Source organism: Salvia hispanica, chromosome 1, assembly GCF_029641045.1.
Source record: "Salvia hispanica isolate PSC_SH4W2 chromosome 1, Shi_PSC_v1, whole genome shotgun sequence".
NCBI lineage: Eukaryota > Viridiplantae > Streptophyta > Magnoliopsida > Lamiales > Lamiaceae > Salvia > Salvia hispanica.
In genome coordinates, this window is record NC_142692.1 from 39,779,764 (window position 1) to 39,831,972 (window position 52,209).

Below are 52,209 nucleotides of genomic sequence, written 5' to 3' on the forward strand. Positions count from 1 at the left end.
ATTGAGTGATAGGATAGATTGATAAAACATTGTATAGAGAATTTGAAGGTTAAGATGGAAAAACAAGTGCAAAATTAATCAATCCAAGTATATGGTGGTTAAGCCTGAATGATTTTATTTATCCTTCCTATTAGTAAATGCCCGCTTTAGTAAATTAAAATTATGCTAAGATATGAAAACTGAGCTTGCTTTGTATGAGGTTGGTTGAGCCTCTCATCTGAATGAGGGGGTTTGCTCATTGCTTCAATAAATTCTCATTGCTGTATTTATGCTTGAGTTTGTTATTCTTTTTAGTTTATGGATTTGCCTCTGAAAAGTATTGATAGGTGTTTATTTTTCTTGTAGATTTTAATTGATTTGAGAGAAGATGTATGATAATGTTGGACCACAGCCTGGTGTGCCTCGTCCACCGAATGCAGCAGCAGACCCTTTTGGGAATACATTTTATGGGGCAAGTTCGGGATTCATTAGAGGTGGACTAGGTGCTTATGGAGAGAAGATTCTTGGATCGAGCTCTGAATATGTGCAAAGCAATGTGAGTAGTGATGGAGCATGGAGTCTTTTGTGTGCTTTAGATGAGTCTGTTGATGCCTTGAAGATGCATGCTATAAATGCTTATAGAACTAAGACAACTCCATTCTAATAAGTTCTCATCTTATATTCTGATTGTTCTGAAACAGATCAGCAGGTACTTTTCTGACCCGCAATATTATTTTCAAGTCAATGATCAATATGTGAAGAACAAATTGAAGGTCGTTCTTTTCCCATTTCTACACCGGGTAACCATTTTGTTCTTCAACGACGTTTTTCTGTTCACTTGTTGTCTGTAATTGTGAAATCCTTGTGATGATGTCATTAGTTTAGTAGCAAGTATTACCGCTTTAACTTATTTTGATCTCATTTAGGGCCATTGGACAAGAATCTCCGAGCCAGTTGGTGGCAGGCTCTCATACAAGCCCCCTATTTACGATATAAATGCTCCGGACTTGTACATTCCTTTCATGGCATTTGGTACCTATTTGGTTCTTGCTGGCCTATCATTAGGACTCCATGGAAAGTGAGTTTTTTATGTATGCCTTGCATTCTGTTCTTGTTTCTGACTACCCCGTAATAAGAATTGGCCTCATTAAGTGAGCTTCTTGTCTTTCAGTACTTCTAAGATGCTTTTTAAATGATCTGATTTACTGGTACCCGAACATGTTACTCATTTAGTAGATAACATTTCTGTATTTTCTCGTGTTGTTCGGAAAGGTTTATGGAGGTCTGCTTATTAGTAGTATTTATTTGTGCATATTGGTATTTGTGGCAGAACAATACCTTCATTCACCTTCCTATTTATGGTGGAATCTAAAGCAGTATTTTCTTCGTTTCCAAAACTTTTACAAGAAGATGATTTTAGGTTTTAACTAATACCAAGACTGCTAAATGTCAAGTCCCTATTGCTTAATCTCATAGCTACAAAAAAATTTCTCTGTTTGAGCTTACACTGAGCATTCAGTTTTGCTATTCTGTCACTCACTGCACGTCTACAGTTAGATTATGCGGGGATAGTCTGTCTCATTCGGTGTAATATGCTTATGTTGCAGGTTTAGCCCCGAAGCTCTTAACTGGCTGTTTGCCAAGGGGGTGGTTGGTTGGTTTTTTCAATTTTGCCTGCTGAAATTGACGTTGTCCACCTTGGGTAGTGCGGAGGCACCTTTCCTCGACATGGTGGCGTATGCTGGATACACTTTCACAGGACTCTCTCTAGCTGTCTTTGGGAGAATCTTTTGGAGCTATGCATACTACTTTCTGTTACCATGGACATGTTTGGGCATGGGGATTTTCTTGGTGAAGACGTTGAAACGAGTCCTGTTTGCAGGTTATGATTCGACCAGGCATCATTATCTGCTGCTCTTCATCGCCTTGGCTCAATTCCCACTCCTCATTTGGCTGGGTAACATTAGTCTTAACTGGCTTTTTTAGACACCTATGACTCCAAATATTAGCAAAGAAACATGATTTGTGTTGAATGTATAACTGTATCTCCTTTTATATATCTGAATCTCTATGATGGTCTGAATGTTTTTAGCTTTGATTAGATAATTATTCGTTTATTGTTTTATTATCATCATTGAAGAAATAACTTCCATAGTAAAATTTTAGTTTACAAATATGTTCATGTATGTCAATTTCATAACAAAAATAATGCAAGTATAATTATCTCTATCATGATTATTTTATTTTCGATTTGGTAAATTTACTCTATAAATCACCTTTAGAGCATCTTCATCGTATCCCTCAAAGTTTGCTTTAGGTCATAACTCCCAACAATCACGTGCAATAAATCACTAAACAATTTAAATACTTATTTTATTTTATTTTTAAATTGTTATTTAATTTTATATTTATTTTTAAATTTTCGTTATTTATAAAATTAAAACAAATAACTCACACAGTCGAAGGAGTTCGCCACCCCTGAAATCACAGAGCCGGATATGACCCCTACTTTTCTAGTCTGGCCCGAAATATTCCTAATTTCCTACCATTACCAATTCTCATAGCAAGGAATACTACTACCGTGTGTGACTTGGCCTAGGAGTAGAGTAGTAATGTTTGAGGTCAAAAGTCTTGGGTCCGAGTCCATCATGACATGATCTTAAATTTACGTTCATATTCATTTGCCTATAAAAAATAAGAATACTACCATCTTACAAAGTACTACCTCAACTATTTTTTTTATTGAAAATGCCAAATAAGGTGCACGAACATGCCATTTTGCTATATATCAACTTAATTGGATCGATATTAAAAACAGATCGATGAATGACCACTAACTCCTAAAATCCTCCACGACTAATTCAAATGAAACTAAATCAGTATACAATATCAAACAAAGATTTGACTTGAAATGGTTTTGACTTTAGAGGGCACGCCCTCCGCCTCAAATTATGAGGTTGGCTTGACCACTTGGGTCGCCTTAGCCATGCACCCCTCCCAAGTAGGTGGGCACAAGCTCGGCGACATCCAATAATTTCAAAGCCCCCACTTGGGTCACAAGCTCACACTGCTAAGCTCGGAGACTGATAGATCTTCAATGGCCTATCGACGGAAATCAAAGAGCACACAAAAGATTGGAGATGAACAAATAAGATAAACCCTAGTTGAGGTGCTATAGGCGATTTCCGCCAGAACGGGAATGAGAATAAGTTTATACATGAATCAAAATTCTATAGAATTCTAGAATTTATAGATATTTAATCCTAGAACATATCTTGCTAAGCAAGCAAAATAAATAAACAAAAATATTATAAAAGATATGCAAAATCAAATCAAATATTATTAAAAGATACGGAGATTGAGAGAGATTTGGATGCGATCTTGAGCGTGATTTGGATGCTCGAGGGCCCTATGAGAGACCTTACTTTTTATTTGATATATGGTTATGTACAATGGTTATTAATAATCTTATATCAATGTAGGATCAAAGGTATCAAAGCAACAATAATTTTATTATTCATGTGTTAAATGAAACTCACACTGACACTCCATATTAAGCTCAATTACAAAGCATACATGAAAGAAGAAAATCTCTTCACCACTCTAAGAGATACTAATAATCACACCCAAAAACAAAAACAAATACTACAAATGTATGAAATGTTGAGTTAACAAACTGAATTTTTTGCCAACTCATTACCCCCACATTCTTCACACGCAACAAAGTAGCATGAAGCGCATTCAAATCCGAGAAATGTATACACATTCTTGCGGTGACAAACATCGCATCGACTCTTGAGAGTGATATAAGTGAAAGAGAGGGTGATTAGGGTGAATTCCATGCATCTCAAATCTCCTCCCTAGTTTCACATTTATGTAGCAACCAGATGCATTCTTCAAACACCTAAGGTGGAAAGATACATCGTATTCGCGACAGTGATACATCAAATCCTTGGGATGCATTTCCACTTCACAAAACTCGCAGTAGAAATCAGAGGGATGGTCTAGAGAGGCATTAGAGGTGAGCAACAACGCGTGCTTATCCCACTCACGATCTGTTATACTCTTAGGCAGTAGAACCTGGTAACCATGGACTATAAATCTCCAGTCATTATCAATGCAATGATAATAACCCTAAGTGAGGAATAGAGGCTTGTAATAAGGGTGAGTTGAATGTATAATACTTGTTGGTAAAGATGCTGGACATCTATCTTCTTCCCACATTCTTCACACTTATACCCCATCCCATTTGTGTAAACATAACAATTATCGCAACACCAATACGAGATAGCATCCCTAGCCTTTGATTTAGGAAGTGCATAGAGTGTGTAGTTATGACAGTGACCATATAGTTGGTAGTTTGGATGAAAAGTATTGGGTATGAAGCAGCAAATGGGGTGGATGAAATATGTGCAAGGATAAGAAGTGCATTGATAGTATGGAGGGGAAAATATGAGTGTTACACATGCATCACATATCTTGGTTTCACTTTCACTTTCACTTTTATCATCTTTCAAAACCAAACTAAGAGGATGGTCATGATATTTGAATATAAATGAATCACTTGGGATTGGGATATTGTCAACACCCTTTTCTCTCATCACAAAGGGAGTGATTAACTTGTTGTATACCTCATTTGCATCTAGTGGAAACTCAATCGCACCTGAACCTTCATCTCCAATTCTGAAACAAGTAAGATATTGTGTAAGTAAGACTTGTCAAATGGGTCAGGCTAGCCCAGACTCGACTATCAGTAAAACGAAGTGGGCTCCAATTGCCTAATTTTTAAACTCAAGCCTAGGCCCATCACTACTAAGCGCTAACCCTATTTAATTATGTCCAACTTTTATAAAAAAAAGTCCTTAAAATTCAGTTTCTTCATAAATAATTGCAATCAAAGTAGTATACAGTACTCCCTCCGTCGCACAAAGATTGTCCAATTTTTTCATTTCCGTCCGTCCCACAAAGTTTGTCTCATTTCACTTTTTACCATTTTTGGTAGTGGACCCCATATTCCACTAACTCATTCCTACTCACACTTTATTATAAAACTAATATATAAAAGTAGGATCCACATTCCACTAACCTTTTCAACTCACTTTTCATTCCATTTCTTAAAACACATACCGGTTCAAAGTGGGACTATCTTTGTGGGACGGAGGGAGTAGTACATATTTGTTTAGTTGTAATTATTACTAAAGTAAAAGGGAAATGAGAAAAAGCAAGTGAGAGAGGAAAAAGGTAGTGGATTGTAGCGTCCACATTCTAAATAAGTATGATTATTATTTGTAGAAAAACTTTCCACTTAGGTAAAACAAAAACTGGAAAGATCTTACAAGTTATAGCGTTGTTTGACCATGGATGGAGCACATTTGATATGGGCAAAGAATCTGCAATCACCACAATAATAGACCCACTGTGTATAGAAATTATGGTCACCACAAACATCACATGGGTAACCAAACCTGAGATGCTTCTCTGGAAAAGAGAAGGCCAAGGAAAGTTGGTGGTGGTGGTGATCTGTGGAGAGTCTGGCCGGCAGCAAAGCGCACGTCTTGTGAACCCAGAAATCACAAGTGGTGCATATGTAGGCCATTTCCACTTCTTGAGCTTTGCAACCATCGCACTTGAATCGAAAGGCCGGCTTTCTCATCAGTGTGAGAGGGTGATGGGGGTGACTCGGATGCTGCACCTCTTTCTTCAGCTTCGCAAAGGCATCAACACATGTACTGGTGTGGAACCGGAGATCGCAACACTCACATTCATATCTAACCAGCTTATCAAGAGAGCCACCACAAAAATCACACTAAGTGTCATCCCTTGACAAGTGGGAATCAAGCAGGCAAAGAGTATGATCTTCGAGGATGCGAATATATGGACGCAGTTCCCCACATTTCTTGTGGAGGATGAAGCTACCACTAGAGTTAGGATCACATTTCAAGCAAACATATGTCATATCCAAATGAGCTATGATTTTGCCGCACACATAACAATCTACTTTCTCCTCCCTCACAATACTCTCTTTTAGAAATAAAGGATGATGCAAACACCAGATATAATTCTCCTCCATCCTTCAACCTATTGGATTACTATCAAAATTAATGAGATATAAAAAGAAATATATAGAGTATAAGAAGCAAGGATTTATGACGATGATTGTGCATATATATATATATATAGAGTCCCATTATCCATAAATTCACTCTTAAAGACCGAACCACCGAACCCTACCAAATTAGGGCTTTTAGATCTAGTTTTTTATGGATAAGATACAGAAATTTATAAATTATTTTCACCTTCATCACGAGCCTATTTTAATTCATCTGAAGGTAAATAAGTCATACTAACATGTTACGAAGATTTAACTTCGTTCTAGTAGGTTTTTACTTCATTCCAGTAGGACCTATTGGAAGCAAGTAAAAACATGTTGTAGTTTCAAAGTATTACGTACAGAATGAAGTAATAGACCTATATAATGAAGTAAAATGAGCTTGTAATGAAGCCGAAAAAATTTTCACAGCAGCACATCTCATCAAAAAAACTAGATCTAATGGCTCAGATTTGGTCTCTAGTTCGGTCTTTAAAATTGGTTCGACATTGATCCCAACTCTCTCTATATATATATATTAATATATAGCATGGAGAAACAAAAATTAATTCACAAGCGAAGAACAAATTTATCAGAATACCCCGATTCACAAGCAAAGAACAAATAAATCAGAATAATTAAAGAGAATGAAAGTAACATATTGTCATAAAAAAGAATTTGTGTGGGTCTAACTAGTGATTGTTTAAGTGCTATTCACATATTCCAGCTATTAATTAATTAACCTTCCACTTTTTCACTTTATATCATGCTTTAATAAATCAATTACGTATTTCAAGACAACTTTATTCTCTCGTATGGGATGATAATCTAATATTGCCTTCTTGTTTTTACATTGAGTACTTATCTGTGATTTGTGAATGATACTACTTTGGGGTCAACACATGCTTTAATACAAATTGATAAATAATGAGAGAAAAATATAAAAAATACTACTAAATTGGTAAATGATGAGAGAGAAATATAAAAAGTTTTGTGGGACGGACAAAAATGAAAAAAGAGACTTGGAATATACAGGGAACTCCCTATATTCGTTAATTTTACTTTGTAAGTAGGCTGTGCCTGCATGCCTTCTGTCAGTAACCTTAATTCTATTTGATATGGTTATATACATTGGTTATTAACCATCTTGCATCGATGCGGGATCATATGTATAGAGCATCCGCAATGGTCGGCTAGCGACCGGCTAGCCGATTCGTCGCGCTGGCCGATCGGCTAGCCGAACCATTGCAGTCGGCCAGCGCAAAATCGGCGAGCGGATTGGCGTGGGCTCGTCGATCGCTCGTCGCTGGCCGAAACGCTAGCCGATCGGCTAGCCGCCATTGTGGAGGCCCGATCGGCCAGCGCCGATTTTCGATTTTTTTTTTTTTTAAATCATATATAAACGCGATTTTCGTTTCATTTTCATTTGCACCACTTGTTTTAACGAGTTTTCTCTCTCTCTAACTTTCTGTTCAAGAGCATCATCGAGTGATGGATCACAACAACGAGTCCAGTCCGGCGACGAGCGGCTCTCAGACTCCCACAGTACCCGTGGGATCTGGATGGGGGCAGATGGGCCCGGAATTTAACATCCCTTGGAATCAGATGATGGGGATGATGGCTGGTGCGCCGGGGGGAGGGGGGGGGGGGCGATGGGGGGGAACCAGGGGGTATGCCGTGGGGGATGCCGGGCGGCGGGCAGTCAGCGCCCGGGTGGGGGGGTATGCCCCAGATGCAGCAGCAGATGATGGGGATGATGTGGCGGGGGGGGGGGGGGGGGGGGGGGATGCCGCACGGTATGCATCCCGGGATGCCGGGGGGGGGGGGTGCAGGGGTCACTGGGAGGGGACGCGGTATATCGGCCCTCGCTTGATTTTTTGACGGCTTCGTCTCACACGTCGACCCCGGTGGAGACGCAGTTCTCTGGCGATGACCTTCTGTCATTGCATGATATGGGGATCGATCTCGGGGACGATGATACTCCCGTTCCAGCGACGCCGGCCGCGCCGAGGAAGAAAACGAGGGGGAAGGGGAAGGGCAAGGCGGTCAGCGAGTCATCGCAGCCCGCTGCCACTGGCCGGAGGAAGTGGACGGAGGATGAGTACGCCGCGGTGGCCAAGGGGTGGTTGGAGGTGTGCGACGATCCACTGGTTGCGAACAACCAGCGGGTCATCAACATGTGGGCGAAGATCAGGGCTGCCTATAAGAACCACTGCCCGCACGGGAAGGACTTCAGCAACGAGGAGGTCCGGAAGGGGTGGGAGCGCACCAGGGCCGCGGTGGGCCGTTTTGCGAATTTGTACGCCAACGCCCTCCGTCAGCTCAGAAGTGGGCAGACTGAGGACGACGCCCGGAGGATAGCCGCGAGTCAGTTCCCCTTGGAGGGGAAGTATAAGGAGTTCACCTTCTGGGAGTGCTTCTTGTTGCTGAAGGACTCGGAGAAGTTCCGGGCGGGGTGCGACGCTGGGTGGCCGAAGAAGCAGCGACTGAACTATAGCGGCGACTACAGCGGCAGCAGCGGCGGATCCCACGACCTCCCCCCGGATGTTGAGGAGTTTCCATCCCCTCCTTCTTTTACTGGTCGCCCCCGCCCGATTGGACACAAGCGGGCGCAGCGGGCTGCGAGGGGCGGATCCCCCCTATCACCCCGCGAGGTCCAGTCCTCCGCCCTCCCACCCGCCCCACTTGAGTACACTCTCCATTCGCGTAACCAAACGCGGGCTCAGATGTTACAGGTCTTCCGAGAGTGGAAGAATGCCACTGACCCCACGGAGAAGAGGTTTCTGCACGAGATGCTCGAGAGCATACGTGCTGATTTAGAGATGGCGAGGTCACGGCTGGGGGGTTCCGACGTGGGCTCAGATACCACGGGCGGCGGCAGCGGCGGCGGCGGCGGCGAAGACGACGAGGACGACGGCGACGGCGATGAGGAGTAGAGAGTGGCGGGGCTCGTTTGTTGAAGCCCTTTTTTTAAAAAAAAAATCATGTACTTTTTTTTAAAAAAATCTTTGTACTTTTTTTTAATGAAATGGGTTATTTTTCCCGTATATGTGTCGTAAATTTAATTCCGTATATCGCAATTTTAATTCCGTAAATGTAGTATATTTTGAATTATTTTTATTGCGGCTGGCCTATGGCTGGCCTAAATCTGACATGGCAGGTGGTTTTTTTAGTGTTGCTGACGTGGCAGAGGAGAGAATGGCTGGACTATGGCTGGCCTATGCACCATTGCGGATGCTCATATATCTTTATTATTCATGTGGAGTAGCACTACTTATTTGCCATTTACTATTATTATTGTAATAGTAGTATCTAGTAAACTTTTAATCGCAGCCCATTTTGTTAGTTATTCTAAAGAAATTTGTGTTTAGATATAGGCCTCAAAAAAGTTAAATATTGTCGCTCAATTTGTCATTGCAAAAAATCAATTTAATATGACGTTTAGTTCAAGTAAATGAAACTTTTAGTTGATTCATAGTATCAACTATTAAATTATTGGATCAACTGTCTCACGACTCATCTAAGACCGGATGTCTTGGTTATGTGCTGTGGTGGGTTATCTAATATTATATTTGTAACACATTAATTACCACACTCTCATGCCAAAATATAATTTTAATTCACTTTATTATCATGTACTACTGTATTCATCTCAAATACTCCATCCGTCCCGCTTTAGCAGTCCCATTGACTTTTCAGCACTCGTTTTATAAAAATGATAATAAATAGTTAAAGTGGAGAAATAATAAAGTAAAAAAGAGAATAATGTAGATAAGACTCTTCTCTATATTATTCTCTTTTTTACTTTATTATTTCTCCACTTTAACTATTTATTATCATTTTTACAAAACAAATGCAGAAAAGGAGACTGCTAAAGCGGGACGGTAGCAGCGGGACGGAGGGAGTACTAATTAAAAACGGGTTAGATCTACCTTTTCCACATTGGCGAGCCATAGACTTTATTCAACTAATTATTAGTCGTTACACAACTTGCCAAAAAAGCTCGAGAAAACAAGCACATTTACTTAATCAATGCTACTAAACGAAGCATCAAGGAAGAAACATCACAATCAAATATATAATCTTCAACAAAACCAATTCATTCATCACCTCCCACAAATTCTCAAACTAACAAACTCCAATTTTCAAAAATGGAACTAAGGCAAAGATCACTATCAATCCCCACATCCCCAAATGCCGAAAACGACGCCGTTTCACTCATGCCGCCGAGCACCGTCCCGTCTCCCCAGACGGTGCTCACGCGGGCCCTCCAGAGCTCGGCGAACCTCGCCAACCTCCTCCCGACCGGGACCATCTTCGCCTTCCAGCTCCTCACGCCGCTCGCCACCAACGGTGGCATATGCGACCAGGACACGAGGAGGCCAGTAGGCCTCCTCGTGGCCCTGGCCTTCTCCTGCCTCCTGGCCTCGTTCACGGACAGCCTCAAGTGCTCGAACGGGGACGTGCACTACGGCTTCGTGACCAGGAAGGGGCTGTGGCTGTTCGACAGCCCCGCCGCCGCGACGCTGCCGGATTTGAGCAAGTTCCGGTTGAAAGGGATGGATTTGGTCCATGCTTTTTTGTCGCTGGCGGTGTTTGCGGCGGTTGCGCTGAGGGATAAGAATGTGGTGGGGTGCTTCTACCCGGCGCCGCGGAATGAGGTGCAGAAGTTTCTAGATGTTGCACCGGTGGCGGTTGGATTCGTTTGTAGTTTGTTGTTTGTGATTTTTCCGACCACGAGGCATGGGATTGGTTATCCTGTGACGAGGGATTAGTTTTCGAGATTTTTTTTTTTTTGGCAAAAACTTTGGTGCGGGCATCCTCATTTCTCATTGACTTATTGGTTAGAGGGAAAAACGTCTTACCAACTGAGTTGTGCCTCGTCTTGTTGTTTTGATTTTGTTGGTTTTCTATTATGTGTTTTGATTATACATGTTGATTGTTTATGTGTTGTTGGTGCAAAAAGAGGAAAGGAAGACATTTCTAAATGAATTGACATTTGTTTATTATGTTAACGCAAGCTAACTTAATTTGACTAGTATATGTACATGGATTCTCTATCTAGATTTTGGTATGTGTAGTTATCCATTATTATTGCAGAATAATTTCTACTAACCATGTAGGTATTTCATAACTGTCCTTGCTTTGAACATTTTCACAATAGTCCTAGCACGCCATTTCTTGCATTCTCACTTATTAATAAAGTTTTTTCTTGCTATTTATATCTTGCTTGATTTTATTGCTTTGGTCCGGGTTTTGGGCCTCTGTTTTGTTTATGTTGTTACTACTAAAGTAATGGTGCTCACTGTTTAAGTGATTTGAGCCTTTTTTGGTTTTATTGAAAAACACCATATTTATTTGTCAGTGATAAGATATTTTCTCTCCTAACCAAATATCTAAAAGACATTACATTTCTTGTAGATGGAGAATTATAAAGCTTAGATGGAGAAATGATCAAACTTATCATTATTCTTTTTTCCCAACTTACTGGCTTCATATTTTTATTTCAAACTATAATTAATTTAGATTTAGACAATAATATACTACTGTTATAAGACATGAAATAAAAGTTGCGTGTATAAAAAGTTTAGAATATGCATTGTTTGGTTATTTCCAAATGAGGAAAAGACCTCCAAAAAGAGATGTATACTACCTGAATAGCGACTAACGCACAACACTGTATTCTTTCTTTAATAAAAGGTGAAAGAATAGTTCGTTATTTGCTCAAAGCGCAGATGCATGGTTTATCATGCTGCAAATTTTCGTATTTATTAAGGATGGCTTAGAGTTGTTTTGTGGTGTTTACGATGTGGGATTCCACAAATAAAGGGCATAATGTGTTTAATTTCGGTTTTACCCTCAAATTGAACTTTTCGGCCCAAACAATTGGACTTCTGTTCACTAAATTCCATCAGACCCCTACCACAAGCCCAATAAGGCCTCTTATTAACATAAAATAAGAAGAAATAAAATTCAAATTATAATTAAATATGATCTATGCTAAGATCATCTCCAAGCATATATTAAAATCTAAATGGGATAGATAATTAGCTCCAATAGTATTCCAAAACTAATCCTATTTTTAGTTTTTGGAATAAAAATACCATCTTTAGGTTTACACTAAACTCAAACCCAAATTTTTTTCAAATTTTGTAAGTAAAAAAGACATAATATAGGGAATATTCTTTTAAATTTGAGTTTAGTGTAAATGGTTGGAGTAAAATTATATTTGGTGTGACATTTACACTAAAATGAGTTTGAGTTTAGTGTAAATGGTTGGAGATGCTCTAACAAATTATATAAATTCCGTTTATGAACAGTTTTAGTGCCATATTATCGAACAGAACATGGCTGTCTTAAAATCCTAAATCATCTCAAAATTACCAACAGAAAAATTTGACCTGATATTATTGGAAATTTTCATTATAGTTAAAATTGAATTTTGTTGTGTACTCCCTCCGTCCGCGAATAGGAGTCCCGGTTCACTTTTACCATAAATGGTAATAGGGTCCCACCTTCTACTAACTCATTCAACTCACATTTCATTTAAAACTAATATATACAAGTGAGACCCCTATTCCACTAACTTTTTTCCACCCACTTTTCTTAACATTTCTTAAAATCCGTGCCGCCCATGAATGAGACTCCTAATGGCGGACGGAGGGAGTATCATGCAACGAGGACATGAAGTTTCTAACAAGGTCAAGTCATATCACCGCATCCCGACCCAAAACTAGGCCCACTCACCCATCGGACATTAAGCCCATTTTGATTTTATCATCTTCGTAAAAATAAAAATTACTCCATGTAATAGGGGAGTGTTATATTACTAACTCATAACTTAATTGCTAACTACAACTAAACAATAGCCATTAGAAATTCAAATTAAGGACTTAGATCATTAATCCCTAAATGTCAATACAATCAATGAAAAACGTCAATAAGACCATATGATTAATTCCAAAAAATATCAATAGGGGTATTAATGTCATTAACTACATGTTTAGTTATAACTAACTTTTAAAAGAAATCCCAAAACTTTAAATTCATATAGCATATATCAAATTAAAGATAATTTCATTAGGATTCCAACGATATCCTACATGCATATGTTCTGACGTCAAAATTTGAAATTTTTTTTAAAATTTTTTAATTTTTTCGTACAAGCAGAAATGTCAACATACTATATAAAATATGTCAATATAATACATGTAGAATGTCAATATACGCAATGAGTTAACATTCTTAAAGCATTGTGTTGACATTCTCAAAGCATTGTGTTGATAATTTCGAAACACTTTATTGACATTGTCATCCAAAACCCTAATTTTGAGTTTTTTTTATCTTTTTTTATTTTATTAATAAAAATGAAAATTACACGTGGCAAATTGTAGACCACACGTTTTCTAAATCCTATGGCCTTAAATTAGTTGTAGTTAGCAATTAAATGATGAGTTAGCAATTGTGAAGGACCTACTAGACACACTAGTAGATGGGGGTAGTCACTGTGTGCACAGAAAGAAAATAACAGGTTGCAGGCATGATATAAGCAACCGTACAACTCCCATAAATATCGACAGATTTTGAAATTCAAATTATCTCCATCCTTCCTTGACCTCTTCCTCCAAGCTTTACTTGACTTCTTCCTTCAGATTCTTCTATAGTTGATTTCCCTGACCATGACCCTAAAAAAATTGAAGGTTCCAGACTCCCAAGTCAAGGTTAGAGTATAAAGCATTGGTTTCCTTCGGAGTCTGGTGCTTCGAAAATATTTTTGAATTTTCTTTAGTTTGAAAACAATTAAACTATTTACACATTTCTTTAGAGTATTCCCGAGATTCCCTGATTTAGTTCGTATTTTCAAAAATGTCAACCTACTACCTGACCCAGGAATTCATCGAGAATACCTCCTCGTCCGTCTAGGCGATAGTAGAGAGTGCGTGTAGTGGAACTTCGTCCACCACACACAACTCGGAATTATCCCTATAGACTTTCACTCTATGACCATTGATAAGAAAATGGACAGAGTTAGAAGCACTTCCCTGGATCTCCACTGCTCCGTTTGCGCGGATGCCGACGATGGTACATGGGCCGATCCATTTAGACTTCAATTTTTCTGGCATTAGCTTGAGCCGGGATTGAAAAAGGAGCACCTTCTGTCCCACATGAAGTTCCTTGACCCGGAGATTCTTGTCATGCCATAACTTCGTTCTTTCTTTGTACCACATGGCAGACTCAAAAGATTCCAGCCTAAGTTCCTCCAGCTCTTGTAATTGTAACTTCCTCTCTTCTTCGCAAGCTGTAGGTTTCATGTTCTACTCTTTCACTGCCCATTACGCCTTGTGCTCAATACCCACAGGTAAGTGGCACATCTTGCCAAACACAAGCCTGTAGGGCGACATTCCGATAGGCGTTTTGAAAGCAGTTCTGTAGGCCCACAATGCGTCACCGAGCCTCTTGCTCCAGTCCTTCCTTGACGGATTTACTATCTTCTCCAATATCGCCTTGATCTCGCGATTAGAAATCTCTGCTTGGCCATTAGACTGAGGGTGGTGAACACCATATTTCTTCATCAGAGCCTCGATGGTGCGATTACAGAAATGAGTTCCTTGATCTGAGACGATGGCCCGGGGAACTCCATATCTGTTAAAAATATTGTCCTTCAAAAATTTTGCCACCTCCTTTGATTCACATGTTGTGGTGGCCTTAGCTTCTATCCACTTAGACACATAGTCTACTGCAACCAATATATAAATGTTCCCACAGGATGATGGGAAGGGTCCCATAAAGTCCATTCCCCACACATAAAAAATTTCGCACACGATCACCGGGACCTGAGGCATCTCGTCCCTCCTTGAAATTCCCCCCGTCTGTTGGCACCTCTCGCAACATTGACAAAACTCAAAGGCATCCCTATTTAACGTCGACCAATAAAAACCGCTGTCCAGAACCTTCCTTGCTGTCTTCCTTGGTCCAAAGTGACCTCCACATGCCAAAGTGTGGCAATGAATTAACACATCTTTTTGTTCCCATTCGGGAATGCAGCGTCTGATCACTTGATCTGAGCACATTTTCCACAGGTAGGGGTCATCCCAAAAGTAATATTTGGCTTCGCTTTTAATCTTCATCCTCTGGGCCCGGGAAACTTCGTCTGGACTTGGCACCTCTCCCGTGACCAAGTAGTTGGCTAAGTCAGCAAACCATGGTTCTGCGTTCAGTGCGCGCTTCCCTTTATCCAATTCCCCTGGACCAGTTAAAGCCAAAACTGCTTCCCAGTTAATTGGTCTAGGAAATTTCTCCAGAAAGTACAAATGCTCCTCAGGGAAGGCACCGGGTATGGCCTCTTCTGTTTCCCCTTGATATATTCTGCTCAAGTGATCGGCTACTCTATTCTCCGTTCCTCTTTTGTCTCTTACTTCCCAATCAAACTCCTGCAAGAGTAACACCCAACGGATTAATCTTGGCTTAGACTCCTTCTTAGCCAGCAAGTACTTTATTGTTGCGTGATCCGTGAAGACTATAACCCTCAACCCAAGGAGGCAGGGTCGGAAATTTTCAAACGAGTATACGACAGCCAACATTTCCTTCTCCGTGGTGTCATAATTCTTCTGAGCCTAATTCAACGTCTTGGAAGCATAGAAGATCACATAACTTTTTCCATCAATTTTCTGTCCTAGGACAGCTCCTACAGCAAAATCACTCGCGTCACACATTATCTCAAAAGGATGATTCCAGTCTGGCGCCCTGATAATTGGTGCTGACACTAACCTGTCCTTAAGCAACTGAAATGCCTTTTTGCATCCTTCGTCAAAGACGAATTCCACATCATTGTGTAGCAAACGAGTGAGTGGTTGCGCGATTTTCGCGAAATCCTTGATAAACCTCCTATAAAACCCTGCGTGACCTAGGAAGCCTCTCACCTCTTTTTGGTTCGTAGGGTACGGTAACTTTGATATCACATCTACCTTTGCTTTGTCTACTTGTATCCCTCTCTCAGAAACCACGTGACCCAAGGCAATGCCTTCAGTCACCATGAAGTGGCATTTCTCGAAATTCAAGACTAAATGCTTCTCTTGGCATCTTTGTAACACTAGATCAAGGCTGGCCAAACAAGTATCAAATGAGTTCCCGTATACGGTGAAATCGTCCATGAATATCTCAATGCATACTTCCAGCAGATCCGAAAAAATGCTCATCATACACCGCTGGAAAGTTCCTGGTGCATTACACAATCCAAACGACATTCTTCGGTATGCATAGGTGCCAAAGGGGCACGTGACTGTGGTTTTCCCTTGGTCCTCTGGGTTAACGTAGATTTGGAAATAGCCACTGTACCCATCAAGGAAACAAAAGTACTGCTTGCCAGCCAGTCTTTCTAGCATCTTATCCATGAAAGGTAGGGGGAAATGATCCTTCTTCGTGGCTTCGTTCAGCTTCCTGTAGTCGATGCACATCCTCCACCCCGTCACTAGTCTGGTGGGCACCAGCTCATTCTTTTCATTCTTAACAACCTGTATTCCAGATTTTTTTGGTACCATATGGACAGGACTGACCCACTCGCTGTCCGGAATCGAGTAGATGATTCCTAGAGCAAGCAATTTTAACACCTCCTTTAGGACCTCCTCTTGCATGTTCGGATTCAGTTTCCATTGTGCATATCGATGAGCCTTCGCACCTTCTTCCAGACGAATGTGGTGCATACAAAGATCCAGACTTATTCCTACCAAATCCGAGAGAGTCCACCCTATTGCTTTCTTGTTTCTTTTGATGACTTCCAACAACCCCTTCTCTTGCTCCTTGGTCAGGTTACTGTTGACTATTACCGGGAATGTCTCATTCTCCTCCAAGTAAGCGTACTTGAGGCCTGGTGGAAGTGTCTTCAGTTCCTTCTTTGTTCCATTCGTCTCCTGGGGCAAGGGATTTTTGTCTGCAATTACTGGTAATCCCTCCTTCCCAGACCCAGGAGAATTCTCCAGACTAGCCACGTGAGCCGATCCCTTAGATTTGGCTGACTCGGGACTTCTGCAAAACTCCATAATGGCCTCCGTGAGCTCCTCATCTGTCAATTCTGTTATGCTCATTGCTGCACACCATCCTATAACTTCTCAGTCAATTGAATGGCTCAACTCCGAGTTGTCAATTTGTTCCTGTAACAATTCCGTCTCAAGATATTCTTGGACCAGGGGGTTAATAACATCAATAGCATAGAGATTCTCAACATCTAAAGGCCTTTTCATCCCCTCATCTATGCTAAAAGTATATTTTCCCCCATTATAATCCAAGCATATTGTTCCATCGAAGACATCGATAATGGTCTTAGCAGTACGCAAAAATGGTCTCCCTAAAAGTACACCACTAGACTCAGCAGACTCATTATTATTCATCTTGATCACATAAAAGTCAGCAGGATATAGAAAATCATGCACTTTGACTATAACATTTTCCAACACACCTTCAGGACAAATGCAAGTTTTATCTGCTAACTGGATCACTACTTTGGTAGCAACCATCCTTACCCCAGTCAATTTCTTATAGATCGAAAGCGGTAAAACATTAATGGACGCCCCTAGATCACACATAGCATGCTCGACCTTGATGTCCCCTAGAGAGATGGGTAATGTGAACATACCTGGGTCGGTGCATTTTGAGGGCATCCTTTTCTTTTGTATCACAGCAGACACACTCTCCTCGATCACAATCTTCCCGTTTGGCTTGGTCTTCCCTGCAATGAATTCCTTGATGAACTTGCTGAAAGCAGGCATTTTTAGGGCTTGCAAGAATGGCAGGTTGATTTCCAACTTGCTAAAAATCTCCATGAGATCCTCTGTATCATCCTTTTTTTTCTTTGCTTCCCCTCGGTATGGAAATGGCTTTGCTCGCTATACTGCATTTGTGGAAGTCCCAGCTTGAGTTTCATCAACTCCCCTGTTTCCTTCCTTGCTCACTTCTTCAGGTTCTGAGTCTAGGAAGAATGGGTCGCTCGGTCGAGGCAGGGATCCCCCTAAATCTCCCTTCTGGAGGTCATTCTGAACAAGGATTTCCCTGGGTCTAGGGCTATCCCCTTGATGCATCTGACTTTTTCTTCCTTCACTAACCTGCATAGGTACCTCCTCGTCAATTTCCAAGGTCGGTCCTTCATAACCCCGCCCAGATCTCAAGGTGATTTGACTAATGTTTGCTTGGTCTGGTGGTTTGACAGTTGCAGGAAGTTTCACTTCATTTCCCCGCATCTCATTCAAGGAAACTGCGATCTGGGACAGTTGCTTTACCATCTTGTCCATGGCGGCTTTATGTTCAGACTGAGCGTCCTGCAATTTGTGCACCACGTCATTGTTGGAGTGCAAGTTATTCTGCATGAATTGCTGTGAATTCACTAGGTCGTGGACCATGTCATCCAAACTCCTCTGTGGCCTGGAGTTGAATTGATTAGAATTTGGTCCTTGACTTTGGTTCTGACGATAGTTCCCTTGATGATTGTTGTACTCGTTACTAGACCCTTGATTCCCTTGATGATTGTTGTACTGATTACTAGACCCTTGATTCCCCCTTGATGATTCGATTGGGAATTCTAGTAGTTCCCCTGGTTATTTCTCTGATGAGGTGGCACATTGGAGCTTCCTGGATTGTTCTGATTCCTATTTCCCCAATTAGTATGGTCCTGATTCCTGTACCCCAGTTGCAATTGTCCCTCTTGACTTTTCCCTGACCAGTTGGACTGCCTCTTCGGAGGGTGTGCATAATTCGTGAGCTGAAGTGGGGGTGGCTGGCCTTGATCATGGTCAGTCCACTAAAGTTTGGGTGAGTCCTCCATGGAGCATCCCTCTGTCTTCCTTGGTTTCAACTTCCGTCGGGATTCCAACTTCCCATCGAATTTGCCTGAGCTTGGCACTCCCCTTCGCAGGGCTGACTGTAATATAGCTGAAGTTGCCTTTCCTCTGGACCAGGGGGTTTCTCAATTTCTATTGGAGCATGCGGATTATATTTCTCAATTGCATTCAACAATGCTTTCTCCAGTTTATCGATCCTATCTTCCACCTTCTTGTCATCTTGTTCCGTTACTGCATTGGCTGACCCTCTCCTCAATATGCTTTGCGGTTATCATAGGCCTTCTTCGCCTCGATCAGCCTTCCCAAAGTTTCTCTGGCTTCACTTGCTTTGTTCTTGGTAAAGTTTCCCCCGCTCGAGGAATTCATCAAGTCCTTTGATTCAAGATTTGCACCTTTGTAGAACAGATAGTAAGTCTCCACTTCTATCATCCTGTGGTTCGGACAAGCATCCAGCAACCCCTTGAACCGGGACCAATAAGAACTCAGAGACTCATCATATTCCTGCTTGCACTCCTGAATCTCCTTCTTCAAGGCATTCGTCTTGTTGGAAGGGAAAAAATAATCCAAGAATTCCAGCTTGAAATCTTTCCATGTGTTAATCGAGTCTGGTGGAAGCCTTAGTAACCAAGTATTGGCTTCCCCTTTGAGGGCAAACGGGACTGCACGTAAACGGTAGTCCTCCTCAGTCGCCTCGTTAGGTCTCTTTTGAATGCTGCACAACTTACTGAACTCGTTGAGGAATTCGTAAGGACATTCGTTCCTTCGTCCAGAGAATGTGGGCAAAACTCCGAGTACATTTGTCTTGATATCAATAGACCTCCTACGCGGGTTTGAGACTATGGCATGGGCCGGCTCGCCGTCTAGATGCGCGGTGAGCGAACCTATTTTCGGATCGGGGTTCCACTACGTGTGCCATATTCACGTCCTCCTCTTCCTCAGTCTCGGATTGCTCTGTTTCGGTGGACGACTTCGGGTCCTCTTCTCTTGATGAGTTCCACTTCTTCTCACTTTCTGAATTGAACGGAAATGGGTCTCTCGTCTTTAAACCTGACCTGATGGTGATGGTAGACGTAGATTCCTTGACTCGCCACTTGTATTGGCCGCTCCCTGACCCAGATGAGCTCGCCCAACTTCCAGAATGGAAGCCTGCGTTCATAAACTGTCAAGGAGAAAAAAAATAACAGAAATTAAAATATTTACACCAAATCCTTAAACGCAATAACAATAAATGCCATCCTTCCCCGGCAACGGCGACATTTGAAGGACCTACTAGACACACTAGTAGATGGGGGTAGTCATTGTGTGCACAGAAATAAAATAACAGGTTTCCTAGGTCCAGCAAATCCGCTAGATCACACGGTTTAGGAACTCGTTGGTCGTCGGAAATCCTGGTCGTCGGACGCACAGAGCACTCCTTCAAAAACCCTCAACCACTTTACTAAAACCTAGCACAGGGAAGTGGGGATTGATCCCACAGAGATGGATGCGTAATAATCTTGCTCAAGGATTTGGGGATTGTTTTTGGGTTGGCTGCTGCCACGCATTTTTGGGTTGAGGAAATTTAACTTGACTTGGGATTTAAACTGCTACGCTAACAGCTAGATCTAGGCGAAACAACAAAGCAAGCACGGAAACTAAACCGAACAATCACTGGATCAAAGAAACTACTCTAATTACCTAGATCTGGGTAACAAACTGACGGTGGGGACCATAACTGAAAAAGCAGAGTACGGACGAAAAGCTGGAAAAACAACTAACTAAGGTACTAACTGACAACGACATCATCTTCTCCAACCAATTTGCGTAAAAACTCAGAAGAAAACAGCATGAGCGAAATCGGAACAGAGCATACTGGATTTAAACAATTTTGATGAGTAACAATTAAGAACTAAACAGATCTACGGATGCTAGACGAAGTAAAACAGATAGCAAGCGGAAAACTCAAAATCCATGCATAACTCGACTTCCCCTGTTCAGATCCAACCTCGAACGCTAAATCCACTCCGGATCCAAGCATCCGACACAAACTCCAGCCCAAAGAAACATTTCATAACTTCCGATTTAACCAACAATCTCCGATCAACAACAACACCGCAGATCTACAACCAAATCCCCAGATCGAGCACCAAAGCAGCAAAAACAGAGATCAACATGTAACTTGCCGAAATAAAACTCTCAACAGTAGGATCAACGTAAATCAACTTGAAATAACACAAATAATACGAAAACTAACATAAGTGCATAGACAGTCAGTAACATCAACAGCCCAATCGACTTCCAAAAGTGAAGTTCGTACGAAAAGAGTGCAAAACAAACTGAAAATAAAGAGATTGTATCTTCGCCTTCACGCGGACGGTGTTACGACTGAAATTTCTGAAGAATTAACCCCCTTGGAACCGAAACTACCCCAGATCTCCCATTTCCCAAGTTTGTGTTGTGTGTGAGCTAAGAGTGAGCGAAAAGAGTGATATCTTGTGTGTTGCATGCTCCTCTATTTATAGGCGTTGAAGTGGGGCCCAGCGGGGTATAGATAGACTTTGTTGCCCTCAGCTATTGACTCCCTTCTTCAAGCCTTCTTTTTCCTTGGATTCTGCTCATTTCCACTTCATTCCTTCGCTAGACTATTTCCTCCAGCATCTCCTGGATCTAGCGATTCTGTCACACACCTGGCTTAGAAACCGTGTTAGACCCAGCAAAATGTAATGTTTTTCACTATATAACCGATGCATGAAATTAGCCTTATCAAATTGATCACAAATTGATCACATTGATTAAAAAAAATTACATAATAAAAAAAAATCGGGCTTCCACACACGAGCCCTGCCTCTCTCTACTCCTCGTCGCCGTCGCCGCCTCCGTCGCCGCTGCCACCCGGGACCTCCACATCTGAGCCCACGTCTGAGCCCCCGAACTGTGCCCTCGCGGCATCCAAATCGACCCATATGCTCTCGAGCATCGAGTGAAGAAACCTCTTCTCCGTTGGGTCAGTTGCGGCCTTCCAATCTTGGAAGACCGTGTACATCTGCTCCCGCATTTTTTGACGCAAAAGAAGGTGAGCGCGGGTGGGGGTGTTGCCGACTGGACCTCCTGGGGCGATAGGGGGGAGGATCCCCTCACTGCCCGTTGCGCCCGCTTTTGGCCAACCGGGCGAGTGCGGTGAGCAAACGATGGAGGGGACGGAAACTCCTCAGCATCCGGGGGGGAGGTCGTGGGAACCGCCGCTGCTGCCGCTGTAATCACTGGAATAGTTCAGCTTCTGCTTCTTTGGCCACCCAGCTACGACCCCCACCCAGAACTTCTCGGAGTCCTTCAGCACCAGATAGCAGTTCCAGTAGGTGAACTCATTATAAACCCTCGGCTTGGGGAACGGACTCTCCGCTATCCTCCGGCAGTCCTCCTCAGTCTGCCCACTAGTCTGCATGCAGAGGGCGTTGGCGTACAAGCCCGAAAATCGGCCAACCGCCGCCCTGATGCGTTCCCACGCCTTCCGACACTCCTCCCCAGTGAAGTCCTTTCAAAGCGGGCAGTTCCTCTTGTAGGCTGCTCTAATCTTAGCCCACATATTGACGATCATCTAGTTGTTCGCAACCAAAGGATCGTCGCAAACTGACAACCACGCCTTGGACAGGGCGACGTTCTCATCGTCCGTCCACTTCCTTCGTGCGGTGGTGTCGTCAACAGTCAGCTGCGACGACTCCCCGACCACCTTGCTCTTCCCCTTGTTCTTCTTTTTCTTCTTCTTCTTCTTCTTCTTCGGTGTGGCCCGACCCCGCTCTACTCCCCCCGTTGGAACGGGAGTGTCCGCCTCCTCGACATCGATCCCCAACTCCTGTAATGAGAAACGGTCATCCCAGTGAACTGCGTCTCCACCAGGGTCGATGTGTGAGACGAAGCCGTCAAAAAGTCAAGAGTGGGACGATAGACCGTGCCACCCCCCCCCCCCCCCCCCCGCGACCCCTGCATACTGGGCTGCACCCCCAGTGCCATACCGGCATCATCCCCATCATCTGTTGCATCATCTGCGGCGTCATCTGCAGCGTACCTCCCCACCCCGGCATTCCCTGCCCGCCGCTGGCCTGCCCCCCGCCCAGCATCGCCTGCCCGCCCGCCATCATTCCCATCAACTGCTGCCAAGGGTACATGTTGTACTGACCGCCTATTTGCCAGCCCATCTGCCCCCATCCAGACCCCACGGGTACCGTGGGAGTCTGAGACCCGCTCGTCGCCGGAGTAAACTGGTTGTTGTTGTCCATCTCTCGATGTTGCTCTTGTACAAAAATTTAGATAGAGAGAAAACTCGTTAAAACAAGTGGTGCAAATGAAAATGATGTGAAAATCGCGAATATATAGTGTTTCAAAAATTAAAAAATAAAAAATAAAAAATTGTGCCGGTCGATCGCTCGCCGATCGCCAGCCTGCAATGGCGGCCAGCGCCTTCAAATCGGCGTGCGCTCGCCTAATGGCTAGCCGATTCGCCGTTCACCGATCGCAGTAGTTCGGCTAGCCGACCGGCTAGTGCCGCGTATCGGCTAGCCGCTATTGGAGATGTCTAATATATCAAGTTCTTTCTATTTCTCTTATTAGTATACATATAATATATGAAGGTCTGAAGGAAAGAAATAGAATATTAAATTGGTACCAAGCATCTGACAGCATATGCTTAGTTGCACCTTCTACAAAATTAGATCAGAATGAAATAACGTATTCTCATCGTAAAAAGAGTTGACATTAAAATCTATATTCACTTAAATATTAATATTACCCCAAACGTGGCAGGCTGTACAATCAAAACTAGGAAGCAACGACTTCTTCCATTAATTAAATACTAAGTCACAACAATATTTCGAGAACAAACTCATTTATCAAGTCATTGCAAAGCAGCAAGGAACCTACAAAATTAAACTAATAAATATAATGACCAATTCTCGGAAAAACCATAAAATTTGATCAAAATTATGTCACGTTCCACAACTTTTAGATTAGACGCAGTTTGAATCTGTTCACAGATCATCCCACGAACTAAAAATTTTGGTCAAAGTCGTAGAATTAAACAATGTTGTCTATTCATACAGAATTAAACATCCATCGAAGAATTAAACAATATTGTCTATTCATACAGAAAACATTGTCGTTTGACTGAAAACACTAGAAATATATTACATGTAAGCAACAAGGTCAGACTTCATAGTTTTCCAAATAATTTTAAAAATTGCGCAAAGAAAAGCAAACTTCATACAATTTCTGATAGACTTCCCTAAGACTAGCTAAATATATATATGTATCACAAAGTCCCAACACACATATGTTTCATCAAATCCATTTTCAAACCAATCAAAAACCCTATTACACCCCAATTAACCACTTAGTAAAATGTCTCTAAGACAAAGAACTCCATCAACCCCCAATCCACCACCACCACCACCCCAAAACGACGTCGTTCCACAGCCTTCGCCCCCGCTGCCCCCTCCCCGCGATGCGCTCTCCCAAGCCCTCCAAGGCACCGCAAACCTCGCCAACCTCCTCCCCACCGGAACCCTCCTCGCCTTCCAAGTCCTCACCCCGATCTTCACCAACAACGGGTCATGCGACGCGGCCACGCGCCCCATGACCCTCGCCCTCCTCTCCCTCCTCGCCGCCTCCTGCTTCCTCGCCTCCTTCACCGACAGCCTCAAATGCGCCAACGGCGACGTCCACTACGGCTTCGCCACGACGAAAGGGCTGTGGCTGTTCGACAATCCCGACGCGGCGGAGCTGCCTGCTGACCTGAGCCGGTACCGGCTGAATTTGATGGACGCGGTGCATGCGGTGCTGTCGGTGGCGGTGTTCGCGGTGGTGGCGATGAGGGATAAGAATGCGGTGGGGTGCTTCTATCCGGAGGCGGCGCGTGAGGTGCAGGAGGTGGTGAATATTGCTCCGGTTGGGATTGGATTGATTGCTAGTTTGTTGTTTGTGGTTTTTCCTTCTACAAGGAATGGGATTGGTTATCCTGTTACTAGGGATAGATGATTTTTTTTTTTTAATTTTATGTTAAAGGTTTGTTCTTAATTCTTGATGTATATATCTCTTTGTTCAAATTATTTTCAATTATGAGTTTAATTGAAGTTTTAATATTTGTTTTATTGCAAACATGAATTAAAATTTCACGCTCTTATTTTTAACAGACTAATAGTCATTCAAGATTGTAAAATAGTCAAATTTTGGTTAAACTACTTACTATATTTGTTGTACGCATGGCGGATTAATATCGGCCCAATAGTCGGATAAATTACCAAAACCGTAGTGATCCATATATTCTGTGACCAATTTGAAAAAAAAAATATTAAAATATAGAAAGAGGTTGGATAAGAATGAAATTGTTGTATGAAAACGAGATTAAATATGGAGAATTTTTTGAATTTAGATAGTAATTTTTAAAAGAGATACCGATATTAAAAATCACAAACTATGAAAGTGATTTTAAAAATCATATATTAATTTTAAGACTGACAGATTTACAAGACATATTTTATCCCATTAAGCATATGCTATAGGGGCGGATCTATGCAGGCTTAAGGAGGGGCATTTGCCCCACCTCATATTTTCTTTCCTATATAAATATTGTTTTTCATATAATTTATATCTTTTAATTTTCAATAAATGTCCCTCCTCAAGTTTTTAAATTATCTTCATAGAAAAATTTGCCCCCGTTCCTATAAATTTCTGGCTCCGCTCCTATAATATTATTCAACGCAGAATTCAAGAATTAGGACTTCAAAATGAAAATATGTCGTTTCATTTATAATTCAGTGAGTTACATAGATTGCACTACTTGCACGTAAGAACAAAATCCGCCGAAAAATTCTATTAAGGCCTGCTTGGAAAAATTGCACTCTCTCGAAAATTTTATGACCTTTTAAAACCATTTTCAGTTAAAGTTTGTGAAAAATAACATAACTTATCACAATTTATGATTTTTAACACCAATACTATTTGATTATTTAAAAAAGGGGACGCACACGTCTAGCGACGACTATAGTCTGGGTCCCTCTCACCTGGTGCACCATAGTCCATATACACACCCCCTACCCCTCAAAGACACATACACATGTAAAACATTTATCCAACTGCATTTTTCCTTGTGTACCCATTTCTATTTATCTCCCTCTCTATCTCTCTCTATATATATACACACACACACACACACATCTATGCAGTACCAAACTAATTTATTCTGAAAAGAAGCCAACATGAACCAGTGGCGATCCGATGAGAGAAAATGGTGCTTTTTCCATCCCACAGAATTGGTGGTAGGGATTTGTGCTCTCTGTTTGAAAGAGAGGCTCTTGGCTTTAGCTTCAGCCAAGAAAAACTCTCTTCACAAAACTCTCGGTTTAGGTTCAACCACTAGGAAATCGCCCTCTTCTTCTCTCAACAAGATCTTTGCTCTCACGGCTCTGCTCAATCGTCTCGACATCAAAGATCACAAATCTTCCGTTGATGATCACTTCTGCCGCAGCTCAACATCCACTCAAGATGGTAAGCTTCATTTTTCTCTTCTTTATTTCCTTTCAAGGTCATATCAATAACTCCTTTTGTTTGTTTTTGAATTATACTCCTATGATCTTGTATCACATGCGTGTTTTATTTCATCAGTACATGTGTGGCACGGCACGAACAAGTAGTTGAAAGCATGAATTTGAATTTAATTCATATGCAGTGTAACATTTCATACTTTCATGAGTTTATTACTCACAATATATGAGACAATCTAGATCCAAGTTAATTTGATTCTTGATACATTTACATAATATATTATGTAGTATATTTGTGATATTTGTTGATAAAATAGTAGTATTATTTTTTTTTTTTTTTGTAAATTTGTGGAAATTATCAAGAATTTTGATCCTTATTAAATTGACACTGAAGCTTCTACCAATATTTTTTTTCTGCATCAACCACTACCGTCAGTAATGGTAAATGGCACAACTAGTACGAGGATAGGGACCCTTTGGGGTTCTCAAGATTAGTACGATGATGATTTAAAAGGGACCCTATGGACCATACTTAGTATCCACAACTTTATTTCAAAAACAAATTATGACATAATCTATATGATCTTTTTGTCTAATCATTACATAAACTATTATGCATAAAATTCAATATAGTTTTTGATTTTTTTTTATGAGATAGTAAAATGTATGGTGATTGCAGACTCTTTTATATCGATCAAGTTTGAAGATAATGGCATTGCCTCATGGGAAAAGGGAAAATGTGCTGCAACAGAGGATAAGAAGATCAAGTGTTTGGTGGAGCACTCGAAACCACGTGGGGCGCTGAGGTGGCGAAGGCGGATTGGCCACATATTCAAGCTCATGAGATTGAAGAAGTCCAACAAAGGCATTATTTGCCATGTGGGAGCAAAGCAAAGGAAGAGTATAAGTCTAAATACTATTGACAAAATGTAGATAAACATCCATGTCATTGAGGTCATTTACATTTCATTTGATGTGTTATCATTTTGTGCACACAACCTTTATAATTTGCCAATCACCCAACTTTGGAAGAGATTTCAAGTTACACCCCAAATTTGGCATGCTATATAAAAGTGCAATGAACTTTGTGAGACTCAGTTTATGCCCATTCGTCCCTCAAAAATTGTCACATAAATTGACATAAAATTTTACGAGATGTAATTTAGTGTGTTAAGTAAAGATATTGGAGACAAAAAATGTAATTGAAGTATTAATAAAGAGGGAGAAAAAAACAATTGAGTGTATTAATGATGATTTAATATTTTTTAGAAATAGAACTTTTTTTTGAAAAAATTAATAAGAAAAGTCTAACATCTTTCCCGTAATGGTAGGAAGGAGTACCAAATAAGTGTTTGAATTTTGGCCATCTCTACTAAAAGAAACATAAGAAGGGATAAGGGACCAGGCTTATCCTTTGATACTAGTTGTCCTCTTGTTGTCTTCTGGGGAAAAAAATAGTCTCTCTTAGTAAAATAATTCTTGCACCTTAATTTCTTTGTTATTCACAAAAAGAAGGGTATATTAGTGTAAAATAATAAAATTTGTTCAAATTCTATTTTGATCCACTGTTTTAAAAATTAATTTAAAAAATTATATGATATTTGAATTCGTTGATAGTTATCTCATGACAAATTAAAGTTGGTGAAATTATATCTGATAAGTATGTCGTCAATTTATAAACAAAAATAATGTTTTCTGGTTGAAAAACATCAACAATATATTGTACTCGAGGTGCTTGAATTTTTTCAACGTGGAATAATTGCGAACAAATTAAAATTTTATAGTTTTTCTGACTGATCTTTAACATTACAAGAAAGATCTGAATTTGAGAAAACTTCGTGATTCTTTTAGACGTTTTACCATTAAAGAAATACCCCCTCCGTCCACCAATACAAGAGCATATCGGATTGTGTCTGGACACGGGTTTTAAGAAATATAGTAGAAGATGAGGTGAAAAGATTAGTTTTTTAATAAAATGTGAGTGACATAAAGTTAGAGGAATGTGGGTCCATTATAAAAAATGATCAAAAATAAATGAGACTTTTATTGGTGGATTGGGGACGATAAAAATGGCAAAATGAAACGTTTATTGGTGAACAGAGGGAGTAAGTAGTAGTAGTATATTCATGATCATAGAATTTGCCTTTTTATCCCACAAATGAAAAATGGGAAGCATGTGCAAAAGTACTAGTATAGTTGTCTTTGTTTAGTTAAATCATTGAATAGTGAGAAGGAGGTTGTTTTGTAGGGCACTATGTTCCCTTTGTTGCCTCTAGCTAGGTATGGGTTATAACATAACCATACATTATTGGATGTTAAGAACAGGCTCTTTATATTGAAATAGTTGTAATGTCAATTTTTCTTTTGAGGTTTATGGTTGTTTCCACTATCAATTTTGGCCGACCGACCACTTTATTAAGAGCAACTCGAATCCTTTTATAATTATTGGCATGCTTAGGTGTAAAATAAGGTGTTGCTTAATAATTCATGTGTGAGTTTTACAACCTTTTATATTGCAGATTGAATTTCCAATCTAGACATTCATCCAACAAGCTTATTGATTCTAAGAAGATCATAAAGCAAAAATTAACATGCATTCCATTTAGGTACAAAAATAAAGAAGCTCCCAAACATGAAAAAGACGGTCATAATGAGATTTGAGAATAATAATAATTAGTGAAATGGGACCCCATAATTTTAAAGTCAGGTACCTAAGAATTACACACTTTAGTTTTCTTTTAGTTCCATAATGATAAAAGAGAGACTTTCTTAAATCTCAAGTCAACATACACTTTTCCACCTGAAAGGATCACTTAATCCGGATCCTAAGACATTTCCTACTCCACTCCTCACAAATATAAAATATAACGATGGAGTCCACTATCATGTTTGTGAGGGGTGGGGTAGAAAATGTATTAGGATCCTGATTAGGTGATCCTGTTTTGTCACCTAAATTAAATTAAAGATTAAGATTAGAAAAGTGGAGAATTTAATATGTTAGTAACCATGCAGAATTTAGACATAACATGGTGGCCTCCCACAATTAATTAGATGCTAAGATTTAAGGTTTGAGGATTGTGATAGGAAATGTTTGGTTGATATATACATGCACATCAAATATGAGTACCTCTTTTCTCCTTTTAGGTTACTTTTTGTTAGAAAGAGTCCCACATGCTTTGATTCTAGCTATACCTTTTATCCATTCTTTGTAGTGTATCTAAATTCAATAACGAGAGTATAACTTTAAGAGATCTTATATAATTTGTTTCGAACGGGTCTCAAACCTCCACAGTTTGTAGCTCGAGATAGATCGAGTTAGTGTACCATCTCATCACCAAAGGCCATGTTTGATAGCCCAATTAAGCCCAAGATAGGGGCTTTAATATGAGTTCATGCGTCTTGATCCAAGATAATACTATATCTACGAGGCTCGTTTATAGTAAAAGACCTGCACAAGCCCACGAAAAAAATGATGTAAAAGCTAGATTATCTATTGCACTATTTCGATATGATGGCTGACACCGGTTTGCTTTAATTTTTAGTTATCCTCGATCTGTATTTCCAAAATTATTCATTCTCTATTGCTGATTTAGAGAGGACATGAAGCAAAGATTACACAAAATACCGCGTAAAAAGAGCAAACTGGACAACGTTTTATATTGTTCGTCCAAAACGTTTTCAAGGTTAAGAAATGACTGATTTTAGTGTTAAGATAACTATCTTGTATAGGCTATCATAGAGGGCCTAAAAATGCGTGTTTGAGGTATGACAAAATTCTTCTACGTGACCGATTTCACTATAGTTTTTATTTATATATGAAATTCCATATAGTTAAGGTCCTCTAAAATATAAGGGATATTGGTCTCTAAAACCATAAACTTTGCCTAAAATTTGGTATTTCTTATGAACTTTGAAATTGGTCTATAACATCACAAACTTTGCATTTGTTTGGTATTTCCCAAACTCACTTAAATAACATATTTTCATCAAAATCTTATTTTACATAGGCAACCGTGATACATTTTATGATATTTTAAACCACTTTTTAAGTTCATAACATGTAGGATAAAAAGTCACATTGAAACCACGTTGATTTAATTATGTCAAGTATGATAAAAAATTTTCGTAAGTTAGTCAAATATAGTAGCAATAGACATGCCGTGGGAAATACCAAACAAAGTGTAAAATTTGTGATATTATATACCAACTTTAAAATTTATGGGAAATACCAAATTTTAGGCAAAGTTTATGATTTTAGGGACCAATTTCCCAAAATATAATGAATAAACAAATATACTAAGTACTATTGATTAAGGCCATGAGTTTTGTGGTCCAAATACTAACTTAATTATGGGCCTGACCCAACCTACACGAGTTGGGTAGTAAAACTTTAACTACGCAATGTTAAACTGATTTTACACGTAAATGGTGCAGTCACAAAACGACGACGTCGCGAAGGATTCGTCTAGAGGCATCCATGGCGGATGCAGGTGGAGCTAGAACACTCCACCACTGCTTCTGATCCACCATAAAAACCCAATCAAATTTCCCCAATCACACCAAATTGTTGAATTACTCCATCAGAGCACGCAAATCGTTGTAAATCAGCAACAAAAAATGTTTTTCTTTTTCGTGGGAGGATTGGAGCAGCAGGCGAGGCAGGTGTTGAAGAGCGGCGTCGGTCGTTGCATATCCTGCGGATCTCCGGCGGATCTCGTGGAGTACGAGAAAGTGCTCAAGGCCTTCTTCGTGCCGGTGTGGCGCTGGCCAGGGAAGGAGCCGCTCATGCACTGCAAGGACTGCAATCTCTTCTTCCCTCAATCGATCTCTCCTCCTCCGCCGCCGCCGCGCCTCCTGGAGAAGGAATCCGTGGATGCGGCTTTGAGATGCCACTTCTGCTCTCGTCAGGTCGATGCCTCGTTCAGGTTTTGCCCCTTCTGCGGATCGGGGCTTTAGATTATGAAATTAGGGTTCTGTTAGCTCAATTTGTAATGTTTCGAATTTGGGAAATAGAAAAGTAAATTGACGAAATATTGAGATGCTTTTGTCTTAGCTCATCCAAATTGCCTTGATTAGATTATGAAATTAGGGTTCTGTTAGCTCAATAAATGTTTTCGAATTTGGGAAATAGAAGAGTAAATTGACAACATATTAACTTGTTTTTGTTCTTTCCTGGTTGAAATGTGCATTATAGTCATTCATTTTGCCTTGATTAGATCAAATTGAATCTCATCTGAGCAATTCCAACATTTCAATTTACAACTTTAGAGAAGAATCATGATATGATACATTTCCATTGTTACAGCCATAAGAATGATATCTTTGTTGCTTGCTTTTGAGGGGTTGATGTACAGGATAGGGGTGTAGAGCTGTACAATGGTATGAGCTGAGACTATTTTGGCTGTTAATTGTTTTGAACTACTCCAACTGGAAAAATTTCTTGGATAATCAAAATCAAATAATGCATGCAGCTAAGATTTGATAGCTTGATTTACTAGAGCAGCAAGGAATTGTATCAAAACGGTGGTCAATGTTTTGTGTTATTATTTGCTGAAGGGTTCTTGCTCATAACCTTCCTCAACTGAGTTTCTCCATAGCCTGTATCTTACTCCGAGTTTATCGTATGAAACCGGTAGATTCCATATGTTTGCTCCTTTAAGCATCCGTTCTTGTTGGCCGAGTACAAGCCGTAGATCCTCATTTAAGACCTGTTTACATAAGATGAGATCAAGACGACCAGTTAAGCCAGATGCCCATAGTGTTTGGTTCAAGATTGTTGATTGCAGCTGATAAAGGAACATACCTGTTCAGCGAAATATCTCCACACATATTGCATAAAAGGAACATACTTCAATATTGGAGCAAAGTCAAGTGACATTCTGTACAGTAATCTGGTTTTATTTCTTGACGAAGGTAAGCAGACATGAAGTTGGTGTAGATGTGTAGAGCATTCTCTCGTACTCTGCCCTTCTAGTTTACCGGGCTTTGAAATCCCAATGGTGGACAGTACCATACAAGGTGGCCGGAATTCCATATCTATCGGGTAAGGATCCCAGTAGCCTTGCAGACCATTTGCAGGTGTCAAGAACTTCACCATGCTGTTATTGGCAGTAAAAGATCAAGAAATCTGTAAGTGCCTTTTCCTAATCAGTTGGCATAACTATGTAAGCAAATTGTTGTCATCATTCCTATTATTTGATGAGTAACGGTGTATTCAAGAAAATCAGATGAAGATGGTGATGGTGATGAAATGAACCTTGGGACGCTCCAACCCTTTGCAAAGGTGGATGTATGCGTGAAAGGAGCATGTGCAAGGTCCAAGAGGTTGTCCAACAAGAGGCCATGTTCAACTGGAAGTTCCATCACAATCTGCCGTTATCAGGGATATCAGGACAAAGATCTCGTGCAATATTACACACATCATTTGACTAAAATTTCCAAAATGCAGGTAGGAAGTACCTCAGCATGAATTTGAAATCCTGACGGTGGTAGCAGAGACGGAAGACTTGCAGTTGGAGGATCATCTCCTGGCCAAATCCATATCATCCCCTCTTGCTCAAAGCATGGTAATGCCTTGATTCTCACATTGAGCAATTTAGTAGATGGCATTTTCTCACATTTCCCATCAGTTGAGTATTCCCATCCTGCCACATTTTGCCATAAAACTCAATTCTTCGTAACATTTTAGAACCAAATATGATGATATAAAATTCCTGATCAATCTCACCATGATAAGGACACTGGATACGACCCTCGTGAACCGAGCCAAGGTCGAGCGGGCACGCGCGGTGGGCACAAGTATTCCGCACACAACCAGGTTTGCCATCTTTCCCTCGAAATAGAACCCAAGATTCCTCAAAGCAATCCAGTGGGATCTGCAAGAAGAAACCATGCTTAAACTTTATGCATCAATCCACATGATATGCAGACTGCAAAGAGACTTACCATAGTGTCATCCTTCAAGTCCGCAGAGAAGGCAATGGGATACCAAAAGTTCTTCAAACGGGGACTGTATGGCTGGACCGGGCCAGAAACATTGAGGCTTCTTCGAGCCTGTCTGTTCTTCATGCACTCTGCAGATCCGGTCGAAGTACTTGGAGGCGAAACATCATCTTCAGATACGGTTCTTTCTTGCATTATCTTATCATTAACCAATGTTTCCATGTAAGCTAGCTTGTCCACAGCTCTGGACACTCTTGCTTCTGATATATGTACCTTTATATATGTATACATTCAAATTTTAGAACTTTTCCTAAATCAGTAAATCTTCAACTTACTAAACACCACTTTTCTTAATTTTTGTGTCAATAAAAATAAAATGCATCACTTAAGTTAACATATGTGATAAGTACCTGATTGTGAGCTTGAGCTAGTCCCTCCTGCAACTCCGCAAGTTCCTTTTTTAGCGTCCCTATCGATTTGAACTCACGAGCAAGAGGATTTAAAACTTCCACAACCTACATATTACTACCAAAGTTGAATAACATCCAAAGACAATAAACACAGAGGAAAACAAGATCTTGTAAATGTGTTATTTCAACATTGTATCTGAAATTGATTATGAACAATGGACCTTTTCATGTAGGAGCATGATTGCGAGGACATCTTGCCGGGCCTTCCAATCGCAGAATTGTATATCGAAGCGAGCCACCTCTAGAGCCTGGTATGCGTCCAAGAACTTGCCATCGGATCTTTGAAGCTTAGACCTCGGATCCTCTACTTCAAACAAGGTATTCCAAGGCTTCTTTCTCTCTATCGACCCACCTTCTTCCCCAATTATAGCAAATACCCTGAATCCACCACTGATGCCCTGACCAGCCAAATCCAACACTTGTTAAAAAGAAAGAATTTTGCTTGCAAGAAAGTGAATAACTAACTTAACTAACTGTACCCTTTTGCTGCTAATCTTAGAAGAGCGAGAAAAGGAGATTGGAAGAGCTAGAGCAGCAACGGTGGCAATGGCGGCGGACATCTCAACTGAATTCGGATCCGGGTCGGGTCTGAATTTGGCAAATAGTTGCCACCGGATCAAGAAGAAGAAGAAGAATGAGGTAGTATGAATATTAAATTTGGTAGTTATTTTACTCAAAAGAGAGAGAAGAAGAGAGATTTTGGAGATTCTAGTGATAAGAAGTTGGCTGGAGAGCGATCTCAACTGGCCTTCCATGGCCAGCCACGTGTGAAGATGTGGGCTCCTTCAGTTGCACACGTGGCGCCTTCATTCTCCACATGTTTATGTCTTTGCACCATATTTTGGAGTATCTACATTCAATTTTATGAGTACTTGATATTTTGTTTGTGGACATCTAGGATGATGACTAGATTTTTTTTTCATGGTGCTTTATTTGGTTTCTTCTCTCTCCTCTTTATTGGTTGGTCATATTCTCTTGTGAACTTAAGTTGCTATCCTTAATGATTTTTTTGGATAAATAAATACTAGTACTTTCACTCTTGATGATATATGTGGTCATGTGGATAATTAAAGTAGTACTTTCGCTATAATTGATGTGTTAGTGCTACTAATGGAGTTAAGCACTCGATTGCGTGCTTTTCTCGCCGTTGCCCTAAAAATAAGTGCACTTTGAAGGTGTGCTTATGAGTACATTTATTTTAATGTAATAATAATGGATATATAAACCTCCAACATTTTTATTATCTTTCTTCATTATAGTTGGCTCTTTTTGGTGTATTAATTTGTCTTTCAACTTTGATTATGTGGTAGACTCGAAAATTTGAAATAAACTTAATTGACCTGTGGAGGAGTTTGAACCACGTAAAAGAAGATAACAAAAAACAAAAAACAAAAAACAATGAACTTGACATATGACGTATAAAATGCACTAATTTTTATTTATAATACTACGCCGCTGACATAATAACTGAAGGAAGAATTAATCTCACACCGTCCACGTATTAATCCAAAGCACACTCGTGAATAATTTTTGTTGAATTTTAGAGGAAGCCCAAGCTATTATTCCTAATTTCATGTCAGGCCCAAAACTTTATTTAGCCTATAGCATGAATAACCCAAAAAATAAGTTTCTAATGTTACATGGTGTGTTAGGTGGATAAATAACCCAAAAAATAAGAATTTAAAACAAAACAATTGTAAACAAAAGGTCAAGAGAGAACGACGAAGATTAGTGGTTCGGAAACATTGTCACGCTCATCCCTTGATTACTCATGTGAAAACTTAGATTGTAAAAATAAAAAATTACAACGCGAAGGTTTTTAATGGAATGAAAAGCAACACCATATACAACATCATAGTAATAGGTACCACTTGCAATGTACTAAGATAAAATACTTGATGTTTTGTAGTACTAAGCTTTTTTCGCACTGACATTAACACAAGACAGAAGAAGATCATTTTAATTGAAGCACAACTAAGTTGAAGATCAATCATTCCTGGCAAAATACAGATAGTAAGCCACAATTCAAGATGATCAAACATTCTTGCAAAATACTTGCATACAAAATGCAGTTGTGCTTCTCACTCCCAATCCACTGGGGACCCAGAAGGTTTAAACTTATAGAATTCTTCACGACTTGTTGCTATTGATACCATTGCTTGGACAGTGTTTACAACACCAACATGGTTATAATCACAATCAATTTGCTTCACAGTAGATGTTACAAGGCTCAACCCATGAAACATGTTCCCCACAATGTTCACAAAACTATCCTTCAAATACTATTCTCCATGATTCTGCATCAGTACAAAAAACATACTGTATTAAAACACACACACACATACACACACTCGTAAACATACTAACCATGGTGTCAAGATTAATTTTGGCAACTATAACGTCCATCTTTACCCTCAAGGTGTCTCGAAAATTAAGATTAGCCAGCATAACGTCATTGCCAAGCGGTCCACCAACCCCCATTTCATAATGAAACAAGGGTAGGAAACAAAATCATATCCCTAGTTAAGTGCGAAAAAACCATATAATCGGCAATATCATATACTCCATCCCTAGCAGAAATTTCAAATTAATTGCGAAAAACGATATAATCGGCAATATCATATCCCTAGCAGAAATTTCAAATTAATTGCGAAAAAACGATATAATCAGCGAATTGGGGGAAAATAAACCCTAATTTAAGAAAAGAGGAGATTGAATTAATTACCTACCCTGCTCTCTCGAATTAGCCGGAAGAAATACTTGCATTGGGTGTAATCGGTTAGAGACAGTAGGATTTACGATCATCGTATGTACCGACAAATCTCTCCATGCTAAAGTAGGGTTGAAGCAAGCCATATTTGAATTGCGGGGAATCCTCAAGCGGCGGCATACTCAGAATTTCAGGAAAATCAGAATGAATAGAATTATATTCACCCAATTGGGCTCCCTAAATGGCCCACGGCCAAGAATTATAGTGGGTGAGAAAACATGATAGTCTAATAATTTGGAACAAATAGAAATTGATACAACCAATCTAATTGTTGAGATTTTCGTTTCCTAGGATTAGTTGGGAACCTATAACCAGTAAGGCTCTCAATCACGCCAGCTTAGCGAGTTTCGGATCAACACTAATCGGATTACGCCTAGTCGGACTAAAATTTTTTTTACTCTACCCACCCCAAATGTATATTGATTGAATTGAATGATAGTTACGAGGGGATGTTGGTTGAAGCCATTTGGACTAAGTTCAAAAGGAAAAGATTCAACCTGATTGCATTTAATGAAGATTAAGTGCATGTGAGATATTGCAGAGACATCTTTTGTCTTTGCTATATTGCTTTTTATGACAATTGGTACCTAACAATAGATTGAAGTCATTTGAAGCTAAGTTCAAAAGAAAGATTCAAGCTGATTGCATTCAATGAAGATTAAGTGCATGTGAAATATTGCAGATATCTTTTGTCTTTACTATATTGCTTTTTATATACCGAACAATAGATTAAAGTCATTTGAAGCTAAGTTCAAAAGGGAAAGATTCAAGCTGATTGCATTCAATGAAGATTAAGTGCATGTGAGATATTGCAGAGACATCTTTTGTCTTTGCTATATTGCTTTTTATATACCGAACAATAGATTGAAGTCATTTGAAGCTAAGTTCAAAAGGGAAAGATTCAAGCTGATTGCATTCAATGAAGATTAAGTGCATGTGAGATATTGCAGACATCTTTTGTCTTTGCTATATTGCTTTTTATGACAATTGGTACCTAACAATAGATAGAAGTCATTTGAAGCTAAGTTCAAAAGGGAAAGATTCAAGCGGATTGCATTCAATGAAGATTAAGTGCATGTGAGATATTGTACACATCTTTTGTATTTGTTATATTGCTTTTTATGATAATTGATGGAAGTCATTTGAAGCTAAGTTCAAAAGGGAAAATGATTCAAGCTGATTGCATCTAATAAAAATTAAGTTTATGTGAGATATTGCAGACATCTTTTGTCTTTGCTATATTTCTTTTCATGACAATTAGTACCTAACAACTTAAAAATAGTGAAAGCTATTTATTCATTCAATTATTTCAAGAATATAGCTACATTAATAGAGGAGAGTATGTGGACTATTCTGTGAAAGGATTTTGCACTTGAAGAAATGAATAATAGTTTGTAATGTAGCATATATAACTTCATTTTTTATGATTAGTGGATTTAGCATTATAGTACTACTTTTTTTCTGTCCATCTTTCTATATCACTTAAACGAACAAATAATGTACAAGGGGTTTAAAAGCAGCTAAATTATGGCATATTAAGCCCCATACAAAAAATTGAACTAAAGAGAAAAAAATTACTAATTGAAACACATTTATCCAAGGATAGAACAGCATACATAGGTACACCAACAAAACATATAACATAAAAAAGTTTCATTACAATTTAGCACTTGAGTCATGCACTCAGTTAATTGTTTCTGATAAGTTTAGCGCTACTAATGGAGTTTAAGCACTCGATTGCGTGCTTTTCTCGCCGTTGCCCGAAAAACGAGTGCAATTTGAAAGTGTGCTTATGAGTACATTTATTTTAATGTAATTATAATAGATAAATAAACCTCTAACATTTTTATTATCTTTCTTCATTTTAGTTGGCTCTTTTTAGTATATGAATTTGTCTTACAACTTTGATAGTATGTGGTAGACTCGAAAATTTGACATCAAACTTAATTGACCTGTGGAGGAGTTTGAACCATGTAAAAGAAAATAACAAAAATCAATGAACTTGACATATGACGTATAAAATGTAAATTTTTATTCAACCTTTTGTGTCTCTACTTTTATTTTGTTTTAGAGGGAGCCCAAGCTATTATTTCTAATTTCCTATCAGGCCCATTTGAATTTTAGCCAATAGCATGAGCAATTTTGAAAATTAGCCCCATAAGTTTCTAATGTTACATGGTTAAAATCAAAATCGTTGGTTCTAACTCAAAATCTTACTTGCGGTCAACAGATGGAAACTGTAATCGTTGAATTGTCTAATGATATGATTCTGATCGTTATACGATTAGTTGAGCATGTTTCGGAGGCAAAAAATCTTATGTGGGCTTAATATTTGACATTCTTCAAGCCAACATATCTATACGATATATTTTATACTATTTGATACTACTAATTATCCAATACGGTGTGTGGAGTGGATAAATAACCCAAAAAATAAGAATTAAAACAAAACAATTGTAAATCAAAAGGTCAAGAGAGAACGATGAAGAAGAAGAGGTTTCCCAAGCCGAGAGGAAGTACGAACAAGACGAATCAATAGTGTCCATCTGCTTTAGTCATGTCTTCATCTTTTTCTTCTTTCACAAACTTATGATCAAGTTGAATCAATAATATACACATTAATACTCATCCATATATGGCAAACCTTAACAATTTATTTATACAAAAAAATACAGAAAAAGTTTGGATCAGAAGGAATTTCACCTCCTCAAGACATGAAATCCCATTGAGTTGAACAAAGCTCTCATGAAATGGAAACATCATTGGATCATCGACATGGCTAGCGATGCCAAGATGCTTCAACTTTCCATTGGCGCAATCAAACACCACTAGCTCCTGCTCATAATCACATTTCGTGTCATATTCACGTAAACTATGTATTATGCTCTAAACCAAAATGTTGATGTTGTTCTTGTTCTGCTTTGAATTTTGGTGATTGAGATATTGTACAAATGCTGTTATTCAAAAACTATGTAAGAGTTTGCAAACTAAGCTGGAAGAGATTTTTGGTTTCTTAAGCCATATTTGAACACCAAGATTATTCATATGATTATAGAGATGGGCCCTTTGGGCTCGTTTCGATGTACATATAGTATTTTGTTTAATTCTAATACATTAATAAAAGTTACTATTAAAATTTCTAATTTCACAAAATTCTTAAAAAATGTTATTGAAATTTCTAATTTTTAATTTTTATCTAACAATTTCAATCTTGTTCTATAGTGAATGTTGACAAGTAATTAAATTATTTATTTGTTTGTTAGTTAGTTTGTGGTTTGCAAATTAATTTGTGGAAAGGTTACTGATAAGTATTTTAGAGTTTCAATTGGCTATTCTAGGAGTGGTATTGGGCAAGAATTATAGAGTGTTAATACATGATGGTCTAAATCCATCGGGTAAATATTTTTTAACCTTACCCCATAGTATATTGATTGGAAGTCAATTGGATCTATGCATGTGATATGTTGAGTCATCTTTTGTTTCTGCCGTATTGCTTTTTATGACAATTGGCACCCAACAACTTAACATGATGAAAGCTAATTTATTGATTCAATTATTTCAAGAATATCACATACTCCTTCTGTCTTAAAATGAAATATTTGAAAATTGGCACAGGATTTTATGCAACGTTGTTTTGTGAGTTAAAGAAGAGAGAGTAAAGTAAGAGAGATGAAAAAGTAGAGATAGAGTTATTTCCATTTTAGGAAACGTTTCATTTTTAATGGGACAAACAAAAAAGGAAAATGTTTCATTTTTAATGGGACGGAGGGAGTATATAGCAACATTCACAGTGGAGAGTGTGTGGACTATTCTGTGAAGGATTTTGCACTTGAAGAAATGAATAAAAGTTTGTAATGTTGCATATATATATATATATATAGGGTCTTGTTAGGATGAGATTTTTGGGCATAATTGAGAAATGAGATGCAATCTCAGCCACTAATTCACAAGATTAACTTAATGTCAACAACTATCACATTATGTCAACACGGGGGTATAATTGTCTTTTCATTAAATTGTATTTGAAATCATTTTCTAAAATCCCCTCTAAAACTCTAGCTTCAAATCTTCAAACATTCAAATCTTCAAATCTTCAACATTCAAATCTTCAAATCTTCAACATTCAAATCTTCAAATCTTCAAATCTTCAAATCTTCAAAATTCAATAAAATAACACTTATTAAAATGTCAACAACTAAAAAATAACACTTATAATTCACATATCAATACCGAGAATATCGAATGTCAACAACTCGTATTAAAATGTCAACAACTAAAAAATAACACTTACAATTCACATATCGATACCGAGAATATCGAATGTCAACAACTCGTATTAAAATGTCAACAACTAACAAATAACACTTACAATTCACATATCAATACCGAGAATATCGAATGTTAACAACTCGTATTAAAATGTGAACAACTCACGCGATGTCAACTACGGAGACATTATGTCAACTACGATGTCAACAACAAACGTTATTTATGTCAACTACGAGTCAACAACAAACTTTATTTATGTCAACTATTATGTCAACAGCAACATTTTACAAATAATCAATGTCAACAACAAATATTTTCATGTCAACGACATATTGTTTGTGTCAACAACAACGATTTACATATAATTTATGTCAACAAACAACAACAAACGTTATTATGTCAACGAACTATATAATTTATGTCAACGACCTATATAATTAATGTCAACGAACTTGTAAAAATTGGAATTTCTCCCAATTTTCTCTCTCTCTCTCTAGACAACCTAACCATGGTTGGTTAATGAAGACAGAGAGTGATGAAAATTGAAAATAGATATCCAAAAATTGCAAAACCAAATTCAGCTCAAAGAATCAAAAGAAGCTCAACTCTTGTTGCAGATTAAGAATTGCAGCTCTAAGTATTAGTGATTCAACTAAATTTGGGGATGTCTCAAATAGATGAATTCGGATTAAAACATGGTAGATGAAATGCAATTAAGCAATTTTAAAATCAACTGAAATAGGGGTAATCAAGGTGAGATGAAACGCAATTGTGCAATTGAGCTATTGCGAAAGCAATTAATCGAATTAGGGCTAACCACTGTAGGTTTGAACTCCTTGATCTTCTGTAATTTCCTGAGCTCAATTTTGAGCTTCTCTTTCTCCCGATCTCGAGTCTCGAGCTGTTCTCTTTGGCCTTCAACATCTCATCGGTCTGCTCCTTCTCGATCTTCAATTTCTCGAGCTGCTTTTGCATTTCCTGCAGCTACTTCTTGAAAGAAGACGCATCGGAAGGCTGTTGTTTCTCCTTTGCGGCGACAGGAGAGGGCTGCTTCGACACCGCAGCGTCGTTCTCGGAGCCATCGGAGGGGGTCGGCGGAGAGGGCTTGGCGAAGGCCATCTCAGCGGAGAAGGCGTCGCCGGCGGACGAGGTCGTGGAGATCGATTTCTGCAGAGCCTTTGTTAGGGTATCGGTTTCCTTGGCAAAGATGTCGGCGATCCAAGCGTCGCCGAATTGGGGGCGGAACATCCATGGCTGCTCCATCGCCATCAAATTATCAAATGCCATTGAAGAGAAACAACTGGATTTGAATTTTGAGCTACAAACAAGTTTCAATTATGGCATGAAACAACTGGATTTGAAAATTGAGTAGCGAGATGAGAAAGATTGGGTTACTTTGAGGAGAAAAATTGGGTGAATCTAGAGTGAATAGAGATGGCAGAAGGAATTACAGAGGTGACGAGAGGCGGATGGGGATAGTAATATGAATTTACCATTCTGCCCTTTCATAATTAATTAATCTAAAAATATTTATTGTGTGGCAAAATCTGGACCACTCATTTAATAAAAATGAGTGGCTGATATTACATCTCATTTCTCAATTAGCCTAAATAATCTCAATTGATCACAATCCTATATATATATATATATATATATATATATATATATGGTCTTGTTAGGTTGAGATTATTTACCTTAATTAAGAAATGAGATGCAATATGGGCCATTAATCCACAAAATTCATGAAATGTCAACAGCCAGCATATTATGTCAACACGGGGGTATAATTGTCATTTCATTAATAAAATGGTGGAAAAAATAAAATTGTATTTCATATCATATCCTAAAACTCTCTCTAAAGCTCTCGCTGCAAAATTTGCTAATCTTCAAACCATTCATACAATTCTGCAAATCTGCTAATCTTCGAAATCATACGATTATGCTGTGAGATTTTTGCTAATGCCATAAAATTCTCTGATCAACAATTCAGCGGTCTGCAGATTTCTAGAAAGCGAAGAAATTACAGCTATTGTCGATGAAATGGAGGGAGACAATAGTCGAGAAGCAACCTTGCAAGCAGTCACAATTCTCGGCCTCCTTGAGTTGCTGCAGTTGATGCCGTGCTCGTCGCAATTTACCTCCTAGAATTTGGCGCCGATCTGGTTGCGACATTGAGGTAGAATTGTGGATGATTTCTCTGATTTTCCTTGATTTTAGGGGGATTTTCCTTCTTCGATTTCATTAGTAATATGATTTTAATGTGATTAATACTAGAATAATCAGTTTTCTTATGAATTCAATTTCTGATGGTTTTTTTGTTGATTAGCAATTGAAGAAGCGCAATTGAACATCGGAGAACATCAAGCATCACCTTCCAGTTAAGGATTTATTTAAATTTTTAAGATTATTTATATATTATTCAATAGCTATTGACATAGCTATAAAAATATACATCTGTTAACATGTAATGTATATTGTTGAAATAGTGTATTCTTGTTTGAATGGATGTTGATATAGTTATATTCACATTATAAACAAGATCAATTTCACTAATTAGACTGTGCATTATAAACAAGATATTGACATAGTGTATGCTTGTTTGAATGACTGTTGACATAGTGATATTCACATTATAAACAGGATCGATTTCACTAATCGATATTCAAGAGGCCGCGGCCGATGAAATGCTTGGAGCCCTGCTGCTGGAGCGAGGATTTCCCGGAGAGACTACTGTATTTGGACAGAAGCTCTTTGATGAGGTGTGTTTCGGTGAGGCACAGCTGTGGCTCCACTCCAATCCAAAATATGAAGCGTTTTCCTGAATGAATAAATGAATGAATGATGTGGTACATATATATATACTGTATGTTTTGGACCAGAGGATGTAATGGGGGAGGAGACGGGAGATGATATCGTGGTGGAGAGAAAGGCAGTCGTTGGCGGTGAAGTTGGGTCCATTGAGGAAGAACAAGTGTCTCAACAACAAATGCCTGATGTTGATGACAGTGGTGTTGGGTCTTCCCAAAACCTACTCCCAAAAAGAATTCATACAGAATGTAGTGAAAAACATTAATCACATGAATTACGGGAAGATCAATCTTGTCAGGGTCCTTAAAGAAGCTCCCTCACACATCAAATCTAATTTTTTATTTGGATTGATGTGTGATATGGCTAGATCTGCACTTGGAAGCCAAACGGACTCCACTTGAATTTGTGGCCGACAAGTTTCTTCATTTGTCCAAGACGTTCCTTCAAGACAAGCCTGATACTTTTGATCACTTGAAAACAATATCTGAATCAATAGTTATTGCTGAAAAAGAAAAGGAAGTTCTTGAAGATTTGACTGAATTTCCAACTTTTAAATTTGGACATTTCTTTGATGAAGTAAGTACATCATTTTGTTTACATATGTTTCTCTGAGTTAACAATAGATTACTCCTACAGTTTATATACAACATTGTAGAACTAATTTACGATCAGTATACAAAAGAAAGAAACAGAGAAAATATCCCTACACCGCCAGGTTATGATCCTAAAGGGGTGAGCCAAATCTTATTTTTTGTTATTTAGAATTAATTCAAATTAATTTGATATTAATTATAAATTACGAATTCAATAGGGTGCTAAAGAAAAAGAAGTAAAAAGAACAAAAGAGGACACAATGGGTGATGAGAATAATGAACCAGCCTCTCCTATCTCACCACCAGCTGCTGGCCCAATGGATGACGCACAAGTTGAAACGAACAAATAAAAGCAACAAGAGAAAGGGAAAGAGAAAGAAAGAATATTGTTAAAATAAAATAACTAAAACTAAGATTAAATAGTATATTGTTTTTATAAAATGATTGAATTGTTGTTCACATGGATTGAAAGTTTAGTTGACATTTGGTTGTAATTGTTGTTGACATGATTTGTACGTGTTGTTGACATGACTTATAATTGTTGTTGGCATGGTTTCTATGTGTAGTTGACATGGCTTATAATTGTTGTTGACATGGTTCTATGTGTAGTTGACATGGCTTATAATTGTTGTTGACATGACTTATAATTGTTGTTAACATGGTTCTGTGTGTAGTTGACATAGTATGTAACATAGTTGACATGGTTTGTATGTGTAGTTAACACGATATGTACCGTAGTTGACATGACTTGTATGTGTCGTTGACACGATAAGCATCATAGTTGACATAATTATATTAGTTGTTGACATGGCTAGTATATATATAGTTGACATGATTTTTAATTGTAACTAACCTTAAAAACATGAATTATAATTTAGCATAATTAAATTATATGTTTAAGTAATCTTAAATTATATGACTACATCACCATGTGTAAGTAATCTTAAATTATATAGTTGGATGGGTTTTTAAACTATTATTGTGGATTCTGAATTTTGAACTTAGCAGTTATATCAAATGTTAATTAGTTCAACAAATTGTATTGAAATGTCAACAACTTGGTTGAAATGTCAACAACCTATAACCAAATGTTAACAGCTTGTATAAAGTGTCAACAACTCAGAAAACAAATATTATAATTAATAAAGAAAACCATAAGATAGATGTCAATAGAGAGCAAAATCAAATATCAACAACTAACAAGAAAATGTCAATAACTTTTAGTATATGTTAACAACTAAAAAACAACTCCGATTGTTGTTGACATGGCTTATAATTGTTGTTTACATGGTTTCTATGTGTAATTGACATTGTTTGTTCGTGTAGTTGACATAGTGTGTAACATAGTTCACATGGCTTGTACGTGTAGTTGACACGATATGTACCGTAGTTGACATGACTTGTATGTACCGTTGACACGATATGCACCATAGTTGACATGGCTTGTACGTGTAGTTGACACGATATGTACCGTAGTTGACATGACTTGTATGTACCGTTGACACGATATGCACCATAGTTGACATAATTATATTAGTTGTTGACATGGCTAGTATATATAGTTGACATGATTTTTAATTGTAATTAACCTTAAAAACATGAATTGTAATTGTAATTACCCCTCCAGGCAGGACTGGGGCAGCTTGGACGCCCTCATCAGCAAGTAGCATGGAGGCAAGTCTGACTCCAACTTGTATTGAAATGTCAACAACTTATAACCAAATGTCAACAGCTTGTATAAAGTGTGTACAACTTAGAAAACAAATCTTAAAATTAAAAAACAAAATCATACAATAGATGTCAATAGAGAGCAAAATCAAATATCAACAACGGGTCTTGTTAGGTTGAGATTTTTTAGCTTAATTGAGAATTGAGATGCATTTTCAGCCACTCATTCACAATTTTCGCGCAATGTCAACTACTCAAATATTATGTCAACTAGGGGGCATAATTGTCATTTTCGCGATGTCAACTACGAAGACATTATGTCAACTACGATGTCAACAACGAACATTATTTATGTCAACTACGATGTCAACAACAAACGTTATTTATGGCAACCACGATATCAACATCAAATGTTATTTATGTCAACTATTATGTCAACAACAACATTTTACAAATAATTAATATCAACAACGAATATTTTCATGTCAACGACCTATATTATTTATGTCAACAACAACGTTTTACATATAATTCATGTCAACAACAACGGTTTACATATAATTCATGTCAACAACAACGTTTTACATATAATCCATGTCAACAACAATGTTTTACATATAATTCATGTCGTTGAAGCCGGATTTGACTGCAGAACAATACGACAACGATCCAAGGGCCTTTGCTGCGAAGTCTAATATACGCTCCCTCACAGCTGCTTTAGACTTGTTAAATGTCACCTTCCCATAAAATAGTTCATGTTTTAATTTTCAATCAATCAATCAATTTCAAGTGCAGTTAGCATGTTATGCAGCATTGCAATCTTCAACCAAGTAATTCGAGTTTTATACTACACAACCGCGCTTGAAAAAATTAACCACACACAAGATTTCATGAATTATAAGATTAAGAACTGATGTAGGAGATTCACAATGTACCTGATGGTGGAAAAAGGATTCCAATACATGGAATGTTGATGAAGAGTTGATCTTATTAGCTATATGCAGAGCCTTAGAAGTTGCAAATTAATTATCATGGTAACTGCAATCCAATCAGATTCATCTCTCAAATTATGCAAATTGCATAAGCAAGCAATCATAAACGGAATGTATCCAACAGCTAAACGCAAACCCCTAGATAAAATACACACAAAAAAGCATCTTCCCCAATTCGATTTCACAAGCCTTAAAAAAAAGACCTAATCGTTTAAAATGTCAACAACTAAAAAATAACACTTATAATTCACATATCAATAGCCAGAATATCAAATGTCAACAATTCGTATTAAAATTTCAACAACTAAAAAATAACACTTATAATTCATATATCAATAGCCAGAATATCAAATGTCAACAACTTGCGTATCAAATGTCAATAGATTGTCAACAACTCGTATATAGTGCCAACAACTCAAAAATAATTTTTGTAATTAAAATATAACAACTATTTTATCTTATTTTTTTTATTTGACACAAGTTCTGGGATTATGATCATATAACACATGTCAATAGCGTATATCAAATGTCAACACAAGTTAGTCCTCTTCATCTCCAACATTTCCCCCAAATTATTTAACCTAATTTTCAATTCCATCACCCAAAGTAACGAAATTCCTAATCAAACAAATACTAACAAACTAATGTACTTCTACAGTTCTATATCTATTTCTGGTATATCAAAATGTGGAATTCATAAAATCGAGAAAGGAAATTACAAACAGAAAATCCGATAATCAGAAAGTAGAAACTCACATTTCTCTTCTTTAATTTGGAATTTCCTCCGGTGGAAGCGGTGGTCTGGCCTTTGAGCAAATCAAGGCTTCCTCACCTTCTCCACCTCAATCGCCGACAACTCCATCTTAATTGGAAAACGCTCCAATTGTCTCGGATCCCGTACAACCGCGACGCCATTCGGTCCCCGGACCGAGCCGTCGTCGACCAGCTGAAGGCGCTCTCCGATCTCAAGCAACGTTATGTGAATCAACAAATCGATTTGTCGCCGCCGCACGAGGTGCTCATGCTGGCGGAGATTCAAGAGCGTTAGTCACTGTTGAAGACGTACGAGATCACCATGAAGCAAATGCAGGCCGAGATCGACGCCAAGGAGGCACGAATCGCGTCTCTACAGAACCACCTGCGAAAATCCGTTGAGAGGAAGATGAATGCAAGTGGATCCACCTCGATTCTCTTTGGAATCGGATTCTCCGACGTCAGTCATAAGGATTTCAATCGCCGGCAGCTCCGCTGCAACGACAAAGGTTTTCCGATTAACTGTGGCAGATTCAGCACGGAGGAGGCGGTGAGAAGGAAGGGGATTTAGAGAGAGAATGTAGAGAGGTCAGAAATCACGGGAGACTGTTTCAATAGAGGTTGTTTTCATTTGTTTTCATTGAATTTTATATTATATCCTTTCATAATAAATTAATCTAAAAATATTTTTTGTGTGGCAAAATCTGGACAACTCATTTAATAAAATTGAGTGGCTGATATGGCATCTCATTTCTCAATTAGCCTAAAAAATTTCAATTGATCATGGACCTATATATATATACCCCTATATAGGGATGTATTCAAATATTTTTCATATCTTTTGTCATTTTTCCTTCTTAATCCTAGCCCCACAATTTTGTCATCTGACGGTTAGATTAATGCCACGTGTCATTTAATAATGCACATTTTCATTCTAATAATGCACAGCGGCTAATAATGCACATTTTCATTCTAATAATGCACAGCGGATAATAATGCAACATTATAGACTAATAATGCATTGATCACAACCATCCAATTCAAGGATCCAAGGGCTGAGATTAAGAAGGAAATAGGACACTTAGGGTGCAAAGGAGCCTAACGCACCCCTATATAGGGATATATATATATATATATATATATATAAATAAATCTATTGAACCTCAAAATAATTAATAACTTCATTTTTTAAGATTAGTGGATTTATCATTATATAAACGAACAAAAATGTACTAGGGGTTTAAAAGCAGCTAAATTATGGCATATTAAGCTCCATACAAAAGTTTGAACTAAAGAGAAAAAAATTACTAATTGAAACACATTAATCCAAGGATAGAACAACATATAGGTACACCAACCTAGCATATAACATAAAAAAGTTTCATTACAATTCAGCTCTTGGGTCATGCACTAGATTAATTGTTTCTGATATATATATCAGAAAGATAGTAATAAATGATTTTACAACTTTTGCATAACCCATACAGCCTGCATTTTTTCCCCATGAGTTTTTCAACAAGTAATATAGTCCCAACTCAGCCTCGTAAAAATACCCAATGGCGGACGCAGGATTTTTATACTGGGGGTTCTAAACTACTGTAACAATTGTTACATATTTTTGGTGTCAATATAGACAGAAACAATCCCAATACGAACAATATAATACATGCTATATTTTTATGAGGCTAAATAATATTGAAGAATATTTTTTTTAAATAAAAATATAACTTTAAAATTAAATTTACTACTATAGTATAATATCTCTGTTCCTTGCTAATTGGGACACTTGTTTTGGACACGGAGATTAAGAATAGTGTGTTTAGTACGTGAAAATTAAAATACAAAATTGAAAATCTACTAAAAGCAAACATAAAGAAATGAGAAAATTGAAAAACATAACTGAATATCCAAACATAGAGAAATGAGAAAGCTGAAAAACATAACAAAATGGAACTATTTTCGGCGCTGGGAATTAAACCCCAGATCTCTGGGATAAAAGAGCAACTTATTAACCAACTGGGCTATGTCAAATTTTGGTAAGTACAGTATAAATATGTAATATATAGGAACTTTCAAAATTGTTTGGGGTTCCATTGGACCCCCAAGCCCCTCCGTATGTCCGCCACTAGAATACCCAACTACCAAGACAACGTGACCTATACTCGGCATCCCAGATTGTGTTCCCCTTGATATATTCTCTACAAAATTCAAATTATATAAATATTAATAACATCATAAATTTATAAATTAAAAAAAAAAATACCAACTTAACACTCACCGATGGAGGCCCACTATGTTGATGTCCGGCAAAGCGCCTAAAACTCGGATATAGTTCAACTGTGACCATAAGTGGTGGTTTTTGTTGAATAGCTTCAACATTGTTGGGGTCTATCGACAACATGTTTTCGATATACGTCTTGTAGTTCGACTATATTTTCAGCCCACCCATATTTCAACTTGGATAAGAAATAAATAATGTCGACGATAGCAATAGCTATACCACCAGTAGCTACAAAATTAAAAGGTTGCAAGTATATAAGTTGGAATCATGTAAAAATAATAAATGAATAAAAAGGAAAGAAAGAAAGAAAGAAATACCTATATTGCCTTGATCTCGCACTTCCAACACCCGAGTATCAAACGAAGTTAAGTGACAAAAAGTCATTCCGGTAAAGTATAAATCGTGATGTGGATCCATTTATCTGCGTGAATTAAAAGGTGAAAAAATGAATTACGATCAAACCTTTCAAAAGAGTAGTAGTAATAATCTAAGAGATAATTAAATAATTAAATTTAAATATTTCTAAGTTGTTTTCCTAGAGCTTTGCATGACGAAAATTAATTACCTTTTGCTTTTGGTAGAGAGAGTTGATGCACAGTTTCTCTTTAGTGCTGGCTCTTGTGTGAAATTTGATGAGTTGCAAAGGCTGGTTTAAATAACAAGCCTTCTTTCTCTTATTGCCGACACGTGTTGGGAGTTTAATTTCGCGAGTGATGGCTAAGGTTAGACTGATTTCATTCATGCACCAAGTGATGTGTGCAACCAATAAAAAAATACTAGGAGTACTGATTGGAGAACTATTATCCAACAGGTATTATTAGAACATCTCTAAGGGAGAAGGTATATAGAAAAGGTATATCATCTATATACCTTCTTAAAAAGTGAAATATATCCTTTAAAAAAAATATACTCTAAAGGAAAAAGGTACTCCCTCCGTCCCACTTAAAATGCAATATTTGGAGATCGGCACGGGATTTTATGTAGTGTTGTTTTGTGAGTGAAAGAAGAGAGAGTAAAGTAAGAGAGATGAAAAAGTAGAGATAGAATTGTTTCCATTTTAGGAAACGTTTCATTTTTAATGGGACAGCCAAAAAAGGAAAACGTTTCATTTTTAATGGGACAGAGGGAGTATATAGGAAGATAAATGATTTTTTAAACATAGAATAATAGTACAAAATGCATTAAAAAAACATAAAGTGTGATATCTTCTCACTTGGAGAATGGTTTTTCATGAAAAAAAAAGACAAATATGGTAATTATAAAATTTTACCTCTCTATTGATGGAGAGGTAAAGATACCTCTTCAAAATGAAAAAAAAGTTTAATACCTTCTCAAATACCTCTTCCCTTGGAGAATGATTTTCATGAAAAAAAGGTAAATATGGTAGTTATATTAGTTTACGTCTCTATTTACCTCTCCCTTTGGAGATGCTCTTTCAAGCCGTAAGAAAAACAAAAAAGAAATCTTTGAATTGCAAAATTAAACTCCCAACACGTGTCAGCAATAAGAGAAAGAAAAAACATTAATAGTGATTATAATGTACTCCCTCCGTCCCATAAAAGTTGAGACAAAACTTTTGGGTACAGAGATTAAGAATTTATATTAAATAAATAGGAGAGATGAAAAAAGTAGGAAAGATAAGAGAGAGTAAAGTAAATGATGGAATAAAGTAAGAGTGATTAGATATTTTGTCTTTTGTTAGAAAAGGAAATGACTCAACTTTATTGGGACAGACTAAAAAAAATACGACTCAACTTTTATGAGACGGAGGAAGTATATATTAAATACTTGGATGAATCTTGTGAGTTTCCATGACGAGACTTTCCATAAACTAAATTGATTGGTCATGTATGACTTCCATACATTATACATCACAGTTTCATCCAAGTTTTTAATATATACATTAAATGTATACATTATACATCACTATTATACATCCAAGTTTCATGACCAATCAACTCACAAGAGTATTCATCCAAGTTTTAAATGTATACATTATACATCACTATTAATATTGTTATATCCGTAGATGAATGCATTTCATTTTCCTTCAGTCTTCTCTTAATTCTTGACAATGTATATTACTATATTTGTCTAAATTGGTAAGAGGTCTTATTTTGTAGCTGTGATAATACTATTTATAACTATACTGCTTTGATCTTAATCTCAACATCCTAGCTTATAACTTTGTACTCCCTCCGTCCCAATAAATATGAAACGTTTGTTTTTCGGCACATAATTTTATGTAGTGTTGTTTT

At 38.2% G+C, this 52,209-nt stretch overlaps 5 protein-coding genes, 2 long non-coding RNA genes and 2 pseudogenes across 8 annotated transcripts in view; 5 read left to right on the forward strand and 4 right to left on the reverse strand.

Moving 5' to 3' along the window:
• LOC125218931 (uncharacterized) overlaps nucleotides 1-2,062 on the forward strand; it is a 2,668-nt gene extending 606 nt beyond the window's left edge. The window contains exons 2-5 of the mRNA XM_048120740.2: nucleotides 346-535; nucleotides 681-779; nucleotides 906-1,057; nucleotides 1,587-2,062. Coding sequence (XP_047976697.1) covers nucleotides 368-535; nucleotides 681-779; nucleotides 906-1,057; nucleotides 1,587-1,965 — 798 coding nt within the window. The 5' untranslated portion in view covers nucleotides 346-367 and the 3' untranslated portion in view covers nucleotides 1,966-2,062. The remainder of the gene's footprint in view (nucleotides 1-345; nucleotides 536-680; nucleotides 780-905; nucleotides 1,058-1,586) is intronic.
• A 1,414-nt stretch (nucleotides 2,063-3,476) lies between these two features.
• Nucleotides 3,477-6,193, reverse strand: LOC125220190 (uncharacterized; annotated as a pseudogene). The gene is made up of 2 exons (XR_016130479.1): nucleotides 5,316-6,193; nucleotides 3,477-4,662 (listed from the first exon to the last, which is right to left on the reverse strand). The product of XR_016130479.1 is annotated as an uncharacterized LOC125220190 (transcript).
• Nucleotides 6,194-10,147: 3,954 nt separating this feature from the next.
• Nucleotides 10,148-11,059, forward strand: LOC125220704 (protein DMP3 pseudogene; annotated as a pseudogene).
• Nucleotides 11,060-24,135: 13,076 nt separating this feature from the next.
• Nucleotides 24,136-24,990, forward strand: LOC125224163 (protein DMP3-like). The gene has a single exon (XM_048127522.2). The coding sequence runs from the start codon at nucleotides 24,265-24,267 to the stop codon at nucleotides 24,898-24,900; it is 636 nt and encodes a 211-aa protein (XP_047983479.1). The 5' UTR covers nucleotides 24,136-24,264; the 3' UTR covers nucleotides 24,901-24,990.
• A 1,023-nt stretch (nucleotides 24,991-26,013) lies between these two features.
• LOC125224147 (uncharacterized) lies at nucleotides 26,014-27,502 on the forward strand. Its single transcript, XM_048127505.2, has 2 exons — nucleotides 26,014-26,409; nucleotides 27,085-27,502. Exons 1-2 carry the CDS (start codon nucleotides 26,121-26,123, stop codon nucleotides 27,336-27,338), a joined length of 543 nt encoding a protein of 180 aa, XP_047983462.1. The 5' UTR covers nucleotides 26,014-26,120; the 3' UTR covers nucleotides 27,339-27,502.
• Nucleotides 27,503-30,813: 3,311 nt separating this feature from the next.
• Nucleotides 30,814-31,554, forward strand: LOC125221804 (zinc-ribbon domain protein). Its single transcript, XM_048124064.2, has one exon. The coding sequence runs from the start codon at nucleotides 31,023-31,025 to the stop codon at nucleotides 31,359-31,361; it is 339 nt and encodes a 112-aa protein (XP_047980021.1). The 5' UTR covers nucleotides 30,814-31,022; the 3' UTR covers nucleotides 31,362-31,554.
• Nucleotides 31,555-31,639: 85 nt separating this feature from the next.
• LOC125221803 (chlorophyllide a oxygenase, chloroplastic-like) lies at nucleotides 31,640-34,498 on the reverse strand. Its single transcript, XM_048124063.2, has 9 exons — nucleotides 34,297-34,498; nucleotides 33,979-34,215; nucleotides 33,758-33,862; nucleotides 33,351-33,620; nucleotides 33,133-33,280; nucleotides 32,865-33,049; nucleotides 32,662-32,774; nucleotides 32,209-32,503; nucleotides 31,640-32,113 (listed from the first exon to the last, which is right to left on the reverse strand). Exons 1-9 carry the CDS (start codon nucleotides 34,375-34,377, stop codon nucleotides 31,949-31,951), a joined length of 1,599 nt encoding a protein of 532 aa, XP_047980020.2. The 5' UTR covers nucleotides 34,378-34,498; the 3' UTR covers nucleotides 31,640-31,948.
• A 1,260-nt stretch (nucleotides 34,499-35,758) lies between these two features.
• Nucleotides 35,759-37,101, reverse strand: LOC125223569 (uncharacterized). The gene is made up of 2 exons (XR_007176742.2): nucleotides 36,543-37,101; nucleotides 35,759-36,114 (listed from the first exon to the last, which is right to left on the reverse strand). It is a non-coding gene; the product is annotated as an uncharacterized LOC125223569 (long non-coding RNA).
• A 12,407-nt stretch (nucleotides 37,102-49,508) lies between these two features.
• Nucleotides 49,509-50,565, reverse strand: LOC125217992 (uncharacterized). The gene is made up of 4 exons (XR_007175855.2): nucleotides 50,517-50,565; nucleotides 50,269-50,372; nucleotides 49,949-50,179; nucleotides 49,509-49,868 (listed from the first exon to the last, which is right to left on the reverse strand). It is a non-coding gene; the product is annotated as an uncharacterized LOC125217992 (long non-coding RNA).
• Nucleotides 50,566-52,209: the final 1,644 nt, after the last annotated feature.

Coding starts and splice junctions, on each gene's coding strand:
- LOC125224163 (XM_048127522.2), top strand. CDS start 24,265: ATGTCTCTAAGACAAAGAACTCCATCAACCCCCAATCCACCACCACCA.
- LOC125224147 (XM_048127505.2), top strand. CDS start 26,121: ATGAACCAGTGGCGATCCGATGAGAGAAAATGGTGCTTTTTCCATCCC. Junction 26,410..27,084: donor CTCAACATCCACTCAAGATG/GTAAGCTTCATT, acceptor TGGTGATTGCAG/ACTCTTTTATATCGATCAAG.
- LOC125221804 (XM_048124064.2), top strand. CDS start 31,023: ATGTTTTTCTTTTTCGTGGGAGGATTGGAGCAGCAGGCGAGGCAGGTG.
- LOC125221803 (XM_048124063.2), bottom strand. CDS start 34,377: ATGTCCGCCGCCATTGCCACCGTTGCTGCTCTAGCTCTTCCAATCTCC. Junction 33,281..33,350: donor ACTTGAAGGATGACACTATG/GTAAGTCTCTTT, acceptor TTCTTCTTGCAG/ATCCCACTGGATTGCTTTGA. Junction 32,775..32,864: donor GATTTCAAATTCATGCTGAG/GTACTTCCTACC, acceptor TGATAACGGCAG/ATTGTGATGGAACTTCCAGT.